Source organism: Taudactylus pleione, unplaced genomic scaffold, assembly GCF_031769625.1.
Source record: "Taudactylus pleione unplaced genomic scaffold, aTauple2 ptg000201l, whole genome shotgun sequence".
Classification (NCBI taxonomy): Eukaryota; Metazoa; Chordata; class Amphibia; order Anura; family Myobatrachidae; genus Taudactylus; species Taudactylus pleione.
The window spans coordinates 54,231,228-54,303,316 of record NW_028284603.1 but is presented as its reverse complement, the minus strand read 5'-3'; the positions used below and the strand labels follow the sequence as shown (position 1 = coordinate 54,303,316).

Genomic DNA, 72,089 nt, shown 5'->3' with positions numbered 1-72,089 from the left:
GAGCTAACTGGCCCACTAAGGTTGTAAGCGCCTGAGCGAAACAAGCCCAGGGCGGCTCCTGTACCGGCGCTATAACCGTAATGGGCCGCGCCATTGACAAACACTGCCGGCAGAGGCCCTCCGCGCTACCCTCCCCCCCCGCTAAAGGTACTTTACACGTAGTACACTGTAGCCGGAGAGGAAAATCACTTTCAGACATGATGGTAACAAGTATGTGACCCCTCTCACCAATTGTATTTTAAAGAGGCGAGAGACCACCCTGCAGCACCGCACCGCAACGGCTTAGCAGAAAGAACGGGGACAGTAATAAAGCTGACAGTCAGAATAGAAGATACAGGCAGCAGCGCTAGCACAGTCACATACAATGCAAAGAAAATCAATTCCTGCACTAACCAGCGCTGATACTCTACTACGCAGACACAGAGTCTGGTAGGACACAGCGCTGCATACACAGACCTGACCACAGTGGAGGAGAGGTATGCGGGGGGACCCAGACCACGATGCTTCCGTCCATGCTTCCAGCAGCGTTCTCCATGCGTTCAGGAAGATGGCCGCCGAGGAGCAGAGAGGAGGCTGGCCTGGGGGAGGAGCTCTACCACAGGGCCAGTCGGCAGAGTGCAGAGAGGGCTGTGTGCAGCGGGGGAGGCGCCGGCTGTGAGACAGGGAAGGCGCGCTCCCCTGGCATGCATTTAACCCCCGGGACGCCGCAGCGCTAACGCTCTGCTGCGGTCCGCTGCCCCAGGGGGGTAGTGTAAGCACAGGTTCTTACCTGGCTCCACGCTGCAGCCAGTCCCCAGGGAGCCCCCTGCCTGGGGACTCTGGACCATGTAACAGCGGGGACCCACCGCGGGACCCCGCTGCTTACCTTATTGTCCCCCTTGATTCCGGCCATGGTCCGAAACATCTGGGGTCACCGCTAGCTGTGACCCCAGATGCTCACCAGCATTCCCGGATCGGTACCGGTGTTCTGGTACTAGCGGGGGTGTAGGGAAGACAGCATGGACATCAGGACTGACTGTCCATGCTGTACATCCAGATGTGCAGCCACAGCTGCATACAGGAAAACTTCAGGGGCTCTTCTTGGCCCACACTCCAACAGGTGCACCCGACTCCGGCCGGGCACCGAACTAAACTGAGGTGCCTTGGCTCGGGGGCGGGGTATAGGAAGGGGACCTAGTGCATCCTGGGAGGCTGAAAGCTTAACTCTATGGTGCCCGATGACTGACGTCACACCTATACCCCAAGGTATCCTGTGGATACCCTATGGACCCTGAAGTAGAAATAGATTTTTTTTTTTCTTATAGCAATTGGTGTGCTGGTGTCACAAGCCGCCACACTGCGAATGCAGGACAAGATGAACACTGGGAGAGCATTCGCTGAAACTTCTCCTACCTCCTGTCCTTCATTCCGGGATCGTTTTGGATTGGTTCCTGCGGCTATTTCCTTCTGGTGTGAACGGTGCTCAGATGCCAGTGATAGCGTTTCATATGTTTCCAGTTTTGGTGTTGTCTCCTTTTATCCAGTCGAGTACCCAGTTCTCCTGTCTGCTCTTGTTACCTGCTGTTTGTGTCATCTAGGCAGCACAGTCGGCATATCTACTACCTGCTGTTTGTGTCATCTAGGCAGCACGGTCTGCATATCCATGCTCTGCCGTTTGTGTCATTCAGGCGGCACAGACTGCACTCAGTTTCCAGAGTGCGCAGTTCTGCATCTGGCTGCTTGTGTCAACCCGGCGGCACAGGCCGCACTTCAGCGTCCAGCTGCTTGTGTCAACCCGGCAGCACAGGCCACACTCCAGCGTCCAGCTGCTTGTGTCAACCCGGCAGCACAGGCCACACTCCAGCGTCCAGCTGCTTGTGTCAACCCGGCAGCACAGGCCACACTACAGCGTCCAGCTGCTTGTGTCAACCAGGTGGTACTCCAGCGTCCAAGAGCTTGTGTCAACCCGGCAGCACAGGCTGCAATCCAGTGTCGAAAGTATACAATCCAGCGTACCAACGCTTGTGTCAGTCCGGCGACACAGGCCGCAATCCAACATCCAAAGTACACAACCCAGCGTACCACCGCTTGTGTGAACCCAGTGGCACAGGTCCTTCTTCAGACCACCACAGCCTGCCAAGGCTGCTACACAGCCCAAAGGCCATGTCTTGTTCTATGGCTCACAGGCCACAGCCTGCCAAGGCTGCTACATGGCCCAAAGGTCACATCTTGTCCTGCGGCCCACAGGCCAATGCAAGTGAAAGACTTACCAGCCCTCAAGGCTGCTCCGCGGCCGCAGCTAGCCAAGCATTACCAGCCCTCAAAGCTGTTGTAGGACAACCACCCCAGACAATACTGTACCTCAATTCTTAACAGCTGGTCTAGTCTGGGGTTTCTGGATATTGCTCTATATGGACAGGGGGCTAGGTCTCTATTCTTACTTTATGGTGTTTAAATAAAGGGACTTATAGAAGCTTAGTGCAGACCAGCCACAGGATTAACATAGTGCTAACAAAATCTCACAATATCTTATCCAACATCAATTACCTATTCTAGAGCTATTCAACATATACAGCAAATACACAAAACATTAAAAACCTCCACAAATATTTTTGGTGCTGCCAGAATTCAAACACAGATATAATATCTTACAAAAAAACATCTAAAATTAATGTTCTCATTTAACCCCTTCGGGGCTATGGTGTCCAATCCTATTCTGGTCACCACTCCTCTCTGATTTTGGAACATGATCATTCAGCATCCAATGATGAGCTACAGGCTTATCACTATGACCTTCCGCTATGGCCTGTTGAATGGAGCTTCTATGGTTGGTCATCCTTTCCCTAAAAGTTGTAGCCATTTTGCCGACATAGTAAAGGCCACAAGGGCACATTAAGACATACACTACAAATGTTGACGTGCATGTTATCCAATGTTTCATTGGAATTTTCCTGCCTGTGTGTGGGTGGCCAAACTCCTTGCCAGTGATTATACCCCCACAAGTGGTACACCCCACACACCGGAAGCAACCAGTTCTTTGAATTTTAGCCAGGTGTCCCTTTTTTTCTTCTGGAAATTTTTCATGGGCTTCATTAATAGTTGCTTCAGGTTGGGGTCTTTCTTAAATGCTACAAGAGGTGTCCTTTCCAATCTTTTAAGGCTCAAATCACTGCGGATTAATGGCCAGTGTTTTCTCATGAATTTGGTGAATTTGGTAGCCTTGGTATTAAACCCGGTGGTGAACACTAATCTATCCACATCCCTCCTTATTCCCAAAGGTTTAGCACTCCTGCAGATGAGTCTCACCCTCTTCAGACATTTGTTGATGACATTTTGTCTATATCCCCTCTCGAGGAAGCACGTTGCCATCTTTGTCAATTGTGCTTCAGTTTTATCCATTTGAGTGTTATTTCTAATAACCCGGACAAATTGGGAGATGGGAAGTCCTTCCTTCAAAGCCCTTGGGTGGTGACTGGTGGCATAAAGTAAAGTGTTCAGGTCAGTGTTTTTCGGAATCAAGGTGGTTCCCAATGTATTATTGATCTTAAAAATACTAATATCCAAAAATTCTATCATCTCCTTTTCCACCCTTGAGGTGAATCTAAAAGGACTATTCAAATTGTTCAATTCCTGAACCATATTATGGAACAAATCAATAGTGCCCCGCTACAGTGTAAGGATGTCGTCTATGAATCTAAAATAGAGCAGAATGCTGGGACCGTATTTAGGGTAAATATGCAAGCACTCATATTTTGTCATATATAAGTTAGCGTACACCAGTGCTAAATTCGAACCCATTGCGGTCCCAGCATTCTGCACGTAGTAAGACTCACAGTACTGGAAGTGGTTGTTCTCCAACACACACTTAATCAAATCACAGATGTAGCCCAATGGGGGACCAATCAAGGCGGCTCCTTCTGCAATTTCTCTGACTGCCTCTATACCCTCCTTATGCGGAATAACCGTATATATGGATAGCACATAATGTTTTAATTTTACTATGCTGATTTGAGAAGCATTGAATATGCTTGGCTATGGTTTGGCTTGGCTAAAGTTCAGCCTGTTTTCATGATGGGTGTCAAGAATCCCAATTTATGTCAATATACTGAGTGGTGATGAAGACAAGATGAAATTAAATAATAAGTATTTTCAATTTAGAAAGTGGAGAGTGCCCTACTTTTTGGATTTATGGATATGTTTCACTTGAGAAGAGGAATATAATGATGTGGCACCCCAACTGGTGAATTTGTTATAGGAAGAGTGCAGGAGCAAATGGACTATTTATATAATATATATATATATATATATATATGTATGTATAAAAAGCACTAATCCACGGCACTCACCATTCCTAGATTTGGGGTGCAATATGGTATGTGACCACATTGTTTAGAAATCACAGGGGTTCTGCACTCATAACTAACAGCAATAATAATACACATAATAATGGGGTTTTGGTTCATGAATTGATCAATGCATTTAAGCTTGCAGCCCCCGTCACGGGACCCCACTTTACTGCAAGTCCCTACTCTATTGCTCAGAATTATAACATGGAAAGAGCCATCACATTAGTGTTAAACTCAGGGTATGCTATCAAGGTTTAAAGCTCACAGCAACTTTGCTTTTAAACGTGAGACAGTCACCAAGCAGACCTGTTGCAAAGCACCTAGGAAAACAGCTGACACAAGTTAGATTAAACAGGTTAAAAGGGGTGCATGAGAAAATGTGATCACAAAATGATTACCGTATATACTCGAGTATAAGCCGAGTTTTTCAGCACATTTTTTGTGCTGAAAAAGCACCCCCTCGGCTTATACTCGAGTGATGCCGGTTCTCCCGCATGGTACGCAGCAGAGTAGCGTACATGCGGGCCGCGGTGCAGACTTTGTCTCTGTGACACAGCTGCACCGCGTGTGTAGCTCTGACCGGACAGAGTTCGGTCAGCACTACACACTGCCAAACACACAGCCGCTGGAGCCGGCAGCTGTGTGTTTGTTGTAATCAGCAGCCGTCTGTCAGACTGTCAGACTCTCATCGGCTGCTGCTGCTCCCACTGCGGGAGCCATCTTCCGGCTCCCGCAGTGGGTAATGGGAGAGATGTCATGACGACGTCTCTCCCATAATGCAAAGCGGCCAGAGGAGCTGATAGCAGCGGCGGGACCAGGAGCGGGGTTTCAGGTAAGTGTTTTTTTTTATTTTTATTAGGACTACTGGGGGCACTACCAGGGGGGATTACTTCTGGGGACACTACCAGGGGGGGATTACTTCTGGGGGCACTACCAGAGGGGGATTACTTGTGGGGGCACTACCAGGGGGGGAATTACTTCTGGGGGCACTACCAGGGGGGATTACTTCTGGGGGCACTACCAGAGGGGGATTACTTGTGGGGGCACTACCAGGGGGGGAATTACTTCTGGGGGCACAACCAGGGGGGATTACTTCTGGGGGCACTACCAGAAGGGGATTACTTCTGGGGGCACTACCAGGGGGGATTACTTCTGGGGGCACTACCAGGGGGGGATTACTACTGGGGACACTACCAGGGGGGATTACTACTGGGGGCACTACCAGGGAGAATTACTTCTGGGGGCACTACCAGGGAGAATTACTTCTGGGGGCATTACCAGGGGGGGATTACTTCTGGGGGCTCTACTAGGGGGGGATTACTACTGGGGGGCACTACCAGGGGGAATTCATTCTGGGGGCACTACCAGGGGGGGATTACTACTGGGGGCACTACCAGGGGGAATTAATTCTGGGGGTACTACCAGGGGGGATTACTACTGGGGGCACTACCAGGGGGGATTACTACTGGGGGCACTACCAGCTGCTGCATTTCCCACCCTAGGCTTATACTCGAGTCAATAAGTTTTCCCAGTTTTTGGGGGTAAAATTAGGTACCTCGGTTTATATTCGGGTCGACTTATACTCGAGTATATACGGTAATTATAAAAAGTAATCAAATAAACAAAATGCACTAATCCACAGCACTCACCATTCCTAGATTTGGGGTGCAACATGGTATGTGACCACATTGTTTAAATAGAAATCACAGGGGCTCTGCACTCACCATAATAACTAACAATAATAATAATACACATAATAAACAGTGGGGTTTTGATTCATGAATTGATCAATGCATTTAAGCTTGCAGCCCCCGTCACGGGACCCCACTTTACTCCAAGTCCCTACTCTATTGCTCAGAATTATAACTTGGAACTAGCCATCACATTAGTGTTAAGCTCAGGGTATGCTATCAAGGTTTAAAGCTCACAGCAACTTTGCTTTTAAACTTGAGACAGTCACCAAGCAGACCTGTTGCAAAACACCTAGGAAAACAGCTGACACATGATAGCAAACCAATTTGGGATTAGATTGAAGTGGGAGAAAATTAGAGATGTGCGCCGACCCTTGTGTTTTGGTTTTGGATCTGGATCTCCCCTGGTTTTGGGTCTGGATTGGACTTGCCAAAATCTCACCTCCTTGTTTTGTTTTTTTGGGTTTTGGTTTTGGTTTTGGATCTGGATTTTTTTCTTTCAAAAATCATAAAAACAGCTAAAATCACATAAAATGTGCCTGTTCTTGTTCCTACATTATTATTAACCTCAATAACATATATTTCCACTCGTTTCCAGTCAATTTTGACCACCTCACAGCTCACAAAATTGATTTTTTTTCATCTAGTTAAAGGCCAAAAGGTTGCTTCCAGCTAGCTAGCTCAAAACTGAGTGATAAATAGAGTTGAGGACTGTGCAAAGATGATGGTTGGGGTACTCCTTGATGATTGAAGAATTGATAGTTGATAGTTGGCGCAGCCACTGGCTGAAGTAAGAAGAGTTGATACTTGATAAATGTGGCAGCCACTGGCTGAAGAGTTGATAGTTGGTGCAGCCACTGGCTGAAGTAAGAAGAGTTGATACTTGATAATTGGTGCAGCCACTGGCTGAAGAATTGATAATTGGTGCAGCCACTGGCTGAAGAAAGAAGAGTTGATACTTGATAATTGGTGCAATCACTGGCTGAAGTAAGAAGAGTTGATACTTCATACTTGATAATTGGTTCAGCCACTGGCTGAAGAAAGAAGAGTTGATAATTGGTGCAACCACTGGCTGACGTAATGATAGGTTTATTAATTTAAAACTTAACATTTATTAGTAGGTAACACTTTTGAGCAGTGATCTCATCAAATTCATGAATCAAGGCAGTTAAACAGATTTCAGATCACTATGTCCAAGAGACCAATGTAATGTGTAAATTACCCATAACACTCTATAATATAATTTTTCAGGCACAATATTAATCTCACGGTTAGATAAATTAAGTCATACTTTAAACTCATAATGAGATGTACATATATAGTATAATATGCTGTGAGAGTGGTGGCACAAAGACCAGGGCTCAGTAATAGACAAGCGTAGTAGTTTGTCTTAGATCTCTTACCTCTGGTTTCTTATCTAGGGCACAGGAAACTATCCCTAGTAAGGTCCCACAAAAAAAGTGGTAGCAGATTGATTCTGCAAACCGATGTCTAGCAAATCAAAATTACCAGGTAGGTATATATGATTAAGGTGTTCTTCTTATACACAAGGGAGTAGTGAGGGTGGTTCCAGTGGAGTATAAGCTCCAGGCGCCAAAATTGACAGAGGGCGCCATCCAGGATTCCGGATTTCATGGGGCGCTGCACAGTATGATGGCCACCTGTTAGTTTTATCTCGGTTTGTTTGCTCTATATCCTAAATAAGTTACAGACTTGAGATCTATTTCTACATTTCATGCTCCCCTCAAGCTGCCCAGATTGTCTCCCCTCCGGCCCTCCCTCCTCTGTGATCATCTTCTGTCACCTCCCCTTTCCTGTCAGATTGATTACATTCACTTCTCACCTCTTTAATTCCCTCCCCTCTCTACCCTGTGATCGGCTCTCTGCCCCTGTCCACTCCTTTTCTTTTTACTTCAAAGGACTTAATAGTTACGCATCTGAGGTAAAATTCTAAACTTTAATTATAAGGTATGAGTTTAAAAAGAGCTTTGCTATGTAAAGTAATGGATGTGTTTCTATCATGACCACACAATGTTATTTGAAAGGTATTTTAAAAAATATTAGGAGACCTGGAATAATAATAATGGTAGCAGACAGAACATGATTAGTAGTACTCACATTAATATAGGTGCAATGTATATTGTGAAGTAGGAGCATAGCTGAGAATGGAGCTTCCCATAGGTGTTCCCACTCCAGTGAAAGCTGATTGGGGCAGTAACTGTAGAAATAAGCTGTGCACTCTAGTACATGTATTCTGTCAATTTAAGTTAAATGATAAGAATATATAATACAATCTCCTCTATTGACTAATAACAATGATGCAAAGGAGATAAAAGTCAGATCCTAGGTGCTATACATAAATAAAGCAGTGCCAAAGGAGTTACCACTTATTGTGCATCACCGAAGCATTCTATTCCCCCAATGGTACCTCAATGCCAAGTGTCATACCTCCACTGTTTGCTGTATTTCTCTTCACTTCAGTATTTCCCCACAGGCTGGCCATACCCCACTGGCACAGTTCAATCCTGGCGGGTATGCTTTAGCATGCACTTTCTCCAGGCGCCATGGTTCCATGCTACTCCTCTGCTTATATATACATTCAAATAAACAGCAAAAAAGTTTTAATATATGTGCTGCATATGTCAGTGGTAATTAGCATCCAGTGAGTGGGCTAGATTGATTCATCTTTTACAACATAAGTCTTGCTTGCTTTATACATTCACAGAAATCCACTACATTGAATGTTACTGCCTCTGTGGAGACTGTGCTATGACTGCCTCATTCCTGTTTTCCCAGCACCCCTCCCATATCAAGTATTTAGGCATACTTATTCCAAAATGTCTTAATAGGACTGTGGCCTTAAATCACATTCCTCTCTTGTGTAAAATATGACAGGAATGATCTCAATGGCTCGCACAAAAGTTTTCTTGGTTAGGGCTCTATTTATTAACATTATTTTTACTAAAATAAAGTGAAAAAGGGTGTTTTTCCACACCCTTTTCACATTATTTTAGTATGACCTAAAGTTACTAAAGGGCAATTGGAGTAGAATTAATAAAATTATACTCCATGCCCTAATTATCACTTATTTTTAGTAATCAGATCGCATTTCCCATAATTGTAATGGGAAATGCGATCTGAATCTGTGTGCAAGTTACTAAAAATAAATTGTGAAAAAAAACGGTTAAATCCCTGTGATAATAACGCCACCTGGAGGGTCAGGGTCACCCCCGGTTACCGGACTCCTGCCCTGCTTTAACAGGCCGGCCCCAGTGAACAGCTGTGTGGTCTAAACAGACCACACGCTGATCACTGCTTAAAAAAAAGAAAAAATAGTAAAAAACAAACTTACCAGAGTCCAGAGATGGGAGAATGGTGATGTCCACTCTCCAGTCAGCTGGTCTCCGATCCTGCACTGGGACCTGATCAGCTGACCGGGTCCCAGTGCAGGATGGGAGATCAGCTGCTTGGAGTCACGGAGGACATCACCATAGTCCCGATCACCGAGGTAAGTGTAATTAACGGAGGGGGGCTCGTGATCGCAGGGGCGGGGCTTAATGGCGGCCAGTCGACACATGCGTGAGCACTTGTCATGGTATTTTTTGCGAAAATACCGTGATAAGTGTGCGGAGGGGATTCGCAGGGACAGAGCTTTATTGCAAGCTCTGTCCCTGCAAGGCAGTGGCGTAACTACCATGGGTGCAGGGGGTGCGGCTGCTATGGGGCCCTTCCCTCCGGCACCCTCCTTACTTGCTCCATCGCTCTCTTCACTTCCCTCTACTCCACTTACCTGCTCCGTGGTCGCGCGCACCCCCCCGCTCCGTGGTCGCGTCTTCCCAGTCAGCTCCGCTTCCGGCTCTCCCCATTGGCTGATACTGGGAGAAGGTGTGGTCACCTCCTCTCAGTATCAGTCATTGAGATGGAGCCGACCGGGAGAGAAGGTGCGCCTGCCCTGCACAGCGCGACCATGGATCAGGTAAGTCGGGGAGTGAGGAGGGTGTGGGGGCCTCAAGCCAAGGGGGGATCCATGGGACAAGAGCGGGAGCGGTAGGCTGAGGGGGGGGCCGTGGGCTGAAAGGGGGGGCCTGTGAAATTTTTTGCTATGGGGCCCCTGTAAGTATAGTTACGCCCCTGCTGCAAGGGATTCTTAGTAAATCCCTGTGATATTGGCAATGCGAATTCAGTCGGTAATATCACACTACAATCTGCATTCAATATGCGGATTCTAGTAAATAGAGTCCTTAGAGAGAATTAACATTGTTAAAATGAACATACTCCCTAGGCTCCTATACCTCTTCCAAGCAATACCCCTGAACCCCCCCCCCCCCCTCGTTTTTTATCAGAGGCACACAAAGTCATCCTTAACTTTATTTGGGGGGGACAGAAAACCAGATTTAAGCACATGCATCTTTTTAGATGCAAAACACAAGGTGGTCAGCAATTACTCATGATCTCTACTTATTATCAGGCCACCGTTTTACACAGGAGATGAAAGGCTTTGGAAAATGCTAAATTGGAAAGTGATAAATTACCAGCCACACAGCTCCGAACTGTCATGTTACAGGCTGTGTTTGAAAAATTACAGTTAGGAGCTGATTGGTTGGTGCTTTATCACTCTATAAATGATCAATTTCCAGAGCTTAATAGATCTGCCCCAGGATATTAAATTGGTCCAGGGGTCCATGGAGAAAACAGTGGGTAGAATTAGAATCCTCCTCTACTGATATTCGCCTGAACAATGTTCCATGGTTCTCCAAAATTATAACTTTGGATCACCCCACTGTTGGACCCACTTTATTATTATGGAAAAAACGGTGCATTAGGCTGGGAATTTCTTCAATAATATCTCATTTAACTCCTATTTTAGATAATCCTCTTTTTCCTCCTGGAACTTCAGATCGGACAGGGAGGTAGGTATTACTAGGTTGAAACATGTGGTCACTGATGGGGTGTTTAAGTCCTTCTTGGACCTATATACCTCTACTAGTATTCCTAAACAGGACTACTGGTTTTATTTCCAGGTTCGCCACTTTGCCTCTTCTCAGAGAGGGATTACTAAATTTGTCAGAGACCTTACAGCATTTGAAGCTATGTGCTCTCGCTCTTCAGGACCCACCCATGTTATCTCAGATATCTATCAAATTGTTTTATCTGGACAATTTCCTGATAACCCATCATTCTGTGAAGCCTGGGACAGGGACCTTATAAGTCAGGTTACACATAGAAATTGGGAGAAGGCCTTTCAAATTATCTCTGTATGCTCCTCTAGCTTAGAAGTCGAAGTCCTGGAGACTCAATATAAGCGTTTGACAAGATGGTACAGGTGTCCAGTAATATTACTTAAAACTTTCTCTTCTGTTTCTCCTCTATGTTGTAGATGTGGCAAAGATAGAGGTACTCTGATACACATATGGTGGGACTGCCCCCTAATATCCCCTTTATGGTCCAAAATTATAACATTAGCCTCACAAATTCTGGTTTACCAGGTTCCGACGGAACCAGATTTTTGGCTATTTACGTATACAGAAACACCTATCCCTCCTTAAGCATATAAATAATCCTGCTAGAGCAGTTGATCCATTACGCTGGCGCTTAGCGGTGGCTCCCTCAGGATGGGATTGGTGCCAACCATTGGACTTTTATATGAATTTGGAAGATGTTTTTCACACAGCCCTAGAGAAACATTCAGATTTTGTCGCAACCTGGTTCAGTTGGATGCAGTTTAAGTCCTCTCCCTCATATAAAGCTATTGTCCCTAGGACTCAGATGTAAACTTATTTAATTTAGCTCTAGGTTTATTTGACCATTGAATATTTACAGTCTTCTAATTTACCTCGGAACCTCTTGTTTTTCCCAAACCCCGTACTTTCCTTCCTTTGTCTGGTCTCCCCCCCCCCTTCAGAAACGGTTTGATGTATGTGCCTCTACTTTTTGAAGTTGTATATGTCTATGTTGGTAAATGGGATTTTATAATGGCTCTTATGCAATATTTGAACGGATCAAGAGAACATAAACCCTTTATATCTTACCAATGTGATATTGATGTGTAATTGTTTTCATATGTTGTGAGACTTTTCAAACTTAAAAATAAAGAATTTATAAAAAAAAAAAACAAGGGGGCGAACACTAATGTAGTCAGTTATTGTCTGTTTTGTATTTTAATTACTAAAAAGCTTTAGAGTTGTTGTTTTTATTTGACATTGTAATTAGTTTTCATCAGTGGTAATAATATTTGCTGAATAAATTAATTTTGACTCCATGATGTAAAAAAATTGTGTAAATTATGGCAAAAAAAGGTTGGATCGATATTATGGTTATATATAGTTTACATGCGAGGCAATGAGGGTGTTATATGGCCCCCTAAATCATACCGTATTTTTGGGTAATTTTGATATTAAAAATAATATATGGATAAAACCTGTGTGTTGCAAGCAGATATGGTACATGGAGCCAACAAATGCTACGCCCTCCGCTCCTCCAGTACTAATGTATGCTGATTACTGATTGATTAGACTCCCTGCATTCCTTAACAAGAGGACATTATAGTGCAAAGGCTGACCTCATTAATTAATTGTGACATTCTTGTACATAACCAATTGACTGGAGGGGAAGGATGTATGATGAGACAGAGATGTGCAACAGGGTGGATTTAATTCATGAAGCACAATTTCAAACAATATGAAACTGGACTTGAGTCATTCTGATCAGCGCTGTGCTACCAGTTCTGTGTGAACATAAGTGACATTTTGTTAATTAACTTAATTATTAAGTTACACACAGTACAGCTGGCATCAAATTCATTAAGGGGATTGAGCTGTGTAGACAAGAGCCATGGTGCTGTTTTGGTAGCATGAAACTGTGCGACCCCCCTGCGCACTAGTGAGGGGCGCAGCAGGGTGCAGAGGGAGAATTGAATTGGAATGGGAGATTTGAATAATGGAAGCATTTCCGCCATCTGATAACGCCTTTTGATGGTATGTTTCTGAACCATTGGTGGTACAGTTGTGCACATGTATTACATCACCACATGTTGGGAGAACACTCATTGGAAAGAAGTATACGTTGGTGGCAACCATCAGAATCTTGGCATTTATGGCCTGATTCAGGGGTGTATGCTATTGTAGCCGTGATTGCGATTTTTTTTCAGAATCGCAGTGGCGATAATATGCAAATGCTAGTTTTAGCCTTCCCTCTGTGTACTAGAGTTCATTGGACCGTACAAGCCCTGGCACGAAATACCATTTGGGTGTGATGACGGGGGGGGTGGTTAGAGAAACGCAGATGTGCCGGTGCGTTTGAATGCCATTGCAGGGGCATACATAAATTAGCAGCTTGAGCTCTCACTGCCTGCAGGAAAGCTAGTAATTTAGTGGTAGGGTCAGACTTGCCTTAAATGTGCGAGTGGCTCCAATGTACTTTGATTTTACGGATGTTTTGGCTGGATTGCAATGCATTATGGATGTGCGAGAGGGAAAGTAGGTGTCATGCCTCCTGCTGCATTACTTATCCAAGCTGCATTGTACAACGCAGCATCAGATAATCTGCAAGAACATTGGCCGGCTAAGTGACACCGTGGGCTAAGTGACCCACGGGGGTCACACAAGCCGGTCACTGCAGATGAAAGAGGCCAGGAAACTCCATCAGCTGATGGAGTTTCTGGTCTTTACCCTCCACCCCAACGGTGGTGACATGCCTCCAATTCGGGAAATGGAGGCCGTCGCCGCCCCTCCCACCCGCAAATGGCAGCAGACTGCCAATCACTGGCAGTCTGCTGCCGATCTGCGTGCAATCACGCAGGACCTGTACATCACATGCGCAGTATGGGTCGGGCATCTGCGCAGATTCCCGACCGAACCATCAGCCATTGGGAATCTGCATTCAGCAGTGCACTAGCGTGCATGATGAATAAGAGCCACAGTGTGGCTAGTGGCAAGTATGTCCAGCTCCAGCATCCCATATGTCTCTGAATTGATTAAAACTGAATGTGTACAATGTTAGTCATATACATTTATATTTATGTGGTTCTCTCTCTCTCTCTCTATATATATATATATACTGTATACTGTATATATATATATATATATATATATATTATATATATATATAAAGAGAGAGAGAGAGAGATTTAAAACGGCAACTGTAATATATGCTGAACAACACTGGCTGATTTAGGGCTCTATTTACTACAATCCGCATATTGAATGCGGATTGTAGTGTGATATTACCGAGTGAATTCGCATTGCGAATTCAGGCAATATCACAGGGATTTACTATAAATCTCTTGCAGGGACAGAGCTTGCGATAAAGCTCTGTCCCTGCGGATCCCATCCGCACTCTAGTCGCGGTATTTTCTGAAAAAATACCGCGACTAAGCCCGCGCATGTGCCGACCCACCGTCGCTGCTACCCCCCACAATGCTAAGTCCCGCCCCCCCGCAATCGCGGACCCCCGCGACCTCCCCTCCCTTCATTACACTTACCTGTATCCTCCTGGCCTCCGGTGATCTTCTCCGGGCTTCCCGATCAGGTGATCTCCCATACTGCACTGGGACACGATCACCTGATGACCGGGCAGCAGTGCACTGTGGGAGACCAGCTGACCGAAGAGGAGCCATCACCGGAGGCCCGATCACCGGTCCCTGGATTCAGGTAAGTAAAAAAAATGTTTCAATTTTTTTTTCTTTTTTTTACAGCAATCAGCTTGCGGTCTGTTTTGACCACACAGCTGATTACTGGTACCGGCTCCCGACTCTGCTCTCCCCGTTAGAGCAGAGTGGGAGCCCGGTAACCTTGGGAGACCCTGGATAACGCCACCTCCAGGTGGCTTTATTATCACAGGGCTTTCCCCGGTATTTTTTTACAATTTATTTTTAGTAACTATGGTCGGATCACATTTCCCATTACAATTATGGGAAATGCGATCTGCTTACTAAATATAAGTGATAAATAGAGCCCAAAGTATTTATTACAGTTGCTGTTTTAAATCTATCGGTCAAAACCTCTGGTCATGGCCGGGTTTGAAAACCCGACAATTAGTAAATCTACCCCTTAGTGTAACGTTATGCCACTCATACATTGTTTTAGGTAGCAGTCAAAAACTTGTAGCTCTATGGGACCTCCTTGGTAGCAGCGACCCTGGCTATTCATATTTGTGTCAACAGTGGTGGATCCATGGGGGAGGGGGCAATTGGAGCGATCTCCCCCCCTAGCACAATCCGTCCTTCATTATATCCTCATGCACTGAGCACAAGCTGTGTGTCCACTCTCCCCCCTTTATCCTCAGCCTGTTCTTAGTGATTAGCGCAACCCTGGGGGGTGTGTCTGTAACAGGTTGTCATTGGGGAGCCGAGGAAGGAGAGATCACAGCCAGCTCCCCGCTACTGCTGCAAGACTCGGACTGACTGTAGACTGTCAGCCCTGTGAGTAGCGATGTCTGTGCGCTGCTGACATTGTGCTGAGAGACGTTACAGCCTCCATCCTACCCTCATTCTACTTTCATGGACAGAGAGATGATATGGAGGAGGAGCACAGAGATGGCTGCTTCTGCCCCCGCGAGCAGGGAGGGATGGCTTCTGCTGCCCTTGGACAGATAGAGAGGTCGATCAGGGAGATGGCTGCGGAAGGCGGGATCGGGGATATGGCTGCTTCTGCCCTCACACAGAGGGGAGGGGGGATATGGCTTCTGCTGGGGAGGGATAGTTTCTGCTGCTCTCGGACAGAGGGGATGGGAGCAGGAAAATGGCTAGGGGAGCAGGGGGATGGTTTCTGCTGCCCTCGGACAGAGGGGAAGGGGGAGCAGGGAGATGGCTGCTGGTGCTAAAACTGTATTCATACATATACATTGTAATAATCAATGTTGCCGTAAAAAAACCCTGTGAAGAGGGGAGGTGCCAGTACAGGAAAGAGGAGGAGTCAGAAATAATCATTAAATCGCCCCCCTAAATAAAACTGTGTCAATTATTATTGATGTTAGATTCCCACATCTACTCTCAAGTGATAATAAATGATAAGTAAGGAGTTTGAAAATCTTAAAATTAATAGTTGTAATATTTATAACTTACTGATGTGTAACTCATTTTGGTTTATCCATGAGAACGTTGCATCATATTGCATTTTTCGAGCATGTATGTGAGAAAAAACACCTCTGATATGTGACTTTCATTTCTATACGGGACAGAACTTGTCATTATAAGCACTTTGCCCAGTTGGCACACACAGTATATGAATATTTGTAACCTTGGCATCCATACAAAGAGCCAGGATCAAATCATGAGGGCAAACATGTTTTCAACAATCTAATACAGACCTACTATTCCAAACCTCAGTTGCATCCAGATTCCAGTCCAATGTTGATTAGACACTTGCTATTCCATTTCAGGACAATTTTAAACCATTGCAGAATTTACTGAATATAAATCCTAACCCCTAGAGGTGCCTGGTTTGCCCACTGCTGCTTCACATTAAATATTAAGGGGTCTATTTACTAAGCACTGTTAGGAGACAGAGTGAAAAGTGATAACAAAGTGATAAGGTGCCAGCCAATCAGCTCCCAACTGTCATTTTTCAAACACAGCCTGTGAAATGACAGTTGGGAGCTGATTGGCTGGCACCTTATCACTTTCTTATCACTTTTCACTCTGTCTCCTAACACTGCTTAGTAAATAGACCCCTAAACATTTTAAAAGTGAGAAAAATAGTCAGTGGTTCATACCCACCAAAAGCCAACAATTTTAGGCAGATGGGGTAAACATGGCACTGACAATATAATTTCTTATACAGTCACAGAGAAGTGAATACATCCCAAAATCAAAAACTTCCTTATGAAAAGAAGTTGGACATATGGATTTTGGTTTAAATAGATGGTATGTTTGACCCCTCAAACCTCCTGCATAATTTTGACAAAAACCTTATATTACTACTCTGTTGTATGACGATTTGACATCTAACTTTAAAGGGGCAATTTGGATGCAAGTGCCAGCATTCGGACCATTGCCCCGTCAACTCATTTTCACCAAAATCAGATTTTCCTTTGCAGCCAATAGAGCTGTGCAGAAATATATGTGATATTACTGTACCATAAGTCTAGACAATACCCTTTGTCTGTGGCACCCATGCTTCTATTCCCCTCACACCATGATATTTCCCTGATGATGGCTAGGGGATACTTCCCCTCACATCATGATACTTCCCTTGGTACATGCAGTCCTCTCCTCACTAACATAGGCACCGTTGCTGCCCCTTGGCACCTATAGATGGCACCCTACAGCTTAGAAAGCCTGGAGTCTGGAGTGTTCGAAGGACAGTTTCTTCCTGGTCCCAGTGGTAAGTCGCCATAGGGGCACCCAGAGCATCCTTAGGATGTTCCAGGTACTGAACTTATCCCTGGTCCCGCTGGCAACCGCAGCAAAGCCACCTGGAGCGTCCATAGGACAGTCCAGAAGCTTGGTTCCCCCTTTTATACTGGTGGCCACGCCCCCTCAGTGTGACACGGGGCTGACATTTTTGCCACTGTTTTTTACTATCCATATCTACTTTATAACTGGGGATATACCAGACAAAAGAAGAAGCTGACTGAATACAAAAAGCAGGGGAACAGATAGGGTGGGAGGGGGGCACTAGCGGAACATGTGCCCCGGGTGATAGAGGGGCAACCAAAGTTGCAGCTGCCTCGGCTGAGATCACAGAGTCAGAGCAGGGTGAGCAGGCGGTGGGTGGTCAGCCTACAGTTATAATTTCCCAGTGGCTGTGCATGGTCCCTGTCTCCCCTGCCTGTTTATGCATTCTCCCGCCTCCTCCAGTTCACTGGCAACATCAGGTAAGGCGATGAAAAATACTCTCTGTATTGTATGGCAGCAGGCCCAGCTACAGGATTCTACAAGGGAGGCACTTGTACCTGGCCCCAAGATTCCAAGGGATCCGGCCCCTCAGAAACCTTGAGAGTCCAGATCAACTGTTGCTGCTGCTTTCATGTGCTGCTGCAGTATACAGCAGGGCATAAACAGAACGAGGTACAAAATAAAGTATTTTTTCTGGCACATCGCATGTGATATCATGCCACTGGATGGCAGAGGAGCTGTGAACAGGAACAGGCAGCAGAAGACAGAGAAGGTAAGTGTGGGCTGAAACCAAAGAGACACGCGGTTGAGGGTTGGACATGCAGAGGTGGATGAGGCTGGAGATGCAGACACAGGGAGGGAGCTAAAGACATGGGGCTGGGAAGTCACAGTGGGATGTGCTGGAGAGACAGATGGGGTGTGCTGGAGAGACATGGTGAATTAGAGAGAATAAGTGGGAGAGGAGGCTGGGAAATAAAGGGGATGAGGCTGAGAGTCACAGAGGGGTTTATCTGAGAGAGACACGGGGAGCATGAGGCTGAGAGACACAGGCCCTGATTCAGAGCCAGACGCTCTGAAAGAGCGCTCGTTCTGAATCAGGGCCATTCCTGCTCCTTTTTGGAGCGGCCTCCTGGCCACTCGCATAGCTGTGGGTGTCCACCCACAGCTATAGCGAGCGGCCAAAATGATGGTCGCAATGGTCAAGACCATCGCGACCATCGGGCTTGCGACGAGACCCTGCGATAGGGTCTCGCTGCCGCAAGCCCTGGAGTGCTTTTGGCTCTATCAGAGCCAAAAGCACTCCCACTGACATCACTAGTGATGTCAGTGGGGCCGGCCCCAGACGGTAGGCGTTCCCATGGGAACGCCTCCATCTGGGCAGCCACGCCCCTGGCACGCCCACCAAAGGGGGCGTGCTGTCAATTACCATCGACAGCACGCCCCCTTTGCTGCGAGACCCATAACAACGGCTTGGCCATCGTTATTCAGGTCTCGCGCATGCGCACGACGGAGCTGGCTCCCTCGTGCGCATGCGCACTTGGGCAACATCGACCCGCTTGCGAGCACAGTGCGAACATTAGGCTGTGAGACACGGGGGGGTGGGCATGAGGCTGTGAGACACAGGGGGGGGTGGGCATGAGGCTGTGAGACACTGTAGAGGCATAAGGTTGTGAGACACGATGTGATGGGGCTAAGAGACATAGGTTGGGATGAGGCTGATAAACATGGTGGGATGAGGCTGAGATTTACAGGGGGTGAAGCTGAGAGACACAGGGAGAGTTGAGGCTAGAGAGATGGGGCAATAAGGCAGGATAGACATGATGGCTGATGCTCCAGCTCCAGACTTCCACATAAAAATAGGCCCATCATCAGGACAGCATGATGATGACCAGTTGCCCAGCTGACCACACCGTTGACCATAAATCATAAGTATTAAAATTTAATTTCTATTTTCCTCACAAAATAATGCAAATGCCCTACTTTTATGTATCTAGGGAAATAATGGAGCAGACAGTGTAGGGGTTGTACATGCCAACATGGCACTGGTCACACCCACACAGCATTGGGCACTCCGCCACCATTTCGCACTATAGGCCCTTGATCATTTTCAGCCTCAGGCCCATGTGGCCCTTAATCTGGCCCTGGGCCTGTACCTACTGGGGGAATGCGATTGAAATGCTGACAGCGTGAGCCATGTAGCAGGAAATCCTGACAGCGGCAGGTAAGTGATCCAACCCTCCCCCCCCTAACCCTCCCTTAGGGGTGCTTAACCCTAAACTCTCGGAGTGGTGTCTAACACTAACCTCCACCCGGGGGTGCCTAACACTAACACCCCCCTTACCACTCCCTAAGTCTAGCCCTCCCAGGGGGTGCCTAACCCTGACCTCTCCCTGGGTCCCTGGAGGTGCCTAACCCTCCCACCTAGTGGTGACTAACCCTAACCCCCCCCCCCCCAAACCTAACACTAACCCCGCGGCTAACAGGACAAGCACCCCGGACTTACCTTGTTCGGGCACACGTTGTCCTGGATACCGGCGTCGGGATTATGCCGCCTATCATAAAGCCTTTGCCGGCATTCTGCAGTCGGGATTGTGACCAGCGGCCTTGTAGCCGCCGGTCACATAACTACATCCCCTACTAGGTATTATATAGTATGGCAATCACTAATGCTATCTCCGTTATATGGAAGTCACTAATGCTGTCTGTGTTATATGAAGGTCATATACTTGTGGCTACTGTCTACCGGAACGGGGTGGGGGGTGGTGGTTGTGTGTTCTTTGCCCGGGTGAAAGAAAGCCTAGCTTCACACCTGAAAACAAAGTATTCAAAACCTAAGTAAATGCACCTTAAAATCTCTTTGGAAGAAATCGCCATATCAGTAAAATGTTGTCAGTAGACATATTTTTTATATGACCACAGAACTACCGACCACAGATAGTATCACACATCCAGCAAGCTAATCCCATGAAATGTTTGCAGATCTTTAAGTAAAAAAGAAACAATGTGATCCTCATACATATAGTTTTATCTTCTATAATAATCTGCACAATATAAAGTATACTGGATTTACCTGTTAGAATTGAGAAACATCACAAGGTTTGGCATTGATAACATGTTTACACACCTTTAGTGGAAAGAAGCCAGTTCTGGGTTTAGTGATTCTGTATAACAATTCACCAGCTCTTAAGTTTCTGGCTCCTACCAAATGCAAATGAAGAGAACTTGGCCCAGAATGCAGCGCAGCAATCTGCTGAGTTCATGCATTGCATTATAGCATAAATAACAAATCGTGTTCAACCACATTTTGCAGCAAACCTGCAGAAGTGACAAGTGAGTCATTTCAGAGGTATGAAGAGACTGACACTGATATTTGTGTTATGGTGCATATACACGGTCAGATGTGTCAGATGAACGATTGAACAATTTGAACGATTGAACGATTTCTGACGGCATTGAAATGAATGGAATCGTCCAAATCTGACTACAAACACATCAGATGTCAGATATCGTTATCTGACAAGCGGTAACGCGCATCGTTCATCGTTCATCTGACAAACATGTCAGATATGTCAGATTTTCCTTCAGATATGAACGATTTTTAAAATCATTATTGTACAGATCTGAAGGAAAATCTGACTGTGTGTATGCACCATTACAGCACAGCAAGTCAGATCGTTCCACGCTTAGCTCTCGTGATGGCTCCTATTGCCAATGACATCATTAACTTGAACATATAAGAGTGTCAGGTTCTTTAGCTGTACACACACACGCACTGTGAAATCTGTTATTAGTATGAGTGTTGGACTAAAGTGTGCAGCGCTAACTAGTAAACCCTGTTACAGCGGCCACTATAAACTTTAAAATAATATATTTAGCCCAATAATCTACATACAGTAACTACATTATATACTTATTGATGTTTTTTTGATTAAATAAGGAAAAGGTAAGACTTTCCCATGATTGACTTAACTTATTGTATAGGTCAACTCCAAGCCTACATGTCCCTTGATGTTTAATGCAAGAACTCATGGGAATATAGTGATCATACATGTGATTATTGTCAAGGTGATCCTCTCATAACTATAATGAACAGTCCCTGCCTAATTATAAGTTATAACTGCGTTTTTGTAGGAGTTATACCTTTGTACACTTTACACTTAGCCATAAAAAATTATAGTATAAAAGTTCAATAATGATTAATTTGTCCTCAAACATACAAACAGCCATTGGCATTATATTACATTCCCAATATAAAAGTCGGGGACTTTGCCTTTACAGTTTTCTGTGTTACTAAAGACCACAGGGTAACCTTCCAGATTCATTTAATTGTAAACAGCCAATCAAAACATAACATATTGTGTTGTCATACTAACAGCTTCCCACTCAGTGTACAGGCAGAATATTCAGATTGTTTTATTTACATTAAGAGGAGATACAATTGAATGGCAAATCTTCAAGACACAGATTTCATTCCCTTTGGAAGGCATCACTATACAGCATGCCTCTGATGCACACTATTAAGGTAGTTATTTTTCATATTTAGAACCCCTTTTATAGGCAGCAAAATGATGAAGAATATTTCAGACTCATAAATCTAATATACAATTGTGTATAAGAGATTGAATTAAATGGATTTAAAAAAAATATTTCATTATTGGCAAAACAGCTGAAAATGAATGTACTGTACAAGAGTGTATTGTATATGTTATCCCCTTTTCAATGCTGTAAACAATCTCTACTTGCTATCTATCTCTTTGCTGGCTCATTTTCATATTATTGGTCCATAACGGACCTGGCCCCTTGACAGTACTAAGCCACACCCACATCATGCTGCACCGCGAGAGGATAATCACAATTTACTGAGGTTGAGAGTACAGTTTTAGAAGGAGACAAAGGATTATGGGGAAGGGAAGAGGAACAATCTCCTCTCTACTGAATGATGAGCTCTACAAAGAGATTTATTAGCAACGTAATAGAATCTAGCTACTGTTATATAACAAAAATATTTAATACATTAATTTCTATGTACACTAGAGAAATACAAAGGGGAAACAAAAATATATAGAGTTAATGTCCTTTTAAATGTATTTTCTGCATCCACAAATCAGGCCAATAATAGGTGTCAGCTTCAAACTCGTGTACTTATCGCCATGATCTCTGTGGTTGTACTGTAACTTTCAACAGTAATTCCTCAGCAACCTTGCACTGTACTATTATAAATCATTACACACAATGTAATTGGACTGTCCCCTTTACGGATAGTGTGCAATGTGGTAACAACTTGCAAGCCCCGAGAAGAAGTTTGTTTTTTATTACATAAGCCAAAGAAAGAATAAGAAAGTATTTAAGTATGAAAAAAAATAAATATAACTATATCAAACAGAGAATAATACAGTGGAAAGTGCTTAACCTAAATAAAGCCATGTTTATAATAATACTTTTCATGTAACCTTATTGTCATAAATGTTTAGTGGCATTGCAATCTATCAGTCATAGCCTGGCTTGTAGTATGGATCAGCCAAGCTCACATCTTTGTAGATATTTACTTTGCTTGCATGCCTTACAAAAAAAAGGGTAATCCTAGTATTTATTTCTGTTAATACCCAGAATAACTTGCTTATGCCCCTGTAATATTAACAGAATAAAAATGCAAAATAGATAAAAAAAAAAAAAAAAAAAATCGTTTTGGGATTTTGGACATTTACATGGTCCCCGGCGTTGTTGAGGATCATTACATATAGTCTAAGGTTGGTGGGGGCGTTTCAAGTTTGTCACATCAGTGAACTTTTTCTTGTCCCATCTGATCTGTACATTCACAGGCGGCTCTGCTTTTCTCCTGGGAGGCCTTCAGTGAACGTAGGACTGGAAGCTGTGCAGTATATACAGCAACGAGGTCAAGAAAGCAAAGAACTGAAATAAAATAGATGGTAAACAATTATGATGTGAATGGGGAAGTATTCTCTGTAAAGCGCTGCGGAATATGTGTGTGTTATATAAATAACTGGTAATAATAATAATTATAGAAAATATATATTTATTATTCATTAAATAGCCACTATCATCCAATTATGTATAAACATCATGCATGCTTTATTATAGCTCTAAACAGAATGTAGTTGTTATCTACTTTGAGTAGAAAAATGAAAGTTTTAGCGATGTAATTTTTAAAGGCATTAAGCCCTAAATCTTTTGAAACCGGGACGTTTTTGCAGGAGTTAGGGCTTCTGACTATTTTTCAAGACCTGCAGTCTGTGATAAAAAAGGCACATATGGTACATTTCAATATATCTATTGGTTAGATACAATCCAACTCTCCATATTAGGGGTTCAGGCATATGCAGTGCTCTTTCCATATCTGGCCTCCATAAAGTCATCATACAATATGCCTGATGGTCTCACAATTTAACAAATATAAGGATGTATTCTTAACTGTGTATAATAAATTACATGTTTTAGACATACTGTACGACACAATGAGTATATGCAGCAGCAGAAACCCCATGATGCAGCCTTCATGCTTTTATTTAATCTCCTTAGTTTAACAAGGGCAGAATAGGATAGTTACAGGCAAATTATATGATCAACATGCAGGATCGGACTGACCCACAGTGCCAGGGTCCAGACTGTGCACTCTAATTGTATATTTTTTTATTAGAGGGTCAGTTACCTGGTGGAGCAGGAACAGTGATGGACATGGGTGCTTGGTTCAGTTCTATAGATACTATACCAAGATTTGTCTAATATGTAGCCGAGCATCTGTGGGGACTGGCCACACACCCCTAGTGGCTGACCACATGCCTTAAACATGGGCCACTATCACTGCATCCCCCCAGTGGACCTCCCATGCCCCAGTCCCAAACTGTCAACATGCCATGAGACAGGTGCTCCTTTACACCAACTGTACAAAAGAAACATGGTGTCTCAGCATTGCCGTACTAAGGTCCTATATGGCCCTAGGCAACATTCAGGTTTGGGGCCCTCTTTCCTGCTCCATCTGTCAGCAAGAACACATAAAAATGGGTCACAGTAATCCATGTCCCAGAGTGCTGATTCGGTCCGAGACAAGAGCCTGGGTTGCCTAATATATAATGCAGCTCTGTATATTAGTATATAACTATAGAACTAACACAATGTAGAATGTTAAGATAAAATAAGACACCATGCAAACACTTTTGGGAGCCATTGAGGAATCTAATTGAGAGGAGCAAAATAAATGAAAGAGGGCAGAGAAATATGTGTCTGGAATGTTCAGGGCCATAAAAAGCCGGCCCGGGTGAAGGGGGCAAAAAACACGTGCTGTGAGCCCCTCATCCCGGCACAATTCTGGGGCGGGATGAAGGCGCGATCCATGTGATCACTCTCGCCACCACAGACAGAGGAGACTGCTGCTCAGCAGCATTGAGCAGTCTCCCAATAGAGCCGAACACACAGCAGCATGTGCTGGGCTGCTGATAGGTAGGAGGGAGGAGGGAGCGGTGTCGGACGTGGACCACCCCAGCAAGCCCTGGTAATTAGTACCCCCCTCTCGGCGCCCTTGGGAATGTTAAATATTTATCTTTTATAGGAATTGGGCCAGGAAACTAAAACTTAGTATGCCCAATAAAAATAGACCAACCCTAATTATACACCTGTAAATGAAATAGAGAAATGTCCATATAAATATAAAACAGGACAATCTATAAACAGTTGGAACATAAACACATCTAAGTGAGCTTACTGTGGCTGCAGCATCCAGATGGTAGTATGGTGAGAAGCAACGGGGAGTGAATGGAGAATTCAGTGGTACAGCTGAATCACAATATATCGTTGCGTTAGCTTGCAAAACAGCAGCACTGAGGTAAAAAATGGCTGTAATCCCATGGTAAATAACATCCTAATAAGACAAGGTGAAACAGGCAACCAGTGAGGTCAAATAGCAATGACATTTTAAGACATTACCTACATTATGGTCTTTGTAAGGCTGTTCTTCACATATTTGTTACTGTACCTTTGAGTATTATACATAGCAACATTTTAAACAATTAAAAAAAATTTACTTCAAATGTGGGCAACACTGTTACACGCACATAAAGGCTTCTTCTGCCTCCAATAGTGTAACTTGCATCAGAATGATCACAGCTGACGTCTGATTGGTTTCTGGGATTTGTGGCATGCTATTATATAAGCTAAATTAAGTCCAGGTGTGTTTTACCAAAAATTTGCTTCACCTATGGGCTCTCAAGCTTACCTGTATCACATGACTCTAATGGGCTCTTCTAAATACATGGTGCAAAGCGCACTGATATGCTTTAAGACACAACAACCAATAAGATGTCACCTTTTCATTATGGATTATGCTGATCACAAACACTGCAATATCTACAGTGGCATAGGGCAAAATTGGTCAATATTTTAACGTAACATTTAATGTAGAGCAATCTTGCTCATTATCACAGAATGTCTGGAAGACTTGAAAAATAATAGATGAATTCCCACACTACTGAGAGAGTCCTGCAACCTCCCTAATCCAGACCAGACATAGTAGTGGGCGGAAGCCAGCGTGATGACTCAATCACATCATCATAATCCACCCACTACTGTGTGATGAGGCTGCTGCATCTTTGTACTGCGGAGGGCAGGGAATTATAATGCAAGTCTTGTTATTAAGTCCTGCTGGCCACCATTTTAACAGAGTTACCAACTTCTTGGGGTATATTATGAGACTGGAAAGTCAGCAACTATAATTTAGAAGCAAATACATTGATAATTATTTTTTATTTCTAATACCTTACATAAGAATTATAAAATGTTGACATTATCATAAAGTAAAGCTCAGTGCTGTGTAAAGCTGGGTACACACTGGGGCGATGTCTGGTCGATATACCGCTTGTGCATGCATGTTTGCAGGCTCCCGCAGTCGCTAAGGACGGTTGCCAGGTTTGTATGTGCTGCACATCAAACCTAGCGATATCACGAGCGGCCAGTGCATTGTTAATGCAGTGGCAAACGCAGGATTTTTAAGGGGGGGTTCCATATATACATACACACAGCATATATACACACACATAAGCATACTTATACACAGCATGCATACATACATACTTACATACATACAGCATGCATACATACATACACAGCATATATATATACACACACAAGCATACTTATACACATCATACATACATACATACAACATGCATACATACACACAGCATATATACACACACACAAGCATACTTATACACAGCATACATACATACATACATACATACATACATACATGCATACAGCATGCATACATACACACATACAGCATACATACATACATACACAGCATATATATATACACACAAGCATACTTATACACATCATACATACATACATACATACAACATGCATACATACACACAGCATATATACACACACACAAGCATACTTATACACAGCATGCATACATACATACTTACATACAGCATGCATACATACATACATACATACATACACACACATACAGCATACATACATGAATACACATACATACATACACACAGCATATATACACAGACACAAGCATACTTATACACAGCATGCATACATACATACATACTTACATGCATACAGCATGCATACATACACACATACAGCATACATACATACATACACAGCATATATATATACACACACAAGCATACTTATACACATCATACATACATACAACATGCATACATACACACAGCATATATACACACACACAAGCATACTTATACACAGCATGCATACATACATACATACTTACACACATACAGCATACATACATGAATACACATACATACATACACACATACATACACACAGCATATATACACACACACAAGCATACTTATACGCAGCATACATACAACATGCATACATACACACACACACATAAACATCAGTATACTTACCGAGGGCTGAGGAGGGAGGAGGAGGGAGGAGGAGGGAGGAGGAGGGAGGGTCACTGCAGGAGCCCATGTGAGCAGAGCTGCTCCTGCTCGGCATGCGTAGCAGCTCCCTAGGCAATACCTGTATCCTTTGCCAATCAGAGCTTTCTGTCTGTGGAGCCGTGGCAACTCCGTTGTGCCCGCAGCCAGTGCAGATATGGAGACAGTGCTGTGTCCGACTCTAAAAAACTATTTTGGTCCGTTAGGGGGGAGTTTGGGGTACTCTGAACCCCCCCCTGCATGCGCATATGTAATGAATGATGTAACGGTAATCGTTACGTCGTTCATTTATGTCATCCAGTGTGGATGCACAATCACTTTTGACAGGCATTTGTTCCGATGTCGGAACGAATGTCCATCGCTCCAGTGTGTACCTAGGGGGTCATTCAGACCCGCTCGTGAGCGGCAGGATGCTCGCAAGCGGGTCGATGTTCCCCCACTGCGCATGCGCACGATGGAGGGAGCTCCATCGTGCGCATGCACGAGACCCGGCGAGCGACGGGCTCTCCATCGCTCCGGGTCTCGCACCAAAGGGGGTGTGCTGTCGATGTTGATTGACAGCACGCCCCCTTTGGTGGGCGTGCCGGGGGCGTGCCTGCCAGACGGAGGCGTCTGAAGCCGGCCCCACTGACATCACTAGTGATGTCAGTGGGAGTGATTTTGGCTCTGATAGAGCCAAAATCACTCCAGGGCTTGCGACAGCGAGACCCTACTGCAGGGTCTCCGTCGCAAGCCCGATGGTCGCGATGGTCAAGACCATCGCTACCATCATCATGGACGCTCGCATATGCTGTGGGTGGTCACCCACAGCTATGCGAGCGGCCAGGAGGCCGCTCCATTTTCAGGGAGTAGGGCCCTGATTCAGAGCGAGCGCTCTGGTCAGAGCGTTCAGCTATGAATCAGGCCCCTAGTTTTAGTCTCTTTTAGAGGCAAAGTGGACCTGACAAACTGATTCCAAATCTATAAAACATAGGTAAAAATACAACTTGGTATATTATTTTTCTAACTAGAATAAAAATACCACAACCTATAATTTGAAGTAGAGATGTGCGCTGACCCCCGTATTTTGATTTTGGATCTGGAGTCATCTTCGTGTTTTGATTTTGCAAAACCACCCTCAAGTGTTTTGGTTTTGGATTTGTTTGTTTTTTTGTTATTTTGAATTCATATTAAAAATAAATATAAACATTTTTGTAAAAACAGCTAAAATCTGGTAATTATTGCAATCCAAAAACCAAAATTGAAATTTAAAGTCCGAATTCCGAACTGATGGAAGATCAAAACCACAACTTGCATCTATCCGAATCTACTGAGGAGATCAGAACTGCGACTTGGATCTGTCCAGATTCACGAAATTCAGGTGGATTCGGGTTTCTAGAGAACCAAACCGCATATCTCTAATTTAAAGTGTAAAATATTTTTTCAAAATGATGTGTTTCTAATATAAAGATGTGAAAGATATTAGCGGTGAAATAAACAGTACAGTATTTCACATACATGTTGCACACATTGCAACTTTATAATATGGATCAACATATTACAAAAAATCTTCAGATATCTTCAGTTTTTAAGGATACAGAATTTTCACCATGAAGTGTCATATTTTACTTATTTGGTCTCATATTTTCAAAGAGAATCCTAGACTGGCTTACCACTAATCTCCAGGTGCCACAGTGGTTCCTGTGGAAACCAAACACGTAGACCATCAGGAGTAACAATGAAAAGAAGAAGGAGGATACTGAAACATACATGACCCATCCTTGAGAAATGGGATACCATACTTTAGTACCAGCAACCAGGATCCAAACCCATGATCCAAATACCTGAAAGAAAAGTATATACAAATTATTAGCAAATAAACCATTGAATTCTCAGTAACAAAAATAACAGCTAGTAGATAATGATACAGACACTGATTAAACTGATTAATATGTGTGTGTGTGTGTATGTATGTGTGTGTATGTGTGTGTGTATGGATAGATAGATAGATAGATAGATAGATAGATAGATAGATAGATAGATAGATAGATAGATAGATAGATAGATAGATAGATATACATGCAAATGGTATAATAAGTAACATTTCCCTGCATTAGTTATAAGGCACAATGATCCATATTGCTACATGCATTTACATATAAGGTTTCTCTTGGCCACTTTTGTAAAACACAACACATGAGCAATCCCTGAAAAGTGTGTATTCATCAACAAGTAGACCTTACTAACTGCTTTGGGACTCGTTTACATTTGGATATAAGTCAATTTTATGACACGCCTCTCAGATGTAGCAGTACCCGCCCACTTAGGTGTTGCTTTCACAATCTCCCTGAAATGCACGTATATATTATGATGTGCGTCGGACCATTTTTGCCGGATTTGGATTTGGATTTGGTTCTAATTCGTCGTCCGGCTTTGGATTTGGATTTGGATTTGCCAAACTGCGGTGACTGGCTTTGGATTTGGATTTGGATTTGGATTTGGATTTTTTTACAAAAATTGACAAAAAAAGCTAAAATCACATAAATTGGTCTTTTTTTTCTTCCTAGAGTATTATTAACCTCAATAACATTAATTTCCAGTCAATTTAGACCATATCACAGCTTATAATATTGTTTTCAACATTATTGGCCAAAGGTTGCAGTGAGCTGACTGGTTACTAAGCGACAAAGCAGCGGCACAACGACACAGACACCACAGTATAAAGCACATCTATGACACATTGCCACACAGCAGTGGCAGAAATGAAAAGTAGTGCACCCACCCAGTGGGGTACGGCCAGCAGAGTCACAGTACTTGTTTACAAAGTGGGCTACGGCCCTAGGAGTCACAGTGCACAATCTTATTAGCATTACACCGCACATAGGGCCTGATTCACATTACACCATAAAGTAGTGTCTCTTATTTATGTTACGACACACAGTAGTGCCCCTTTTACACAATGCCCACAGTAGTGACCCTTTTACACAATGCCCACAGTAGCGGTGTCCCTTACACAATGTCCCCCAGCAGTGGTGCCCCCTATGCAGTCCCCTTAGTAGTACGGTCCACTATGCAGTGCCCCCAGTTGAATGCTCCCCAGTAGTATGCCCCCCATTAGCAGGCCCCCCCAGTAGTATGTCCCCCATTAGCAGGCCCCCCCAGTAGTATGCCCCCCATTAGCATGCCACCCAGTAGTATGCCCCCCCAGTAGTATGGCTCCCCCAGTAGTAGGCTGCCCCAGTAGCAGGCCCCCCCAGTAGTAGGCTGCTCCAGTAGTAGCCCCCCCAGTAGTAGCCCCCCCTGTAGCCCCCCCTGTAGCCCCCCCAGTAGTATGGGCCCCCCCCTGTAGTATGGCCCCCCCTGTAGTAGGCCCCCCCAGTAGTATGGCCCCCCCCAGTAGCAGGCCCCTCAGTAGTATGGCCCCCCCAGTAGCAGACCCCCCCAGTAGTATAGCCCCCCCCAGTAGCAGGCCCCTCTGTAGTATGGCCCCCCCAGTAGTATAGCCCTGCCCAGTAGCAGACCCCCCCCAGTAGTGCAGACCCCCCCAGTAGTATAGCCCCCCCCCAGTAGCAGGCCCCTCTGTAGTATGGCCCCCCAATAGTGCAGATCCCCCCCAGTAGTATGGCCCCCCCAGTAGCAGACCCCCCCTAGTAGTATAGCCCCCCCCAGTAGCAGGCCCCTCTGTAGTATGGCCCCCCCAGTAGTATTGCCTCCCCCAGTAGCAGACCCCCCCCAGTAGTGCAGACCCCCCCCCAGTAGTATAGCCCCCCCAGTAGCAGGCCCCTCTGTAGTATGGCCCCCCCAGTAGTATAGCCCCCCCCAGTAGCAGACCCCCCCAGTAGTGCAGACCCCCCCCAGTAGCGCCCCCGGACCTTTGACAAGTAAAAAAATAAAAAAAATAAAACTTACCTGTATCCCCGCTCCCGCGCCGTCCGCTCTGTCACACGCTGAGGAGGGAGCCGGAAGACGGAGCTCATGTGTGAGCTCCAGCCGGCTCCCTCCGTGCAGCAGCCAATGAGAGTCTGTGTGACTCTCATTGGCTGCTGTAACAAACACACAGCTGCCGCTGGCGGCTGTGTGTCTGTGTCTGTGTAGGGCAGAGCGCTATCACTGCGCTCTGCCCTACACGCGAGGAGACCTGATGTCGGATTCTCCAGTGAGAATCCGACATCAGGCGGCCGCCGTTCGGCCCCGAACGGGGATCCGAGTCAGGCGGTGAACACCCGAACAGGGTTCGGGTGGACTCGGATCCCCAATGTTCGGAGCGGTTCGGATTCCACAGAATCCGAACCGCTCATCTCTAGTATGTATATATATATATATATATATATATATATGTGTGTTTCCCTATAGATTGTAAGCTTGCGAGCAGGGCCCTCTTACCCTTATGTATGTCTTTCATGTATGTATGTGTGTCTTATACAACCCAGTAAATTGTTAATTCAAATTGTAAAGCAAAACTGAATTTGCTGTGCTATATAAGAAACTGTTAATAAATGAATATGTGTATATATATATATATATATATATATATATATACACATATATACAGTATATAAATATATATAGATATGTGTGTGTATGCCCATCTATTATCAGTGTGCATGAAATCAGTACAAATAGGTCATATATACTGTATATTAAATTCTCAGTTTTTATGACCAAAAGCTGCCATGATGCTCTGTAACAGTTTTATATGATAATGTAGCTACAGTAGGCCAGGAGGATGCAAGAAAACCCTCCACTCCTTTATAGATTATCCATAATCTTGCTTGCACAGACTCATATACTGTTTTACAGAATCCTCCAGGCCAGTTATGTTTTAAATGTTTAGTATGTAGAGCAGGGCGACCAACTTGCTACAACAACTGGGAACTCTGGTCTCTGAAGCAATCAGTGAATAAAGAAGCCTCTGATCGCTTCAGAGGCCAGTGTTCCCAGTGATGCAGTCATGGCGTCGCCCACGTCGTAAGGAGCCTGCACGACTGCTGGATCTAGTTAGATTCAGTCAGTGGAGGTAGTGTCTATGTGGAAGAGAAAGCGGGAGTGCTGACGGCTGCGGTGTGGAACGGTGCCCAGCGTGAAAAGAGGTAAGTACTGTACAGGGGAGTGGGACCTGTTCTACACTGGGAGGGGACAACAGTACTGGTTAGCACTGCATAAGGGGCACTACTGGGGGTACTGCATAATGGGCACTACTGGGGGTACTGCATAAAGGGCACTACTGGGGGCACTGCATAAGGAGCACTACTGAGCACATTGCATAAGGGGCTCTAATACAGAGGGCATTGAATAATGGGCTGTAATACAGGGGGCATTGCAGAATTGCCTCTACAGGGAGCATTGCATAATGGGCACTACTACTGGGGACATTGCATAAGGGGCACTACTATTGCGGGCATTGAATAAGGGGCACTACTACAGTGGGCATTGCATAAGGGGCACTACTGTAGGCATTGTGTATAAGGGGCACTACTGTGAGCATTGTGTATAAGAGGCACTACTGTGTGTCGTAACATAATAATAAGGGACTCTACCATGTGGTGTAATGGGAATAAGATTGTGCTGTTTTGTAGAGTCATTTGAATTGGGGATACTATGTGCGATTTCAGCAGGACAGACCCCATGTTCCTTGCTGCGAGGTCATGCTCCCTTTTTTGCATACCACACCCCCTAGGTAGATCACAAAAGGTTTTTAATTTTAAAAGATCATTGAGTCCAAAAGTCTGGCCACCCTGATGTAGAATATTTAACACAGTGATGAAGATGTGAAATTTGGTTTCTGAGATTCTTTCACAATTAGTGGGTCTTTCAAACATGATACTCACTGATAAATATCAAGACAAAAGATTTAAAAAAACGTTAGTCCATAGAGTAACCTAAAAGGAAAAGTAGGTTGGGGGTTGAGTAAATGCACTCTTGCCCATAGAACAAACTGGTTAGTAGCTTTAATTTATCTACTGCAATTAGTGCTACTGAATAACACTAGTGTATCAAATAATGCTCTAAGATTTCATCTCGTTATTTGCACCCCGTTGTTAAACCTATAGACAGATCATTCATTAGGCAACCTAAGCTCATGCCGAATTGGAACTGAGCTGTCCAGACTGTTGGAAAAAATGTGTGTACAACTAGGTGCTCTGACAGAGTTGTGTTCACACTGCTTGCATATACTTGTATGACACTGGGTGCCTTGTCTGCTGTAGAATGTGCTGGCTGTCTTTATCTAGTTGTGCCCCTTGGACCCATAACCTATTGGAAATATGTGTAGAAGTTGGTGTTCTGGCACAGTTATGTGCACACCAGCATATGTACATAAAGAACTCAAGCAGCCAGTCTAGTGGAACTTAACCAGGGTGTGTAGTTTATTTGTGTACAGCAGTACTCACTGTTACACTGGTCATGTCCAAGCATGAAGCAGAGCCTGCAGTGGGGATAGGCAGCTCACCAGCCGGTGACTGTCTCATATGCTGCGGTAATGGTGCAGGTGCAGCTATGGTATCGATGGCCATCTTGGTAAGGGAACAAAGTGTCCCTTGAGTAGCCATGTTGCTATGGGGAGGGGGGTGGACTTAAAGCAGTATGTTTTGGGGTTTTATGTAGTTTATTTCTTATTTACAAAGTATGCGTAATAGAATTAAATTTCATGCTCACAAAAAATTGTCAGGAGCCAAATTATAAGTAAATGAAAAAGGATGACGTTGGCAGGGAACTCTGTCACCCTGCAATAACTATTTCTGCATTCATGTGCTTTCCTTTGGGTGTGAGGACAAGGTGTGCCTGTAAATGGCTCATTAAGGGTGTGCACTTACATTTCTGTATCAGGGAGCAAAAGGCAAAACCAGTGTGCACTGTAATCTGAGAATCACTACAGCCAGTCAGTAGCTTTTAGTGCAAGTTTTCAGGATCTCCTTAAATTCACAACATAGAATAGCACCAACAAAGATCAGATTTATTGTGCAAATTACACTTAAATACCTATTTTGTGCAGCCTTATGTTTGTAAGGCACATCAGTGTGATTGCTCCCCCATACGTACTTCATATAGGGAGAGAGAGGACTGACTGCTACTCCGCTGGACCCTCAGCAGCCAGCACACAGCAGCTTCTGCTGGGCTGAGGAGAGAGACTGCTGCCACTGAGCAGCAGCAGTCAGTCCTCTCTCTTCCTGCCCAATGTGCCATTGCCTGTTATGAGGGGTAGACCCGGACCCATGCTGGGCCCCTCCAACAAGCCTTGGCCCAGGTAAAGAGTACCCTCTCCCTCTCCCTCACCCCTGTGTCTGTTAGATCTCCACATTCCATTCACATCTCCATTGAAGTGGACTGAGCTAATAATTCGCCTGATCATGGCACCGCCTTTTGCTGCCCAATGCCCGATTCACGGGACCTCCCCTCAAGGAGGGGAGTCTCACAATGTCAGTAACTATGCTTTAAATGCAGTTTATAACACCACGTTATTTGTAATATAAAATACTATGCAATGTTATTAATGACATTTGAATATTATCTTTATTTCCATCCTATGATTTTGTTTTTAATGACCATTATTCACTGTTTCAAGGATTCAATTTTGCTTTCCTTGGTATGTAGCAATCACATATTTAAATGCCAGTTTCAGAGAAATACAGGTGTGTTCAGTATTGCTCAGTTAATAGGTCACCTTTACAGCAGCAGTAGAGAAAAATTAACAAACTGAATGAAAATATGCTGAGAGAGAGCTAAAGCTAGGTACACAACTATACAATTATCGGGTCGATCACCCTATATCAGCTGATCAGCCCGATAATTGCATCAGTGTGTATGCAGGAGCGTTAGCCGAAAAATGGCTTAAAACACTCCTGCAAACGGTAGGATTGGGAGGTCACATTTTATGAGCTGCTTAAAATTTAAGCTGCCCGACCTCCTGATTCAATGAAGAACGTACACACTGAGCTTAAAATAGCTTAGTATGTATGGGATGCACATTGAGCGGATAATCGCACTGAGGATCAAAGGCTTTGGGGCCCATTTATCAATGTGTTTTATCATACGGAATGAGTTTTAAAACTTGTTGCGTATGATAAATGGTGCTCTAGCCAATAAGCTCCCAACTGACATTTTTCAAGCAGATGACAGTTAGAAGCTGATTGTTTGGAGCACCATTATCATACACAATGAGTTCTACAACTCATTCCGTATGATAAAGCATATTGATAAATGGGCCCTTTTATCTGATGCTGAGATATCTGCAGAGTGTGTACCTAGCTTAAGAGATGGTACAAGCCCAGGAATCTTTCCTTTCTCCAGTTTATCATTTTACGTGGTCTTGTAACACTTGTAATTTAAGTACCATAAATAAAGTGACATGAGAGCCTGGGGCATTGCTGTACTGTTTAAACATGAATGGTTTTCATTGAATGTTTCTTTGCTGCAACAAGAAGTGATTGAATGTAATATAACAGCTGGGTTCACACTAAGGACTCGATTCAGACCCGGTTGCTACATGCGTTCGCTCGTTCCCAGCGTATGCAAATTCGGCTAAGTGACGGCATGGCAGACGATCGCCTGGCAAGGCATAAGCACACCCACTATGTCTTGCGTGCATTCGCTTTGTGTATGCAGATGCCCACCAACCTGTCTTAATACGCCCACTTGCGCACGTCATCTCCAGGAAGTGTTTGCAACCATCGGTACATTGGGTACCATCGGAAGCGAACGCAGCGCTTGAAGTAGACTATACCCTACGTCAAGCACTGCAATCACTTCAGTGTGAAATACAACCAGGTTATGTGTACTATGACGCTGCCTGTTACTTAAGCACACCTCTGAAACTGCATTATTTCGGTCAGGTATGCCTGCGTTCACATCTACACTCCCCCATTTCTAGTGGCCATCGCCTGTTACCACCCACAAACGGCTTCTCCTGTCACTCACTCTGGTGGACTGTCTATGCTGAGAGAGCGAACGCTTCCCGATCTTTCGCAGTGGTACAAACACTGCGATGCATACGCATGCGCACAATGCGAACCATCGTCAGCTACGAGCAAACGCTTCTTAGCGTCCGGGTTGAGAATGCGCAGCTTGAAGAGAGACTGAACCCCCCCACCAATCTGTCTGCTCACCCGGCTCCAACTAACTCTGTCAGCTCCAACTAACCTTGCCGGTGTCTGTCAACCCCATCCTTGTAAAGCTGACCCCCTCCCGCGAGTGTCTGATGTGGCATACCCTCCTCCAGCCCCCCTTCCTTCCCCCCGTGGGTGTCTGATCACAAGCCCCCCTCTGCGCAGGTGTCCGATTCGGACACCCCGCACGGGAGTTCGATCTGGAGCCCAGGGGAGCCGAGAGGGGGGGGAGCAGGTACAGATTACCCGGGCCCGAGCGGGGGCCCGGGTCCGGCGCCGCCCCCCCCCTCATAGCAGCCCAGCACACAGCGTGTGCTGAGCTGCAGTGCAGTCTGCTCGTGACTGCTGAGCAGCAGCCACAGCAGTCTCCTATGCCTGTGCGGGGGAGCGAACACACTGATCGCGCCCCCCCTGGCTTTGGGCCGGGCTGAGGGGGCTCAGAGCGCCCCCCCTCCCCAGCGCGCAGCACCACTTTGCGGCGCTGCAAATCTTTTTTTTTTCTCACCAAGGGGGCGTGGCCACGCCTCCCGTGATTAGGCCACACCCCCTATTACCGGGGCCCGCCACAGCTCTTGGCGGGCCTGCCAGAGCCACCGCATCTTCTCCCTCCCCGGATCACCTGTGTTCGGCCGCTGGGTCCGGGTCAAATGTCTGCATAGATCCCTCTGCTGTGGCTGCCTTGTAAATCTATCAGGCTGCCATGTAAACAGCAGCCTGTGAAGGTTATTGGGGGCTGAACGCCATCTGAAAGTGGCGCTCAATAACACCATCAAGTTCCGAAAAAAATGCTTTTTCGGAACTTGATGAATGGCCCTGACACTTATTTTTTACAAAAATTTAAATTTTCACATGCTTTTGTGAAAAATAAGTGATGATGAATAGGCCCCTAAATAGGACTTCATTCCATAGTCCCAAAGCAATTACCTGTGATACAGAGAGTGGCAAAAGCATTAATTATATTACATAATATTGCAATTTCATAAACTGCAGGGTAAAGAATACTTTTTAACCTTTCATTTCTTTGGATTGCTCAGTTTAGAGCGAACTTTACCAAAGGCACTAGTACGTTCTCAAAGGACTCAGGCCCTGATTCACTACGGATCGCAACTGCGATTGCAATAGCGATTATGCACACAGTCTCACTGCGATAGTATGATAATCCTTTGCGATCGCTATGCCGTCGCAGCACAACATAAGGATGCCCACCTTACCTTACACACATCCGTAATCCTTAGCAAGACTGCGAAACCATTGGTAACATCGAGTGCCATCGCAGCCTCACGCAACTTGCACAAGCTCTGACCTTACTCAGGAATTGTTAACTTCATCGCATGCTATGAGTACTTAAGCTGCATAGGGCATCGCAGTGGATAATTTATGCACGCCCCTGCAACGGCGTTCAAACACACTGGCATGTCTGCGTTTCGCCGACCACCCACAAATGGCACTTCCTGTCAATCACTCTGTGATGTGTCTGCGTAGTGGCTGCAATCGCAGTCCCGATCGTAGTGGCCGTTTCGCACATTTGCAATTGGTAGTGAATCAGGCCCTCAGTGCCTTGGCCCACAAGCAAGCTTATGCAAGTTCATGTGCACATAATATAACAATACACCAATAACAGGGCCACAGAGACTTACTAAACCCTTCATGGCTGCTGATAATTGTGCAATTGTGGAAATAAATTCATTACAGATTTTATGTATGCAGTAGTGTGAGCTAAATTAATTGATGTTACTGTATTTTAATAAATTGCATTTAGGTTGAAAGAGAACATACTAATCAAGGTTCATTTATATTCTAGGTGTGTTTAGTATCAGTTACATAATTATATAATTTGGTAACATCCATTAATTCAGTATACATACATGTGCCAGAAAAACTCAAAAACCTGTCTAGTAATGCATACAGTAGGTCCTCCTTTCAATTACATTACAGCAGCAACAACACAAGGCAATGACTCCACAAGCTCTCTAAAGTACTGTGTAGATAGTGTACACCATTCCTCCTCAATAACGGTCAACAATTCCCTGCCATTGTTGAACCAGGGGTATCCTGAACCAGGGGCGTTTCTACAGGGGAGGGGACCCATGTGCAGACTCCGTCATGGGCTCCCTCCTCTCCGTCCAGCAGCTGGCTGTGCACTGAGCGCTGCGTGGTGGCAATTTTCCTTGTACTGCGCATGTTCAAAAGACATGGCGGCCATTTTCCAGCCGTTTTTTACAGGCGCAGACACCGGAGCCAATGTGGGACTCCGGAGAGGTAAGTTTTATGGGTGCAGGGTGTGCGGTGCAGGCCCCTCCTGGACCCAGCACCCTTTATAATTACACCCCTGTGTTGAACTGCATCCAACATATGTTGTATTGGGTTAAAATCTGGCAAACAAGGGGGTCGCTCGTAATGCTAAACTCAGAGGTATGTTCCCCAGCCATAATTTGGTGGCAACGGACCTGTGTGGTGGCGCATTGTTGTGCTAAAAGAGATCACTCTCATCTGACTGAATGCATGACATGAACAAGTAAAAATTATCCACAAGGATATGTATCAGGGGTCCTAAGTGGCAGCTGAAAACACCCCATACCATAACGGCGTCACCATGACGTTGTTGGCATGCGAGCCTCATTGCTTCACATGGTTTTCTCCACATGCGTAATCATCCATCTGCCCTAAATAGTTGGAAACTCCATTGGTTGATCTAGGCTACAGCTTTCCAGTCATACTGCATCCAGTGTTCACGAACGCCGATGATGTGGACCCACATAGGAATGATAACATTGCACCGTGCGAACACTGATGTCACTCCTGGATTCCATTAAATTTTGCTGTTATCTGCTGCAATGTTGCACGCCGGTCAGATGTTACTTAGCGTGCCAGATGACACTGTCCACAATCGTCCTGAGTTGTTTTACATGGACCATAGCGGTGTTGCACACTGGATCTCTTCTCTTATGTTGTGTAGTCACGGCACACCCTTGCAATTGTTGCACATGAAAATCCAATTTTCATGTTGATTTTGGAGATGAAGGGACCCATCTCACTGGCTCCTACTATCAAGCCTTGTTCAAAGTTGCTTAAATCGTGATGCGCTGCCATCTTCACTGCGAATTATACAACGACAACAAATTGCATAAATATCTGCCTATATATAGTATTTCAATTGCAGAAGATGCCGTTTATGCCGGGGAGTGGTAGCATGTACAGAGAATGGAAAAGGCTGTCTCAGTTTTTATGGCACGAGTGTATCACAATTCTATTGGAAATAGGTGGGGAAAAGCAGGAGTCAAACATTATTGATTATACTCACACTATTCTCCTACAATTGGACATGATAGTAGGTAGAACACTGAACTATGCTGGTCTTATTCCTTTAATTGTGCAACTTTTGACATTGCTAATGTATGGAAAAGAAAGATGTGTGATAATGACACAGAGATGTGTAACAGAGTGGATTAGATTCATGAGGCAAGACAAGTCACTCTGATCCAGTTTTCTGTGAATAGGAGTGAATGTTTTAGGATTTTGTTCATTAACATGTAATTAACCATTTTCACACAATAAAGCAGGGTGATTCACATCAGCTTAATTAGGTACATTCAGTGCTGTATCAAGGTGGCATAGCACCTGGAACAAGCACATGCTACAATGCCACATCCCCAACAGTTCTAGTACTGTGTGGGTGGTGACCAGCATGTCTAGAAGAATAGGTCTGACTAGAGTAGGCCTGGCCAACCTGTAGCTATCCAGCTGTTGTGAAACTACAAATCCTAGCATACCCACCCACCGATCACAACAGCTGGAGAGCCACAGGTTGGCCAGGCCTGGACTAGAGGGTCTCCGAATGGCACAAAGCTGCTTGTTGTGTTCATAGTTCATCAACCACTCAGGAATATGTCATTGTGTACTGAAAATAGCATTTACTATAGAGAAGAATGCTATCTGTTTTACCAGCCGTCAATATGTAGTGATGGAGCCTGAACCGAAAGTAGAATGGTTGCAAAGTAAGTCTCATTGAGTCTCCACCCTCAGCCATGCTCAAGATCCATAAGTTATAAACTACAGCATATATCTAGACGAGTTATTCTGATTAACAAGTTAACAATCTTATCATCGAAATATAATTACTGTTACATCTCCATGGGTACAATCCTTAGTAAACTTATATTTATTGTTATAAAAGATAATAATTATCTCCCAATAGTCCTAATGTAGGTGGGACAGGCCAGATTTGAAAGCTCTGTCCCATGCGCATGTCATATGACTCCATCAGACCCATTCCACAACGGTCTGTGCTTAACCACAGGACTGTTAATTTACATGGCACTCCTGTTCTACACATTTAGTCTCACCTGCCCATTTTCCTTATACATTGCACATACATTCTCAGACTGTTGGCACCTCCCATCCAATTTAATTAGAATTGTCTGCACTAGAGATGCCCGAAAGTTCAGCAACATTTTTGAAAATCGAGCATTGCAATGTAATCATCAAGTTGCACTTTTGCTATGTGCGGCTTTGCGCATCACCGCTAATTATGGGAGAGCAATACTGCTCAATTCACTACACCTCCTATGCCGTTCTGATGGCACTTTACTTACATTACACATTGAATCAGCCCCTATGCAAAGAACTGGTTGACGACGTGTGTGCTTTGGTCGGGAATGGAACACTCAAGGCCAAATTATGTCTGCGAAATATGAGACATTTCATACCCAAATGTGGACAAAGGCAAATATTTTGTAAAACAGTTTTGAAAATTTATTTTATCTCTAGTCTGCATATATATTGCACCAGAATTATAATTTGATTAACAATATACATGTCACATTCACCCTGAGAAAGACTTGCATCTACACATTCAAAAAGACAAAAATGTACACTGCCCTTTGGTCATGGCTAACCAATTTATTAATATGTATAAAAAATAAACTATACACTGTCAATTTGATATGTATAAATACTTTTACTTTAAATACACACAAATATATAAATTGCATATAGGAAATAATCAAGCGTGCGCACTGGCCCACCATTGACCCGCTTGTGAGCGCTATGCGCTTGCGAGGAAGTCTAAATCAGGCCCTAAGTCCAAAAACATAAATGAGATATGACGTCAACATTTAATTTTTAATGTTTTGTAAACTATACATTTTAAAATGATTTCTTAAAATGTTGCATGGGTACTATTATTGTTAATATTTTAGGTATATTTGACCACGGTTTATGTAACTTATTATATTAAATATTGGTCTCCGAAGTGGAGATAGAGCAAGATGTTGACAGCAGCAAGAGATGAGTGGGCTGATATAGTGGGAGGCAGTAACCTGTTCAAACCTGTGATTATATTAGGCAGGTACAGTATCATACAAGAGGTTTTCACTCAGCAAGAAGACAGCTGTGGAATAGTACCTTTATGAGCAGTTTTCCTGCAGGCAGGAAAGAATCTGCCTCAAATCCTGTGCTCTATCCAAACTGAACAGTTCCACCATACTCCTTAGAGGAGAAGGGAAACATCTATTTATTTGTATAAAGCCCTTGAACAATTCGGGGCATATAGTGCTAGCATTATTTCTGTGACAGAAATGTATAAAGGGGCTCATGCTGATTTGGATGGAATCTCTAGTGTAAAATCCGCACCGAAAAAAGATGCATTTAGCTTAGTTTGCAGAGGCGGCTGTATCACAAGATGTGTGCAACTCAGTATGGGTAGTATATGTGCCTGGATTATATATGGAGACAACCATAGTATTAGATGTAACTGGTTTAGTCCTCTGGACCACAGGTTCTCAAACTCAATCCTCAGGACCCCAAACAGTGCACTTTTTCCAGGTCTCCTCACAGGATCACAAGTGAAATAATTAGCTCTACCTGTGGATCTTTTAAAATGTGTCAGTAAGTAATGAATACACCTGTGCACCTGCTGGGTGACCTGGAAAACGTGACCTGTGTGGGGTCCTAAGGACTGAGTATGAGAACCATTGCTCTAGACAACCACCTGGAAAGGACAGCAGTATATGTGCTTGGATTTATCCTCTAGACAACGCAGTATATGTGCCTAGTTTAGTCCTGATCCTGAAAGATAACAGCAATATATGTGCCTGGATTAGTCCTCTAGACAACGCAGTATATAGGACTAGATTAGTCCTGATCCTGAAGGATAACAGCAGTATATGTGTCTGGATTAGTCCAGGAGATAACAGTCTTATGGTGCATATATACGGTCAGATAAAAAGGATGATATAAATGATAATGATATCGTTTATCGTTTGATCGTTTATATCATCCTTTTTTTAACCCCTCCAACGACCAAACGGTGGTCGATGCGCAGGATATCAACCATCGCCCGAGCATGCAGGCCAACCTGGTCGATATCGACCAGGTTAGCCTGTTTACTATAGGGACCCGCAATCGTTGATCGCAGGTTGTTACGTCATTTGGAGGTTGGTGCATGTTGCTAGATGTTCAATATCGAACATCCAGCACTTGCAGGAAGATCAGACAATGATATCTGATCATTGTCTGATTGTCCCGTGTGTACGGGCCATTAAATGTGCATTGGTTACTCCTGGAGACAACATTAGTAAATGCATCTGGTTTATGCAACTAGGTGTGGCTTTGCAGTGGTACGAGTACATGCTAAATTGAATTCACAATTTGCAAAAAAAATAAACATGCAAAAAAAAGTTGCAAAAAAAATTTGGGGATGGCTCTTGGTTGGAATTTTTTTGGGGTGCCTAGCTTCCCGGACGTGAACCCCTTAATGTTAGGGACGCCAGTATAGAGGAGCCTTGACGATTGGCCTGGCGCTTATTCATATATTTGCAAATGTGTGTAACTAATACCTCTAAATCTCTATTATCATGTAGGATTTAAGTATTGTTTTTGCTGCAGTGTGCTGGGGGGCAAATCTCTTTTTTTTCTGAATTCACAATTTATTCACCATACAGTGTAGTCCATGTCTGAAGAGTGTTATTAACAAAATGTAAAGTCACATTTACCATGTAAATTTAAACGAGCTGCAAATTCAAATGAATGTACATTTTAAGTTTAAATAAATATACAGATATCCTTTGACTTCCTTTACTTTAAAAATTTAAACAGAGATTCTGAGGACCAATTGTATACGTCAATATAATATGGTGAATAGATCATTGCATCTACAATTTAATAGTAGTAGTATAGTGGGAGAGATTCAGACATGCTCAGCCAATCAGAAGCAGCCATCGATCGCCATCATCATCAGTTCATATTTGGCACCAATGGTTGCACAAAGGGGCTGATATAGAGTTGGACATAAAATGGTCGTACATTATTCAAAAGTAAAATGTATGGAAAAATAGCAATGCTATGCTCATATGCAGAGCTGTACACGTCCTGAGCTGGGAACACAGCCGTAACTAGACTTTTTGGTGCCCTGTGCCAGAAAGAGCATTGGCGCCCCCCTCATTTTTCAAAGGGACATAATGCAGCGTCGTAGCTAGACGGCAGTGCGCCCTGTGCAGCACTGCCGTCCCTCTCCGCCCCCTCCTCCCCCCCCCTGAGCTCTTACCCTAACTTCCGAGGGGAGGAGGGAGGGCGGGATCTTGCGCCGACTTTCAGTGACCCCTGTCCGGCGCGCACTACTGCCGGAGGTCTCTATCTGCAGACCTCCGGCACAAAGAAGTATGTGGCCGGTGCCGCTGGAGGAAGGCGCCCGGTGCACATGACCCCTCAGCCCCCCCCTAGTTACGGCCCTGCATAATGCACCCAAAAAAGGGCCATGGCTTCATGGGAAAGGGCCAGGGAAGAGATAGGAGAGGCCAAGAGATGCCGGGGATGAAATAAGAGGAAGCTACAAGCAATGAATGATAATAAACAGAAATTTGACAGGCCCAAAAGCACCCCCTGACCTGTGGTGCCCTGTGCGATGGCACCAGCCGTACTACCCTAGATACGGCCCTGGCTGGGGAAGTCTCTGTGTGAAGGGGAGTAACAAGGGATGGTACCATCACGCAGTGCTTTCAGGGCGGCACTGTCGCTGCCACACGGCCCTTGATTCTGGCTAGCAGAGTGCCTGGAATCCTATGGATGCTCCAGACTCACACCCTGCAGTCCGAACAGCTGCTCGGAGCGCCCTCAGAATGCTCCGGGCAGTGCTGCACTCCAGGTGCTGGTGGCCCGGGCCCCTGTGTGCAACGTCATGACATCATGTGCTCAGGGGGTGTGGCCTGCACAGGGTGCAGTGCTGCCCTGTTATGTTGCTGTCTATGTGGGTAGCATATGTGCCTGGTTTACTACAATCTGTCATCACCAGTATGTACTTGTATCTGCCCTATACAAGTACATTTACATGTTGGCCTACATATCCCACTTTTTGTTCTCACTGAACTTTGCCCATGTAAGATCACCCGTCACACCCTAATACGCCTTTCCTGTCTTAAGTGTAGATATATCTGGAATGCATTCCACCCTACATTCTGCTTATTTTCTGTGCGGCATATAGTGGATTCAAGCAAGATTAAATTCTGGATGTTACATATGCTAACTTCTGCTTAAGACCCAAAGCACCAAAGGCAATGTTATGATGTATGGAGAGGTATAGGGGTATTTGGTGACATATTGGGGCAAGTAAGAAGTCCCAGACAGAGACATGTAACAGAAGGATCAGGTTTCCCAACAGTACAAGGAAGAGAAATGAAGAGTCTGTCAAATTAGGTAAAGAAACTCATTGTCAAGGTTGGCACTTGTCAGGGGTGCCAGCTTGGGGGGGCGCCATCCCACCGGTAACACTCAAGGCTAGGGGGTAGAATAGTCCACAAAATGTTACCGGACACAGGGCCACATATGATTTAGGTGCCACCAAAGGCAACCTCTACTGATCAGCGGTCACTGGCTGTCCATTGGTCAGTGTCACTCAGTGGTGCCTGTTCCATCTCCTTGCAACGTCATGGACATGATGTCACAACGCTGCCTGATTGCCTGTGATCATCATCGGAGACTGAGAGAAGATTCACAGAGAGTGTGACAGTGGAGGAGGAGCCGAGAAGGTGGCAATATGTGAAGAGAGAAGAAGGTTAGTGAACTACAGGGGTAGAGGGAGCAGAACACTAAACATAGGGGGATGGGGGACACAGATGAGGAGGAGTGGGGAGCACAGTAACAGAAACGGGGAGGAGGGGGGGAAGCACAATAATACAGATGGGGAGGAGGAGGGGGGAAGTACAATAACAGAGATGGGGAGGAGGGGGAAAGCGCCATAACAGAGTTGAAGAGGAGGGGGAAGCACAATAGCAGAGATGGGAAGGAGGAGGGGGGAAGTACAATAACAGAGATGGGGAGGAGGGGGGATGTACAATAACAGAGATGGGGAGGAGGGGGGAAGTACAATAACAGAGATGGGGAGGAGGAGGGGGAAGTACAATACAGAGATGGGGAGGAGGAGGGACGTACAATAACACAGATGGGGAGGAGGAGGGGAGCACAATAACAGAAATGGGGATTAGGAGGGGAGCACAATAACAGAGATGGGAAGGAGGAGGGGGGAAGTACAATAACAGAGATGGGGAGGAGGAGGGAAGTACAATAACACAGATGGGGAGGAGGAGGGGAGCACAATAACAGAGATGGGGAGGAGGGGGGAAGTACAATAACAGAGATGGGGAGGAGGGGGGAAGTACAATAACACAGATGGGGAGGAGGAGGGGAGCACAATAACAGAGATGGGGAGTAGGAGGGGAGCACAATAACAGAGATGGGGAGTAGTAGGGGAGCACAATAACAGAGATGGGGAGTAGGAGGGGAGCACAATAACAGAGATGGGGAGGAGGGGGGAAGTACAATAACACAGATGGGGAGGAGGAGGGGAGCACAATAACAGAGATGGGGAGTAGGAGGGGAGCACAATAACAGAGATGGGGAGTAGTAGGGGAGCACAATAACAGAGATGGGGAGTAGGAGGGGAGCACAATAACAGAGATGGGGAGGAGGGGGGGGGATGTACAATAACAGAGATGGGGAGGAGGGGGAAAGCGCCATAACAGAGTTGAAGAGGAGGGGGAAGCACAATAGCAGAGATGGGAAGGAGGAGGGGGGAAGTACAATAACAGAGATGGGGAGGAGGGGGGAAGTACAATAACAGAGATGGGGAGGAGGGGGGAAGCACAATAACAGAGATGGGGAGGAGGGGGGAAGTACAATAACAGAGATGGGGAGGAGGAGGGGGAAGTACAATACAGAGATGGGGAGGAGGAGGGACGTACAATAACACAGATGGGGAGGAGGAGGGGAGCACAATAACAGAAATGGGGATTAGGAGGGGAGCACAATAACAGAGATGGGAAGGAGGAGGGGGGAAGTACAATAACAGAGATGGGGAGGAGGAGGGAAGTACAATAACACAGATGGGGAGGAGGAGGGGAGCACAATAACAGAGATGGGGAGGAGGGGGGAAGTACAATAACAGAGATGGGGAGGAGGGGGGAAGTACAATAACACAGATGGGGAGGAGGAGGGGAGCACAATAACAGAGATGGGGAGTAGGAGGGGAGCACAATAACAGAGATGGGGAGTAGTAGGGGAGCACAATAACAGAGATGGGGAGTAGGAGGGGAGCACAATAACAGAGATGGGGAGGAGGGGGGAAGTACAATAACACAGATGGGGAGGAGGAGGGGAGCACAATAACAGAGATGGGGAGTAGGAGGGGAGCACAATAACAGAGATGGGGAGTAGTAGGGGAGCACAATAACAGAGATGGGGAGTAGGAAGGGAGCACAATAACAGAGATGGGGAGGAGGGGGGAAGTACAATAACAGAGATGGGGAGGAGGAGGGGAAGCACAATAACAGAGATGGGGAGGGGGGAAGTACAATAACAGAGATGGGGAGGAGGGGGGAAGTACAATAACAGAGATGGGGAGGAGGAGGGGAAGCACAATAACAGATGGGGAGGAGGAGGGAAGCACCATAACAGATGAGGAGGAGGAGGGAAGCACCATAACAGAGAAGGGATGGAAGGGGGGAACACAATAACACAGATGGGGAGGAGAGGGGGGATAGCACAATAACACAGATGGCAAGGAGGGGGGTAGAGGGCACAATAACAGAGATGGGGAGGAGGGGGGAGCACAATAACAGAGAAGGGAAGGAAGGGGGGAGCACAATACTACAGATGGGGAGGAGGGGGGAAGCACAATAACAGAGATGGGGAGGAGAGGGGGGGAAGCACAATAACAGAGATGGGGAGGAGAGGGGGGGAAGCACAATAACAGAGATGGGGAGGAGGGGGGAAGTACAATAACACAGATGGGGAGGAGGAGGGGAGCACAATAACAGAGATGGGGAGTAGGAGGGGAGCACAATAACAGAGATGGGGAGTAGTAGGGGAGCACAATAACAGAGATGGGGAGTAGGAGGGGAGCACAATAACAGAGATGGGGAGGAGGGGGGAAGTACAATAACACAGATGGGGAGGAGGAGGGGAGCACAATAACAGAGATGGGGAGTAGGAGGGGAGCACAATAACAGAGATGGGGAGTAGTAGGGGAGCACAATAACAGAGATGGGGAGTAGGAAGGGAGCACAATAACAGAGATGGGGAGGAGGGGGGAAGTACAATAACAGAGATGGGGAGGAGGAGGGGAAGCACAATAACAGAGATGGGGAGGGGGGAAGTACAATAACAGAGATGGGGAGGAGGGGGGAAGTACAATAACAGAGATGGGGAGGAGGAGGGGAAGCACAATAACAGATGGGGAGGAGGAGGGAAGCACCATAACAGATGAGGAGGAGGAGGGAAGCACCATAACAGAGAAGGGATGGAAGGGGGGAACACAATAACACAGATGGGGAGGAGAGGGGGGGTAGCACAATAACACAGATGGCAAGGAGGGGGGTAGAGGGCACAATAACAGAGATGGGGAGGAGGGGGGAGCACAATAACAGAGAAGGGAAGGAAGGGGGGAGCACAATACTACAGATGGGGAGGAGGGGGGAAGCACAATAACAGAGATGGGGAGGAGAGGGGGGGAAGCACAATAACAGAGATGGGGAGGAGAGGGGGGGAAGCACAATAACAGAGATGGGGAGGAGAGGGGGGGAAGCACAATAACAGAGATGGGGAGGAGGGGGGAAGAGGGCACAAGAACAGAGCAGAGACTGTTCAGCTGCACCCAGTGACTGCCTGTCCCTTCACAGACTGTTATAATTCTGAAAATATGAGGGGGGGGGCGCCAGTCCCTTACTTTGCCAGGGGCGCTCAGTCCCCTAGATACACCACTGTCTAACAGATCTAAACTTAGAATTAAATTTGTATATCCAGTTTGTTTAGCATTGCACCCATTGGACCTAATTTAGAGTTGCAAATAGGTGTAATTGTGCAACTTAAAGATGAATTTTGGTGAAAACTCAAACACAAGTTGCGTCTGTATTTAGTGGTGCACGTAGCCTTTGCAGGTAAATAGACAGATAACTTGCAAGTAGACTACAGTAAGGGCAAGTACAGCATGTATCTTGAAATGTGTTAGAACAGCTCATACATTTTCAATCTACATGAACCAGGTGCAAGTTTTGGCATTGATGATGACTGTTTTATCTTTGATTCAGGTGCATCTATACCACAGATTTAAGGTTACACGTATCTTAAAATATGTTCCATTCAAAATACAGAAAAATAATTATTAATTATTAGTAACCAAATGAAAATGACATTTGTTTACTAAACATTTGCAACATATTAGTGCTGCATGCATTTTTATTTTTTTATTTGTCAAAAGAATACTTTTATAGAACTTCCCTTCTTTCTATTCAGGCCTAGTAGTCCCTCCACCAAGATTCCTTTTCCCTTTCCCTCTTAATCATGCATCTAGCCCAGAGGTTCCCAAAATCAGTATTCAAGGCTCCCCAACAGTTCAGGTTTTAGATATATCCATGCTTGACCACAGGTGATTTAATTAGTACCTCAGTCAATTTGATTTAACCTCCTGTGCTTAACCATGGATATCGCTAAAACCTGAACTGTTGGGGAGCCTTGAGGACTGCGTTTGCGATGCTGGTCTAGCCTTCTAATAAGCTCTGATATAGGGATGGATTTTTTCACCACACTATAAGCTGCTTTCAGCTCACTGAGACTTGTAACATCAAATACCAAGTGGCCCCAGGAGTTAACACTACTATTTTCTATATAAAGAGCCATTAAAAAGGTAAAGTTCCTGAAAATGTAACTGTGCTTTAACTACAAGCTATCAATTGATAACAATATTAACACAATTTCACGGCATGAAATAAGTTTCAATAATATGGAGAGAATTAAATCAACTCGCCCCCGTACGCAGGGGGGGACAAGTTGCCGTGGCGACGCCATTTATACGCTGGCAACGGCAGTGGAACTTGCACCACTTGCATCTTGCTTTTTTTTCACAAAATGTTTGAAGAACTAACTGCAAAAGGTTTCTTTTATAGTATAATAGTGGTCCAATAATCACATTTCTCCAGGGTTCTTCCAATTGCAGTAGGAGATTGGTGTATCTCAAGCCTAGACATGGCAATGTCTCTGCAAACAGTTGCATGAATTTACTGCAGCTTAGTGGAGGTCACCAGCATCCCTCTAATGTGGAGATTATTCTCCTCAAGTGATTCTTAATGTCTTTTTGCTGTTATTATTCCACTACAATTTATTTTTGATGATGTCATCCCTTCAGCATTCCATACTCATACCACATCCCAATGGCAGATTGCAATAATCATGCAGGTGCTGACAATCAAAGTTGACATCTACTCAGCTCAGGGCATCTTGCTCAAAAGCCAAATTAGAAACATATATGAGCCAAAAAATTGAGAGCTTTTAGGGTATCAGTCCCATAGAGTGGTGTACAGGATCATCATGAAGAATGATGCATGAAGAATGATGTACTGTAGTGCTCAGTCCCATAGTGCTGTGTTTCGTCACAGAGAGTTCTCAGCACATTTAGTCCCATAGGGAGAACTCTCAAGGTATTCAGGCCCATACTGTAGAGCGGTGTATCATCAGGGAGAGCTCTCAGGCTATTCAGTCCCAATTTGTAGAGCGGTGTATCATCAATGAGAGCTCTCAGGCTATTCAGTCCCAATTTGTAGAGCGGTGTATCATCAGGGAGAGCTCTCAGGCTATTCAGTCCCAATTTGTAGAGCGGTGTATCATCATGTAGAATTATCAGGGTATTCAATCCCATACTGTAGAATGGTGTATCTTCAGGGAGAGCTCTCAGGGAATTCAGTCCCGTACTGTAGAGCAGTGTATCATCAAGTAGAGCTCTCAGAATGTTTAGTTCCATAGAGTTAATTGTCATCAGTGAGTGTTCTCAGCACATTCAGTCCCATAGAGTGGTGTATAGTCAGGGAGTGCTCTCAGCACATTCAGTCCCATAAAGTGGTGTATAGTCAGGGAGTGCTCTCAGAGTGCTCAGTCCCATAGAGTGGTGTATAGTCAGGGAGTGCTCTCAGCACATTCAGGACCTCATTCAGAGGCAGTCGCTCGGGAGCGATCGGTCGCACCCAAAGTGACCGAGAATATGCAAAACGAGCGCTCAGTCGCAATGCACATCGTAAGCGCGGAAACACCCACAACAATGAAAGCACACCTCCTATCTCTACGGCCTAATTCAGAGTCGGTCGCAGGCGTCAACCTACATCAGCACGATTAACACTTGTTACATTGTTATTTGCCTACAAACATCGGTTGAGGCAGAAACCATCGCCAGCACTCGCAATGCTTAAGGTAGACCCTGGGCTACCCTTAGCTCTGCGAGCAGTAGCGTCGTTATTGCAACGAGATGACGTGTGTGATGACTCGCTCAGTAATATATGCACGCCCTTAAAACGCCCTTTTTAGGTCAACCACGCCTACGTGCGCACCACCACATCCCCGTTCACAAGCACCTTCCCTTGTAACCACTAACAAACGGCACGAAATGTCAATCACAGCTACGACCTCGTAGTGACTAGCGAGCAAGAGGATTGCGGTCGGGAAGACAGGCTTGCGCACGCGTACTGCCAGGTACATGCATGCGCAGTTGAAAAAAACATCGCTCGCTACGTCCAATCGCTCCGTGCGACCGCCTCTGAATGAGGTCCTCAGTACCATACAGTGGTGTATAGACTGGGAGTGCTCTCAGATTGCTCAGTCCCATAGAGTGGTGTATCGTCAGGGAGAGTTCTCGGCACATTCAGTCCCATAGGGTGATGTATCAACTTTACTTCTCCCAACCCTTTCAATCTAACTGATATATCTTACATGAAGGTTATTCTCTCTTCCAAGATCATAGTTGCAAAAGCATATCATTAAGGGAAACTGAAGTTAAGTGATCCACTATCACAGATATCCAAGAACCCTTGAAGCACGAGAGATCTGCAATCACAACCTACCTACTTAAAGTTTTTGGAGTTTGACTGCTAGAACAAGTGCCATCTTCAGAGCCCCTATGGGAAGAAGTTCCGGGGATGCAAAGAGGGATCCGAGCAGATACCTCCGCCGCCTCCTCACCTCACTTCCGGCAGCAGCTTTGCGCATGCGTGACCTCAGGTCATACTTGCGCAGAAGCCGATGACAGGGACAGGTAAGTAATGCAATTATGGAGCAGCTGTCCCCGCACTGGAGCAATGATGTATTGCTCGGGTGATAAGTATCCGCCGTGGAGAGGCCCCTTTGTGATAATAATAGAATTACAATTTTAATACTAGCGACGTATAGCCGACCGTGGCCAGCTGAGCTACTGGTCATCATCATGCTGCTATGATGATGGGCCTATTTTATGTGGAGGCCTGGGGCTGTAGTCCCATCCTCCCTATTGTTAATCTGGCCCTGCCTGGGTCTATTTATGATTTAAAGAGACCATGCTGCAATACAAACAAAACTAATATGACAACTCTTTATTCTGTCAAATTCCCAGTTGTTTAAATAATAACACATAATGTCTGTTTTGATAACTGAGTGCGATGGTACAGAAAGGCTTGTGTTGTATATTCAAAATATTACAAGAGTAGCACAGTCATTGTTACTATGTAAGCACACAGCACAATAAACGCCACACAAAGGGCCTATGGCATTCTCATACCACAACAGTAAAATGGAATAACGTTAACTACACTATTAACTTTTATTGGGTGTGATACAAAAGGTTGATAATGCAATAATTTAGTTGACACCAGAAGGTCGACAAAAAGGTCGACATGACAAAAGTTAGACAGTACAAATGTCGGCAGACTCAAAAGGTCGAAATGGAAATTGTCGATAAGTAACTGATCAACACATCGTTGTTGTTTGTTTTTCTAACCCTAATCTTCACCCTAACCCTAAACCAAACCCTCCCCTTGGTGTCTAAACCTAACCATCCTCCTTGGTGTCTAAATCTAACTGTCCAGTAAGTACCTAAACCTAACTGTCCCTTTCACAGCCTAACCCTTACCCTCTGGTAAGTGCCTAACTAAAAAAAACCTAACACTAGCAAACAAAAAAAAGTTGACCATTTCTGTGTCGACCATTTCCTTGTCGACCTTTTGAACTTGTCAAACTTTTGTACCTGTTGACATTCTTCCATGTTGGCCATGTCGTGTCCACCAAATTACTGTCAACCTTTTCACTGTTGACCTTCCAACTGTAAACCCACTTACTATACTATTATAGCATTCCCTCTTACTTTACTATAGCACCCCTCTAACATTTGCTATGCCATTCCCTTTTACTTTATTATAGCATTCCCTCTTTACTATAGCATTCCCTCTTACTTTACTATAGCATTCCCTCTAACTTTACTATAGCATTACCTCTTACTGTACTTTACTATAGCATTCCATCTTACTTTACTATAGCATTCCCTCTAACTTAACTATAGCATTCCCTCTAACTTTACTATAGCATTCCCTCTAACTTTTAAGATACCATTCCCTCTTACGTTACTATAGCATTCCCTCTAACTTTACTATGGCATTCCCTCTAACTTTACTATAGTATTCCCTCTAACTTTTAAGATACCATTCCCTCTTATGTTATTATAGCATTCCCTCTAACTTTACTATAGCATTCTCTCTATATTTACTATACCATTCCCACTGGAAAGAGCTGTTGACAAAGTTTACACTGTTACAGTTTCCTTTCAGTTCATGTTACTTGAACATAAAGTAATCGGGAAGTTCTATTAGAAAAATTGTCAATCAAATTGGGGAGAAAAGTAGTAAAATTCAGTATATGAGTTACAGTAGTTGAGGTAAGCCACAATTAATAATAAACAATAATCAAATAAAAAATGAATATAATAGAGGCCAATGCAGTAGATTTTTATGGAGTAACCTGTCAACAGTGGTGGTTACTAGATATATCTATGTCTGTATAAGCACTGCAAGGCTATGGCTGCTACTGGGCACAGAAGTGTGGGGCTCCCAGCTATGGAGACTGGGGTGGCATTGCTGGTCCCTCACATGGATTGTACTCTGGGGTATGGTGGTGCCATGCTCCTACCCTACTTGTGCAGCCTCATTATTTCCATTATAATTACTAATAGATCACCTTTGAACATTGAAGTTCTTACTTTTAATATATATTTTCCCATTAAAGAAGTTGTGAAATTAATTTATAAAACTAGGCAGAAAAAAAATAAATGACATGCTCTTTATATACTGCTAGATTAAACATGTAAGAGAGTCATTTCCGTTTGTCTAGTGGCATACTCAAGAAATAACAAAAAAAAGTCACATACACTAAACACACTCATTGGCCAAACACAATAGGCATGCTTAGAGAAGTAAATTCCTAATTTGCAAAAACAAAGAGGGGTATTAATCCATGCCAGTGAATCTTTCACTAACTCCACCTAATCTGGGGAAGCTCACAGAGGTGTATATATATAATATAACCCAATGATGTGTAGCCATATCAGATGGTTGACATTCTCCTTGCTGAATTTCATAATACAATATATCTATATTAGATGCCAATAGACAATACTAGTTTGTTTTTATTTAAAGTAACTAGATGACATTTTGGATGTTCTTTTAAAAGTATCTCCCTGCTGGTGTGCCTCAGGGCTTGGTTCATGAACCACTCCTGTTCTCACTGTATATGCAATCGCTTGGTGATCTCATTAGCTATTTAGGTCTCAAGTATCAGCTATAAGCAATATGCGGATAATGTGCACATGTATTGTTTAACTCTAATCTCACACCTGAAGTCCAGTCTAACACCTTCTATAGCTTAGCAGCCACTTTCTCCTGGTTGGCGCGCCGATGGCTCAGGCTTAACATGTTCAAAACTGAAGTTTTCTTATTACCCCCAAAACCTAACACCTTTAGCAACAGAATTGACATCTGTCACACCAGCTTCTGCATTCTTTTCTCCAATTATATTGACTAAAACCTGACATTTTTTCCTCTACATTAGCGCTAAGATCTGTCCTTTCCCCATTCCCTCTATAGCCTACATTCTGAATTCTCTGCAGTTATGAGTAACTACTAATAGGCCTCCCATATTTGTCCATCACAATCTATCCACAACTGTGCAGTTATATTCTACCAGACCAATCACAATCACAACACACATCCTCCTTACTCCCTATTATCTACAAAGTGTTGCTGCTTATCTTCTAGATCCTCCACAACTGTGCCCTCTATGCAGAATGTCTCCTTCATACTCCCTGTACTGCTGCTGCTGTCCCCCATGGCACATTTGGCATCTACTACGACAAGTACAGCTGTCTACTGAACTTACTCCTCCAAAATCTGTCTCAGTATTTCATACGGAGCCGGCTCCGTCGTGCGCATGCTCTGTAGGGACCATCGACCCGGTTGCGAGCACATCGGCGCTTGCGACCGGGTCCGAATGAGACCCTATATACATAAATACATTCATACATGCATAATAAATGTTAGCGGAAGTTCTGGTATAGTTTTACTTCTGAAATCCTTACAAATAAGTGGAAATATTGAACAGTAATAGTCAGAAGCTACAGTTAGTAGGGGGCTTATATAAAGTGCTACAGACATTGGGCCTGATTTAGCATGGATCGCAACTGCTAAAGCGTACACCGATTGTTGCATACTGCGCATGCGTATGTATCGCAGTGCGCGTGCGCGAAGGTGTCATTGCGATCGCACTGCGATCATGGAGTCTACTGAACTTACTCCTCCAAAATCTGTCTCAGTATTTTATACCGATCCCATGAATGCCCCCCTACAATTAGAATGCAATCATCAGGACCAGTGACGTCCTCTCTTTTGTATTTTGTGTTGCACTTATTGCATTGTACTATGATATTTCCATATATTGTCTCTACAAAAGCACTATGGCACTATGGCCCTCATTCAGAGTCGATCGCAAGAAGCGATCGCACACTCTGAATGAGGGCGGGCACTTCTTGTTTTGAAGTGCTGCCTCCAGGTCGCAAGCTAAGCTGTGGGTTACCAACCACAGCTTAGCTTGCGATTAGGGTGATCATCACCATCGCGACCATCGGGGCTTGCGACCAGGTTGGGTCTGGGCACTCGTAAACCCCAGGGAACTTCCTGCTCTGTTTGAGCAGGAAGTTCCCCACTGACATCATCAATGATGTCAGTGGGGCCGCCCCCAAACGGTAAGCGTTCCGACTGGAACACCTCCGTTTGGCCGGGCACGCCCCCGGCCCCCCAGCTAACGGGGCGAGCTGTCACTCAACATCGACAGCTCGCCCCGTCTGCTACGAGACCCTTAGCAATGGAGCGCCCGTCGCTAGACGGGTCTCGCGCATGCGCACGACGGAGCCGGTTCCGTCGTGCGCATGCTCTGTGGGGACCATCGACCCAGTTGCGAGCGCATCGGCGCTTGCGACCGGGTCTGAATGAGACCCTATATACATAAATACATACATACATGCATAATAAATGTTAGCGGAAGTTCTGGTATAGTTTTACTTCTGAAATCCTTACAAATAAGTGGAAATATTGAACAGTAATAGTCAGAAGCTACAGTTAGTAGGGGGCTTATATAAAGTGCTACAGACATTGGGCCTGATTTAGCATGGATCGCAACTGCTAAAGCGTACACCGATTGTTGCATACTGCGCATGCATATGTATCGCAGTGCGCATGCGTGAAGGTGTCATTGCGATCGCACTGCGATCATGGAGACCACGGAGAGCCATCACAGAGTGAATGACAGGCAGTGAACGTTTGGAGGTGGTGACGGGGACGGTCGGAGAAATGCAGGCGTGCCAGTTCGTTACATGGGCATGCATAAATTAGCCACTGCGACGGCATACGCAGCTTGAGTGCTTACTGCGCACAGAAAGGTTATCAATTTCTGAGTAAGGTCTGACCTGCTGTAATTGTGCGTGAGGCTCTGATGTTACTTGATGGTACCGATGTTTTCGCTGGATTGCAAGGTACGGATGTGAGATAGGGGAACTAGGCGTCTCTATGCTGGCAGTGCATCGGCTTTGCGATTACATTCATTAGCATATTTTCACACCAGACCTGCGTGCGATTACGGAGATGCGATCGCAATAGCGATCCATAATTAATCAGGCCCAATATTCCTAAAGTTATATGCACCAGTTTGGGCAGCCAGTATTGTCTGGGGGTCTAATCAGTTCTGAAGATTTCACAGCTGTTTTTCCTGTTTCCAAAACTACAGTAATTCTAAGAATTAAAAATAATACAAACAAATATGCCTGTACTATGTAGCACTGAGTAGCTTCACCTATCGTGGGTTAAAAAATAGGTTATATTTATGTGTGTGTCTGTGTTTATTTGTCTGTGTGTGTTATAGTCCCATCTATACAAACTAAAGTACATTGCTGCATAACTGCTATATGCACAGTAAGTTTAGGATTGAGACCGCAGAGACTTAGAAAAAAGTGTTTCTTTGTTAAGACATGCAAAGCATTCTTTTCTCCCCTTAGTGTTTGAAAATACATTTAAGCCACAGTGACAGTGGATCACTTACCAGTTCTGGAAGTATAAATGCATATGGTAATGTTCTAAAAACACCAAATCCATAGGGAATGTCTGGCACCTCGGTGCTGCCGGGTATCTGTATTCCTTGCGATGCCATTTTTCCTTCTCAGAGAATTCTGCTAAGTAAAGAGATGTCTGCTGCTTCCCAACACCTGGCTATCTGTGCACCAAACTTAGCAATCAGTTAAGTTTAAAATAGTATTCTATACAGTGACACACCTACAGAGAGACGTAATAGACTGAAAAACCTGTTTCGTCCCTGGCAGGTCCATCGAGATAAAAAGGGCAAGGTGATCTGTGTTTAATCTATCAGATGAATGATGAATTATGAAACATGTAATGAGATGACGACTTTTCTCAAGTGCCACTTCTACCACGCACAACTTTAAGGAATGTTCTTCAGGATCCAACTGTTTTAGAAATAACACACCATTTTGTTAAACCTCAAAAAAAGAAATTTAATAAAATGCTGCAGTATTAACAAATATTTTACTAGAACTTATAAAACATGTAAGGGCATTACAACTGTTCTTTCTTTTATGGATATAAATAATAATAACTTGTTATAATAATAATTAAATAAATATTATTTAAAAAAGGTTTTCCAAGTTTATATTAATTGTATATATTGCCTTGTATTGTATACCCTTATGCAATTTTATTACTAAATACAGGAGGAGCAGTTATGTTGTAGACTGGCAGGACAAAGGCACATTGTATCAGATCTTAAGGTGATAGTCTGAGTGAGGCACAGATATTGATAGGCAGAAGAGGAACACATGGGGGGGGCAGAAGTAGGAATGGTAAAGAGAAAAATGGGACAGGAGAGAAGGGCTGTGGGGCACCTCTGTGTATGGCAACACTGTCTCACCTACATTGCAATCTTCTGTGCAGTGTACAGACTATGCTCGGCCAATGGGAGCAGGAGAGGAGAGCTGGGGGAGGGGCATCTATAGTGGCAGACAGAAGGCAAGTGAAGCTTATCCAGTGGGGGACCTGAGAGGAGGACATGCATGTGACAGGGGGGCCCAACGCTCCTTGCTTCCAAAAAGCTGGCAGGTACCACTGTTCCCTGTGGAGGAAGGGGTTGCGGCCCGCATGAGGGGGTTGTGGTTGGGGGCGGGGCCTCGGATGTCCACTGGCAGGCTGCTTATGTAGCAGGAAAACATGTTCCCGTCTGCAGCAGCAGAGCAGATGATGATGGGCCTATTTTACTGGGTGGCCTGGAGCTGAAGCTCCACCCGCCCAATTGTTAATCCGGCCCTGATTATAGTAGACACCAGCGGAACCCAGATACAGCAGGCAGCCTTAGTACTTAACCAGGTGTTTGGTTTATTTGAATGAAGCAGAGGTGCAGGGCCGGATAACAAGGGGGCGACAGGGGCGATCGTCCCTGGGCCCCCACACGTTAAGGGCCCCCACACCCATCGGGGTTGAAAAGGACCGGAGGACACGGAACCAGTTCTGCCTCCTCCGGTCAACCTAACCCCGGCACCGCAGGGAGGCTCCATTTATAACGTGAGCTCAAGCCTCCGACTCACAGCGGCAGTCGGAGTCAGAGGCTTGAGCTCACGTGAGTTCCAGCCTCCGGCTCACGCAGTGCACTGTGGCAGAGACGTCATGACATCTCTGCCATAGTGCAGAGGAGCAGCCGAGCTTAAGGTAAGTATGAGCTTTATTTAAAATTTTTTAGTGCAAGCAGCCTATTGGGAGCATTACATCACATGTAGCAGCTGCTCATTGGCTGTAAGCCACGTGTGTCATAGCCAATGAGCAGCCGCTACATGTAAAGTGGCCTTTGATTGGCTGGCAGACCGTGGAATTTCCCGTAGAGGCCCGTCTCCTGTCATTCGCAAAGTATGTGACAAAACATATACCAATACTTGTCCGGCATGGATCGGGTCACTGTTTGTTTTTGTCTGGGGATGCCACGGAGACCAGCGCAAGGATAGCGGTAAGTATAACATCTCTTTTCCAGGTGCTCCCATTAGATTTCTACATGGGGACAGATCAACTTGCAGCAGGTAAGTATGTGTGAGTGAGGTAGGTGTATGTAATAAAGTTTACTTTGGATGGTGTGTGAGTGTTGTCGTTGTTTAACTATTTATTTTACAGTGGGGGGTATGAGTGCTGTCCGCTTGCTGACACTTGTAGTTCCACGTGCCAAAGGCAGGCATACTGGCACCTGTAGTTCCACTGTAAAATACAATAGTTTATCTATTTTTACACTACTACTACCCCCGTACTCACAGTCCAGGGGTGCGGAGAAGAACCCCAGGCTTCAGACTAAGCCTGGGGTGCTCGGGAGTGGGAGGACCCCTTTATTGGGGGGCTACACTGATCTGTGTATGTTTCAGAGAAACTCGCAGCTCAGGAGGTTGTCTATTTGCAACTTCTATTTACTCCCCAATTTGCATGCAAAAGTGGCCGAATAGAACAAAACGAATAATGGTAAATTCCCGTGCTATGCTGAAGTGAATGAAAAGTATTTCCGAATTGAGTTGATGGTGTATTTATTTCTAGTGAAAAAAATGACAGAATTTGCGTAATTAAAACGGCCGAATTCACCCCCCTAAATGAAACCACCACCCCCCCCCCCCCTGTTTTTAACAATAGCAGATTTCCATATTGGTAAAAAACAATATTTTCACCCGAGTTTGCAATCTCGGACCAACACGAATCTTAGTAAATTTACCCCAAAGTCTGTTTAAGATGTAGCGTTTCCTTGACTATTTTGGGTTTCATTCACACCAGTCATTTCTTGACTTTTCCTTTTGGATATTTTGGGGTTCACAGAATGTGATATTTGCAAACTCATAATATCTTTTTGGTGGTTTTCCACTGTTTTATCTTGCAGATAGTTATTTTCTGTGGTTGGACATCCATGCTGGTAGTCTCTGGTACAGGTATGTCTCCAGCTGCTGACATATCTAATAACACATACTTGTTCTGCATTTCTAACTACAGCTTTGTTTTAAGTGGTGCAGTCTCTTGGAATATAACATCACTTGACTTGACAAGCTTTTTGGTTTTAGAGTCTATAGCCTTTTGCTCTCTTGGCAATATCCAACCATGATGCATTTCATGGACTTGGGATCCAGCTTAAGTCTTCTTTCTTTGGGGATGTGTACATAGGCAACTCACCCAAATACTCTAAGATGTTTGATACTAGGTTATCTTCCAGACCACACTTCTATTGGTGTCTTGCTTTTTAAGGCAACTGTGGGGGCACAATTTTTCAGCTAGACTGCCGTAGACACTGCTTCCGGCCAAAAACATTTGTTTAGGCCGGCATCTTTTAACATAGTTAGGGCTCTCTCCACTGTAGTTTGATTTTCATGAACACCATTCTGTTCTTGCGTGTATGCAATGGTCAGTTTATGTTCAATGCCATGCTTCTTCAGGAAGATTTCCACATCTTTGCTGAGATATTCTCCTCCACTGTCAGTCCTCAAGATGTTTGGTTTGTAGCTGGTTTGACTTCTAATTTCTTATAGTCTACAATCTTGTTCATCACTTCACTCTTTTCTTTTATGAAATAAATGTGTGTCTTGTGAAATCATTGATGAATGTTATAAACTATCTGTATCCACTTATTCCAGTTATGCCTCAGCTCTGCTTTCTGATTTTGGGAATGGATAAAGGTTCACTTGCCTGTAATACAGCTTTCATACATAGAATCATTATCATTCATGGATATACCTGTAACAACACCATCTAGGAGTTTTAGGACACTGTCATATCACTCTCAAGGTGACTTAACCTTCTGTACCAGAGCTCCATAGACTGTGAGTCAAAGGTCAACATTGCATAACACTGTTCTGTCTCAAGAACATATAGTTGATGGCACCAGGTATCTGTTGCTATTACAGTTCCTCTTTAGTTCTGTACAATGCATTTTCCTTTTGTGAAATAGACTCTGTAGCCTCTTTGCTCTAGGATACTTATAGTTATGAGGTTTGTCCCCATATTTGGTACATATAGCACATCTTGGATTTCTGTGACTTTGGTTTTAGTCCATATTTTCAGGCAGGTAGTGACTGTCCCAACTTCTGTAGCTGTATTTAATTTTCTATTCCTCTGATTCTTATAGGATCACACATGTTGCATGTAGTGAAACACTCTTTATTACAACTGAAATATCTTGTAGCACCTGAATCAATATAGCAACAATCTTTTCTGTGACTGTCTGTGACACACAAAGCTGACACATCTTTGCTGTTAAACTTCTTACTTTGTGTAGCTTTCACATTTTTCAGTTTGCATTCAGATGCTTTTTGTGTCCTATCTTATGACATACATAACAGTTGTACTTGAATTTTCTGGGCTTTTCACTTTTAGAAGCCTATCTATCATTAAATATTTGCGGCATATTCCCTGGAAACACCCGTTTTCGGGGGATACTCACAAATATTAAATATCCCCAAGTTGTATTATAGTGGGATCGCAGCAGATATCTCCAATAGATCTCTGTAACTGCGTCCATGTTTGTCAACTGATGTCAATATTCAACAGTGATTCCTATGTCTGCTGCAAGGCATTCTTAATATTCTGTGCGGCACACATTAAACACTTAGGGGCCAATTAATAGTATCACATATGTACATTTTGCAGACGCTTCTTGTAATTTTTACCTCAGCACCTTGTCCGTAGCTGAGCGCAAGCATCTTTGAGCAATTCAGAGCTATACATATCTCAGTTGCAGCTGCACTTGCTGATAAATGGACATAGAGGGTTGGTAACAAGATGTCACATGTACAATAAGTGTTCTGAGGTCATGTCATGGGCATTTAGGCAGAATTGCATGCGTGTACAGAATTCTGTCTGATTTCACACGGATTTCTTGCACTAGGGATAGGGCTGATGCTAATAGTGATGACAGCTAATGAACAATTGGATTCATAGGGGCAGGGTGGAACGTATAGATTCATGCAACTGTGCATATGGGCAAATATCTGCATTTAGTTCTGCACACGCAATACAATCGTAATTTGTGTGCGACTCTGAATCGCACCTTAATCACTTAAGGGATATCACTCCATATTTTCTTCACTGGGAATACATTATCTATTTTTTAATCTACCCAAGCAAAGTTTATTATTATTTTTTTCAGGGACCAAGAAGGCTATAGGAATAAATATATTTTGTTTTCGTTTTCATATATAGAAAATAGGCAAAAATGTCTTGTTCAAAAACTTCAAATATTTATTTGTTGGTGAAATCTAAGTACCTAAAGAGGTGGTTGATTTTTGTGTTAAACAGAACACTGATCACACAGATAATTTTTTTAAATAATATTTTTTTTGATTCCGAGGCATTACAGACAACGTAACAATTATACAATACAATACAATACAATGCAATGCACTGCAAGAACAAAGTAGTATCATAAAATATCCCAAAGAAATATTGGGTATACATTCAATAAAATCTGTTGCTATACAGACTAACTAACTCTCATGTTATACCATGTTCTAGATAAATAATAGCTAGAATCTAATTCGTTGCTATGGGCAAAATCTCCACTTGTCGTCTTTAGAAGGTTTGATAAATCTCTCCTTTAATCCAATGTGAAAAAAGCTTTGAACACACAAAATTTCAAAACATTCATTTCACTTTCACTGTGAGTCCTAAAATGATTTTAGTCTCATTTATGATATATAATAATAATGCGAGTAAAAGAACTGTTCTTATTATATGTGTCATGTTAGTTTATTTAAAAACATGTATTTCACTTTCCTTTATTAAAAGTGTTCCATTGAAAGCATTTAATGACTACTGATTACCAGGAAATCCAGAGAATGTTTAACATTGAAGTAGGGATGGCCATCGACCATCAATGTTTTTAAAACATCGATGGTGGCTGGCCGATGTCAACTAGTTTTGAAATTGATCGCAGATAACCAATGGTTCTCTGCCATCGATGGATGACTAGGAGCCGATGATTTTTTTAAAAATCTTTACATGACGGATCTTAGCCCCGCCTCCCAGCGGCCGCTGAGCCTCATCCCCATTTTTAATTGGGCCGCGGCACAGGATCCCTCAGCAGCGGTGGCCATCGAGGGGATGCAAATCATCAATGGTTTGTGTGCCATCGATGGTAATCACCGATGGTCCCATCGATGGAAAAGGTGGCAAATACTGAATGGCTCTGAGTTAAATACAGAATGCACCCAGACATGAGCAGCTTCATATCATCATGCAAAACAAAATCTCATTTGTACACATGTACGAGTAATAAAAGCTGAGCATGGAGTGCCCTCAACTGCCAAGCTATACCGTGCTAAGTTTTGGGCAATTTCCAGGTGTCTGCCCATATAATTGAGTACATTTATAGAAAGATGGTTATGGGATGTCATGATCAGCACTTACACTGATCTGTCACAAATAAGCTGGTCTACCAATGGAAGCTTTAGTGTGGGTGGCATATGGAGCAATACTCTTCCTCTGAACAGTATACTAATGTAAGGTACAATTTGTGAGTATTGAATTGCTGTTTTAATTAGAGATGTGCGGTTCGGTTCTCCACAAATCCGAATCCACACGAATTTCGTGAATCCGGGTAAGTCTGAGTTGTGGTTCTAATCTCCTGAGGAGATCCGGGTAAATCTGGGTAATCTTTTTGCGGTTTCGGTATTCGGATTTTAAATCCGAATTTCAGGTTTTGGATTGCATAAATTACATGATTTTAGCTGTTTTTAAAACTTTTTAACTATTTTTTATTTAAAAAATCCAGATCCAAAACCAAAACCAAAGCACCTGAGGGTGGTTTGCAAAACCAAATCAAGATCCAAAACTTTGAAGGAGAAACAGATCTAAAACCAAAACACGGGGGTCGGTGCACATCCCTAGTTCTAATTATTTATCATAGGATCTAAAAACAAAGAGAATCAATTTGAAGCAAATTTGCTGAAGAGAACTTCGCTTATCGGAACAGTTAACACACAACTTTTTAGGTCAGGGTGAAACTTAATAGACATTATTAATAATAATATATTTTAGCACCAAAATGAACCTAAATCTTCATGTATTCTGATACTTTTGAACGTGTATGCTTGTTTCTTTGTATATTTTTCAGAGGGGGGTTGTTTTTGCATTAGCAATAACAATTAGAGATGAGCGAGTCCGGTTCTCAGAGAACCGGACCCACCCGACCCTCACGATGGGGCCGGGATCTTAGTCCAGCTCAGGTTTTCCGGCTTGACTCGGATCCCAAAACGAGGCAAAATGTCATCATCCCGCTGTCGGATTCTCGCAGGTTTTGGATTGTATATAAGTCCCAGCCCGCAGTGATCATCGCCATTTACTTGCTGATTCCTGGGCTGTGCGTTGGTGCGGTGCTGTGCTCTGTTGAGAGATGGCTGTGTTGTCCAATACAGGGGTGTGCAGAGGTGTGCTGTGTTGCCCATCAAGGGGTTTGCTGTGCTGTGTTGTCCAATCCAGGAAGAGTGTGCTGTGCTCTGTCTAGGGAGTTGTGTTGGCCATCAAGGGGGTTTGCTGTGCTGGGCTGTGTTGTCCAATCCAAGCAGGGTGTGCTGTGCTCTGTCCAGGAGCTGTGTTATTACCATTGCTAATCCAGGGGTGTGCAGTGCTGTCATCAAGGGGTGTGCTGTCAAGGGTTGCGATGTCCATCCAGTGTTCTGGAAACTAAAAGATAAAAAAAAAAAGTTAAAAAAAGTTTAAATATTTTTTGTGCTGTACCCAGACTGTGACGCTGTATGCTGTACCCCCCCTTCCCCCCACTCCGTCAGTGTATACAAGGCACTGTGACGCTGCTGGCCATATTGTGAGTTACGCTGTAGGTTCATCATACTGCAGTGTATAATTCATAAAGTATTGTGTAAGTGACGCTGTCAGTCAGTAATATTGCAATGTAATACTAATATTATTCATGCAAGTATTGTGACACTGTTGGTCAGTAATACCACAGTGTATTATATACATACAAATATTGTGACACAGTAAGTGGAACCGCAGTGTAATATTGATTAAAAATATTGTGACACTGTAAGTGGTAGTGCTGTGTAATATTCAACATGTATTGTGACACTGTAAATGGTAGCGCAGTGTAATATTCATGCATATAGTGTGACACTGTAAGTAGAAATGCAGTGTAATATTCAACATGTATTGTGACACTAAGTGGTAGCGCAGTTTAATATTCATAACAAATATTGTGACACTGTAAGTGGAAACGCAGTGTAATTTTCAACACGTATTGTGAAACTGCAAGTGTAGCGCAATGTACTTATATACATACAAATATTGTGACACAGTAAGTGGAACCGCAGTGTAATATTGATTAAAAATATTGTGACACTGTAAGTGGTAGTGCTGTGTAATATTCAACACGTATTGTGACACTGTAAATGGTAGCGCAGTGTAATATTCATACATATAGTGTGACACTGTAAGTGGTAGTGCTGTATAATATTCAACACGATTTGTGACACTGTAAATGGTAGCGCAGTGTAATATTCATACACATATTGTGACACTGAAAGTGGAAATGCAGTGTAATATTCAACAAGTATTGTGACACTGTAAGTGGTAGCACAGTGTATTATTCCTAAAAAATCTTGTGACACTGTAAGTGGAACCACAGTGCAATAATTATAAAAAATATTGTGATACTGTAAGTGGAACCGCAGTGTATTCTTCATAAAAAATATAGGTGACACTGTAAGTGGTTGCGCAGGGTATTATTCATAAAAAATATTGTGACACTAAGTGATATCACAGTGTATTATTCATAAAAATATTGTGACGCTGTAAGTGATAGCACAAAAAATATTGTGACACTGTAGGTCATGGATACCACAGTGTAATATTTAAAATTGGTACAAATTGACGTGTGTGCAGTTTGTTGATATGGAGAACGATCAGTTGAGAGGAGAGCAGGTATCACATACTAGTTCTGGAGCTGCTGCCAGTGCCACCAGTCATGACGATACTAGTCCATCTACGTCATCTACTGAGGCCGACGCCCAAGGGCATACAGGGCTTAAATCAGGGCATCTAAAGTCAAAGATGCAATCTTTTACAGTGGCAAAGAAAAAAAACATCAAAGGGAAAGTTAGCTGTAGAAAGACATAAAATTCGCAATATGCCTCACCACACGAAGTGGCAAGGAAAGGCTAAGGCATTGGCCTTTATTTATTACTGGAGGTTCTGCCTCTTATGATGATGTAAGCCCTTCTCCCTGTAGACGTTTCAAAAAAATGAAAATCATTAAGGCACTGTCGAAGCTGGATTATTGACTGAGACAAGATCAGTTTAAAATTGGATCACAGCGACGCCATCTTGCGACTGGCCGCAAGACGCCATCTTGGAAATGAGATCGCAAGACGCCATTTTGCGAATGGTCGCCTAAGCGCCATTTTAGATAAACTCACACTTTAGTACATGTGGCGATATTACTATTAGCATCATGCGATTGCATTCATCAAAAGCCCATTTCATGACTTTACGTAGTTTGGGTGCTCTGGATAAAGTGTGTGTATTATTATAATTCCCCTAAAGGATATATTTCAGAAATGGCAGTACAGTATGTCAAACTTGGATTGCATTGGCTAAACAGAGCAAATGGCCACGTGACAACTAGCCTGTGAAGACAAGCTTCATGGACATAACGTCTGCTCTCACTCCAGGTGGCCCTGCTTGAATACAGCAAGAGGGTCGTTTGTAGCACCTTACATTAGCAGGATTCCTACAATAAAATACCTTCAAAGCCAAGAGTGATATCTGAGGTTTGGGTCTTGTAGCTGTGCTAATTTGCATCCACACAGGCCCTGGGAGAACAAAGACCAGTATTTTGGAGCCTGAAAAGGGTGGGGGCTGCTGGGGCATGTGCAAGTCATGGAACTATAATGCTCAGCATTCCACACTGCTAGGTGTTCTCATACACACATTAATACGCACAATTGCACTGTTAACTAGTCGCATATTAGCGAATGCATAAGATCCTGTATGAAAACGCTGAATATTAGCTTCATGCACACGCATCTGCCCCAAGTTAACTAGCGTCTTTACATCAAACCCCACATACTCACACATTACATATTCACATACAAGGTTCCATAAGCTTTAAGGTATAAGATTCAAGTATGCACATTTACTATAATTGCTATGAAATAAAGATTATTCATAACTAAGGTTTTAGTCGTGATAAGTAAGCCATGTTTGGTATTGTACTGATGCGGACTCATTTTACAGTATTCCGGTAATATCGATGGAGAGATCGCAACATGCATTCTCAACTTATGGACCGCAGAGACTTCAAGCAACAAAATTTAAATTATATGAACAACTGTTAGGATTTGCATGGGGCGGGAAACCAGAGACCACCAATTGTTGGAGGCTGGATCGTGTCTATTTGAACCAACCTGTTAAATGCCTTGTAACATATGCCCTCTCCTTTAGGACCAATGGTATTAGCAACAAACTTCTCTATTGTGTTGTTTATTTCTGGGGGTATAAATATGTGTGCTCTGACCCTGGGTTCCTAGTCTTCGTGTTGAATGCTGATTGATGAGGGGTTTCTTGCTGATGCCTAACATCTGGACCAGAGAGCGCTGCGTATGTATAATTGTACTTGGGTCTGTATAATCTCTTTGCGCTAAGATTTTATGAGGATCATAGCATGTAACTGCTGTACTTTTACTTGAATAATACTTTGTGCTTTGGAACCACAGGTTCTAGGTCTGGAGTCTTTATTTACTGTATGACTGCATACGCAAATTAGCGTCATCCTTAGAGGTTTATAGGCAGGATATTAGAAGGTATAGGCAGGGGTATATAGAGGTTCAAAGGCAGTATCCTTAGCACAGGAACAACTGTGCACTTAGAAATATCACGAATTCCTGAGGAGAGTCTAAGTGTGTCAGCGGGTGCCATGTGAGAGCCTGACCTTTCTGAAACTGTACTCAAAGAGAAGCCTCCTTCCACCACTTGTGAATCCTCTGCAAATGTGGGGATGAGCAGCACAAGTCAACATGCTGACATAGAAATCGAGAATGCTTCTGTGGAAGTGCACCAGGATGAGGAGGATATTTGACGCTAATAAGGATGTTATTGATGAGGATGCATGATGTTGAGAATGTTGTTGATGAGGATGTTGTTTGTGTAAATCAGGCCCCAGTGGAAACAGTTGTTGCCCATGATAAGGAAAATCCCATTGTCATGCCTGGGCATAAGACAAAAAAATACACTTCTTATGTGTGGAATTATTTCTACCCAAATACGGACAACAATTGTTAAGTCACCTGTACCCTTTGTAAAGCCAAAGTAGAGGTAGGGACCGTAACCATCTAGGAACCTCCTCTCTGTTATGTAATTTTCAGTGAGTTCATTGAACATTTTTGGTTAAATCAGAAACTGGTGCTAAAAAAAAGAACAACAGATAGTCCAGCATCAGTTAGCTCTCTTTCCTCAGCTAGATCCCCAGCACCTACAACCTCCACTGCCAATATTCATCATCAATGATCGGAGGTAGTTCTGCATCCAGGATAAGGCTATGTAACTCCTCCCTTATCCAGTATTCCTCAGAGGAATCCTTGAGCACTAGGCCTGCTGCTGAAGGTGGATCTTCATTCAAGAAAGGGACTAAGAAGACTACTAGTAGTAGTAGTTAAAAAAAACACTTGACTGTTATACTTGCTTCCTCTATCAGAGGATTGTTTAACAGCTGTCACCCAGTTGTATAGCGGCTCACTGATGCCATGACGGCTGTGCTAGTATTACATGGCAAAATAATAGAAATTGAGGATGATAGTGAGGACAGTTGTGAAGTCATCTGTACCATTTGTAAAGCCAAAATTAGTAGAGGTAGCGACGTTAACTATCTAGGCACCTTCTCCCTATTACGTAATTTGCAGCAAGTCCATGTAATTTATTTAACAAAATTATAATAATTTGTAAATTAACAACAAGCAGTCCAGTATCAGCTACCAGCAGTTTGGACCAGCACATGCAATCTCCACCACCAACACTCTCATCATCAACCTCCTCCTTAATGATTGGAGGTAGTCCGTCCAAAAAAAATGTTGTGGAGGCCTAAAACAAGCCAATCACTTCAGCCACAAAAGTGTCAGTCCTTGGTGCTAAAGTGCTTGGTTTGTTAAACTGTGCATGTCCCGCATAAGAGTGGGTGGGAGGGCCCCAGGACAATTCCATCTTGAAACTCTTTTATTTGCATTTTGTACAGTTTGAGGCATTGCTGACTGACATTTTTATAGTTTATTAAACTGCCATTCTATCTGCTACTGCTGTGTGGCAATGTTTCATAGATGTCCTATATTTTTTAAACTGTCGTGCGTTTGTGCAGCTCCTCTGCCACTTACTTTAGCCAGCCAGCTCGCTGCAGCCTTTGGCCTATATTGGTGAAAAAAAGTAGTAGTGAAAGCAATATTGTGAGCTATGAGGTGGTTAATAATGACTGGAAATGTGTGAAAATTATTGTTATTAAGGTTAATAATACTGTAGGAAGAAAAACAGGCACAAATAATGTGGTTTTAGCTGTGTATACAAATTTTTGTTAAAAAATACGGATCCAAAACCAAAACATGCAAGGGTGGTTTTGCAAAACCAAATCCAGATTCAAATCCTTGAAGAAGATACAGATTCGAAACCAAAACACGGGGGTCGGCACACATCTCTAATAACAATATGATGTCCATATTGAAGGAGCTTTCTATCCACTTCATCATTTCAGTAATACCATTTGAAATCATTTATGTGCAGCTTATGTCTTTTATGGGACCAACCATTAGTTGATCCGTTTTTATTTTCATTTTAATTAATTTATCTTGATTTCTTCAACCAAGCCATATATTGTGTCATACATACATATACAGTATTTATACTTGTAATTGTACTAATGAGATGTATTTGTATTAAGCTTTATCCCATAAATAGTGGCTTCATTAGCGCGGTTCACCCTTCCTATTTTTCTGTTTCTATTTGTTTGGGAGGCTGACTACCTCCATCTGAACCAGCAGCTTAGTGACAGCCCCATACTGATATACCATTTGTTCTTGTGTAGCCATACTTGCCTACTTTTGAAAAAGCATTTCAGGGAGATTGTGAAAGCAGCACCTATGAGCGTGGCGGTAAATTGGGCGAGTACTGCTACATCTGAGGGGCGTGCCATAAAATTTACTTCCATCCAAATGTAAATGAGCCCCAAAGCATTTAGTAAGATCCATATAAGCGGACAAGAGAAACCTTATATGAAAATGCATGTAGCCTTAGGGATCATTGTGCCTTATAACCAATGCAAGAAAATGGCACTAATTATACCATTTGAATGTGTATATCACTATATTTTCAAGTATAGAACAACTACATAATGGGAGTAAGGTCAGGCTTGCCTACCCTCCCGATTTGTCCGGGAGCCTCCATCAGGTGCATCTCTTGGTCCCCCGGGAAGGCAGGCAAGCCTCCCGGCAGCGGCTGACCCATCTGGCCCAAGACCACCCCCGAGTAATGATAGAAACCCCCGCAGCAGGGGGGGGCAGTGACGCAATTCACGCTGAATCGTGTCATCGTGGCCCCACCCCACGCTTCACTATGTCGTTAATTTTGGCATTGTGAAGAGGGGGCGGGGCCACAATGATGCAATCACACTGTCAAAAGCCTGTCAGTAATCGTGCACAGATCGGGCACTATTATGTCGGACACGACCAGCAATGCGCGCTCCCGCTGGTCGTTTCCGACATCAATCATCTACTGAACATGCTGGTCAATCTGCCAATCACGACAGATTGCCTATGTTCAAAGATGATTGATGTGCCTACACTGTACGATAAATTGTTCAGTGCAGGCACTTCAGGGGGAAGGGGAACGACAGTACGATTACGATTTCATAATCGTACTGTCGTGCCGGTATCTGCTAGTTGATACGCGGCTAAACAGATCTTTGAAAGATATCTTTCAGTGAAGTCATCCAGCCACATCTCTGAACAGGCAAAGTTGACAATATCGTGCAAGTTGGTCTGCATGTACGGACGATCATAGCTATCGTTATCGTTCATGCGGGTACATGAATCGTTAGTTCACTGCATAAAAAAATGAATGATATATCATTGAACAATATCATTATTGCTCATAGATACCGTATCTATTACAAGTCGCGGTAACGACTTGCTTCCCTCTAGCAATTTACCTCCTTCTGGCAGTCTAGTTCCAGTTCTGTTGGTTGCTAGGCAATCTGGATGCCACAGGATGTCACGTGCTGTCCACAGCACGTCATGATTGGTTCCTTCCCCTTTTTGTACACACTGGCCTTCTGCCGCCTCGCCGACTATAGCGTTCCTTGTGGATTTCTCGGCTCTGCTGCATGGTCAGCATTCTCATCTTTCCTGGTCAAAGCTTATGCTGTTTCCCCAGCTTCCAGATGCTCCGTCAGCCTCCTGGCAGCTACTGGTTTCCAAGCCGCTCCACCGGGCTTCCAGACACTCCGTCAGTCTCCTGGTTGCTACCGGCTTCCAAGCTGCTCCACTGGCTTTCCAGCCACTCCATCCACCTCCAAGCTACCATCGGTTCTCAAAGCCCCATAACTGGCTTCCAAACCACTAAATCAACTCTTTAAATTGTACTACTGGTTTTAGCCACACCATCGGCATACAAAGCCGCACCATCAGCTCTCAAAGCCGCATCACTGCTTTCCAAGCCACTACATCAACTCTTTATATTGTACTACCGTCTATAGCTGCACCATCAGCATACAAAGCTGCACCATCGGTGTACAACGCAGCACAATCGACTCTCAAA

The 72,089-nt window shown here is 44.1% G+C and overlaps 1 protein-coding gene across 1 annotated transcript; it reads right to left on the bottom strand.

Annotated features, from left to right (window-relative positions):
- Positions 1-21,748: 21,748 nt before the first annotated feature.
- On the bottom strand, positions 21,749-57,484 carry MALL (mal, T cell differentiation protein like). The gene is made up of 4 exons (XM_088477610.1): positions 57,307-57,484; positions 28,963-29,133; positions 25,069-25,224; positions 21,749-23,261 (listed from the first exon to the last, which is right to left on the bottom strand). Exons 1-4 carry the CDS (start codon positions 57,412-57,414, stop codon positions 23,199-23,201), a joined length of 498 nt encoding a protein of 165 aa, XP_088333736.1. The 5' UTR covers positions 57,415-57,484; the 3' UTR covers positions 21,749-23,198.
- Positions 57,485-72,089: the final 14,605 nt, after the last annotated feature.

What these genes read in the sequence shown, in the direction of transcription:
- MALL (XM_088477610.1), bottom strand. Translation starts at nt 57,414, where the DNA reads ATGGCATCGCAAGGAATACAGATACCCGGCAGCACCGAGGTGCCAGAC. An exon ending in CATTTATACTTCCAGAACTG is followed by an intron (nt 29,134 to 57,306) that starts GTAAGTGATCCA and finishes CTTTTCTTTCAG; the next exon opens with GTATTTGGATCATGGGTTTG. An exon ending in ATCTGGATGCTGCAGCCACA is followed by an intron (nt 23,262 to 25,068) that starts GTAAGCTCACTT and finishes ATTTTATTTCAG; the next exon opens with TTCTTTGCTTTCTTGACCTC.